The 72,089-nt window shown below is 38.8% G+C and overlaps 3 protein-coding genes across 3 annotated transcripts in view; all 3 read right to left on the reverse strand.

The window, feature by feature from the left end:
- Positions 1-2,535: 2,535 nt before the first annotated feature.
- uts2r4 (urotensin-2 receptor 4) lies at positions 2,536-3,609 on the reverse strand. The gene has a single exon (XM_074689365.1). The coding sequence runs from the start codon at positions 3,607-3,609 to the stop codon at positions 2,536-2,538; it is 1,074 nt and encodes a 357-aa protein (XP_074545466.1).
- Positions 3,610-5,800: 2,191 nt separating this feature from the next.
- On the reverse strand, positions 5,801-24,541 carry LOC141804759 (arf-GAP with dual PH domain-containing protein 1). The gene is made up of 11 exons (XM_074689376.1): positions 24,243-24,541; positions 21,487-21,617; positions 20,683-20,774; positions 16,733-16,815; positions 16,539-16,651; positions 14,989-15,135; positions 13,592-13,675; positions 13,395-13,457; positions 9,204-9,275; positions 7,286-7,517; positions 5,801-7,081 (listed from the first exon to the last, which is right to left on the reverse strand). The coding sequence occupies exons 1-11, from the start codon at positions 24,328-24,330 to the stop codon at positions 7,053-7,055; spliced, it is 1,134 nt and encodes a 377-aa protein (XP_074545477.1). The 5' UTR covers positions 24,331-24,541; the 3' UTR covers positions 5,801-7,052.
- Positions 24,542-64,127: 39,586 nt separating this feature from the next.
- The window catches only part of cacna1ib (calcium voltage-gated channel subunit alpha1 Ib), a 156,584-nt gene continuing 148,622 nt past the window's right edge, over positions 64,128-72,089 (reverse strand). Inside the window, exons 35-36 of the mRNA XM_074686023.1 lie at positions 71,955-72,089; positions 64,128-68,931 (exon numbers count right to left, since the gene is read on the reverse strand). The exon at positions 71,955-72,089 is cut by the window's right edge and continues 80 nt beyond it. Of these exons, the coding sequence (XP_074542124.1) occupies positions 68,269-68,931; positions 71,955-72,089 (798 nt within the window). The 3' untranslated portion in view covers positions 64,128-68,268. The remainder of the gene's footprint in view (positions 68,932-71,954) is intronic.

A 72,089-nucleotide genomic window follows, 5' to 3' on the forward strand; every position in this document is an offset into this window, starting at 1 on the left:
CTGACTGACCTTGACTTGACTTCAGCCAAGTTAAATCAAAATCAGTGATAGTGATTTTTCTAAAACATGTTGTGGTAATCATAAAACTTATAATAATGTAGATTCAACCCCTAAATTTTTACATTTTACTATGATAAACTTCAAATATGTAAGTCTCTTCCTACACCACTGGCTTTGCTTCAGGTTTCACTGACTCGTGCAATGCATCAGGGGGATTTTCCTCCATCCATTTGGAAAGTGCATTCAAAAATGCCTCAAAACAGGGTTAGTGGAAGGGCAGAGTTAGCAGTTTGATTTGCTTCAGCCCAAGTAAATCATAAAATGATAAATCCAGTGCATGTCTAGAAGGCTCACAGCAGCATTACAGCATACATCAAAGAGAATTGAAACAGAAAACTGTGGCTGCTTAACAAACACGGTAAATGACTTCATCATCTCAGAGTGTAACTAAATTTTGCGTTCTGTATAAATCTTGATTGTTAAAGCAGCCAATTAAACGCAGCCAGGCACAACACCAAGGAAGAGGTAAGAATATAAAGTATCATTGAGGTGTGTAGTGCCATATTATGCAATAATGTAACAAATGTTCAATTCATTATGTCTATTGTGTTATTATGTATGTATTATATTATGTTGCGTTTGTAATCTGCCACATATTGTGATAAAATTATTGAATGCAATATGTAATAAACTTAGCTGCATTATGTAAAATGCTCTGACATATTGCATCAGTCAGTACAAATGCAGGTCTTGCACAATTTTTTTTTTAAACCAGGAAAATGTAAGAATTTTGTGCATTATGTAACAAACCACAAAAAAAGGATGTCTTAATTAGAAAAAAACAAAATCACCATCAGAAAGATATTGACCTTAAGCAAACAGCATGAATGGTAAATATGAAATAATCAAAAAAAAATAAAATTATATATATATATATATATATATATATATATATATATATATATATATATATATATATATACATATATATATATATATTTACTCATGCAAACTGGTTTATGTTGTGCAAATATATGTGACAGAAAGCAGACAAAACTCAAAAACCAAAACGAAACAGGAAAAAAAACATTGTTCCATCTCCATTTCTTCAGTACAACTGTTTTCATTTTTTGTTGTTGTTGTTTTCATTCTTTTTTTTCTGGTATGGCTGCAACACCCTGCAGTACTGTCACTACATATGAAGGACAGAATTTGTTACATGTTCTGTTCTATATTTGTTTTCATGTTTTGTCTGCTCTCTGTCATGTATAATATTCACATAATATAATCCAGATTGCATGTGTGTATGTCTTCCAACATTTCAGTGCACCATTAATAATCGTGCCAATAACACTCATTTAGTGCAGTTTTTTGTCTCTATAAGCTGTCTAACACATTTTCTATAAATTCATTTATATTTGATTTAGAGTCAACCAATCAAACAGCCTTCTAGTTATAAAATCAATTTATATCTACCAAATGCCTAATGTTTTTTTTTTTTTTTTCTAATTACGACATCCATTTTGGTGATTCGTTACATAATGCACATAATTCTTACATTTTCTTGATTAAAAAAAGTTCAACACATGCCATGTGCAATGAATTATATTGCATTGTATATTATATTGACTTATACTGTTACCAAATGTGATGCTACAAGGTACCCTGTGTAAACGTGGTTAATTTATTGACTGAATGTTAGATAGAGCAGATAATATAACAAGATAATGTAAATGATGGACAACATGTAACAGAAGGGAGATGAAGCACACTCCACAGAGGCAATTTGCGGGAGGGCTCGAGGAATCAGTGGCCTGAGGGTGAGGAATGTGACAAGATGCAAACACATTCCCTGGAGGGGAACTTTTTGTGTGTTGACGGTGTATGGCAATGATAGTGTAAAGAAAGAAGTACACAAGTTCAATCTTTTTTCAACCACGATTTTTTTAACTAATACATTTTCAGAACTAGCAAACAGAAAAGAAAAAAGAAAATTTTGAGCCTTTATTTAAAAAAAAAAGAAAATAAAAGAAAACCGTTCATTTTCTGTGCAAAATAACACACTGAATCCAAAACTCGAGTAAATAAAACATCCAGTAAAATGAGAAATTTACAGAATAACCCATTATCACCTGCTGGACACTAGAATGGGAGGCTGTTATCTGGTCACATTATGTCCCTTTTAACAAAACAGGTGCATGCTCTAAAAAATAAAGGATACCCACTGCATCATTTTTGCTGTTTTCTAATGTGAAATATTGACTTCAAGTCTTGTGGTTTGAAGGCAAACATCCACCTGCTGTTCTCAGGTTTTCTGAATCTTTGAAGGACATGCCAACAGCACTGGAGATCTGTAGTGTCACATACGTGTGCAGAATTTAAAAAGTTTAGAGGAAGTGCTACACTAATTGACAACCGATATCCAGTCTGGTACAGAAGCATTCAGGCAAATACGTCCATGCTCAGGCTCCAACACATACTCCACCTTTACTCCACTTACTTGTTGGTCTGTTCTCATTAAACCTTCATTGTCCATTAAAGGTCGTGCAATGGTGTAGTCACAGCTGACCCAGGGTCAGCCCTGCTTGAACCCACAGACTGACCTTTCTGTGCCAAGTAATCTTTGTAGTTCCTAGTGAGTAGGGTGTATAGAAATGGATTGATACAGCTGTTCCCATAGGTCAGACACGTGACAAAGAAATTCACATAATTATGTGCAGCTTGAGACAGTGATCTGAGGGACTCTGGAGAGAACAGTTTGGCTAGCTGCCATCCCCAGAAAGGTAAGAAACAAGCCCAGTAAGCCACAATGATGCTAAAGATCATCGATACCACTCTTTGTTTGAGTCCTCTTCTTCTTGCAGAGCGACTGCTGCCTCCTAAGCTAGCTTGCGCTGCCCAGTAGCCTCTAGCTAACCCTATATACAGCCCAACAATTACCAATCCAGGAACTAAAACACTTGTCAGAAACAGAACGGTGATGTATGCCTTGAAGGGTTCAGGAGTCCAGGTAGGGAAGCAGATCCTCTTCACCAAACCAGAGGCAGATGGTTTGCCCTCCCTGAGACGTATCATGACCATCATGGGAAGCGTTAACACAAAAGCTAACCCCCAGATAACTCCTGCGGCTAGCTTCCGATTGTGAGACGAGGACCTGTGTGCACTGAAGGGCTTCGCAACGGCACGATAGCGTTCTAGGCTCATTGCGACCAGAATGAAGACACTGGCATGCATGGTGAGGAGGTCCAGACTCAGAAGGATGCGGCAGCCGGCCTCACCAAACAGCCAGTCATGGGCAAAGTAGGTGCAGACCACAAAGGGGATGGTGGAGAGGTAGAGCAGGTCAGCCAGGGCTAGATTGATGATGTAGACGTACATAGAACCAGTCCGACGTAAAGCAGCTGAACGAGTAATGATGAGAGTGTAAATGTTGCCTACCATACCCAAGGCGCACATGATCATGAGAGTGGCACCAAGCAGGGAGGTCACCCAAAGGCCCCCACTGCTTCCACTACCACCATCACTCTCCTGGTACCCGGCATCCTCTTCCGCTGGGTTTAAGACAAGTCCCAGTTTAGGATCAATGGTGGTATTGGTAGTGCAGTTCATTGCAAGTTCACAAAGGTCAGAGGTCAGAGGTCAGACTCTAATATTTAAGAGCCAGCTTTCACAGGTCCAAGAGACAGTTGGCTCTTCTTTTTGAAAGGTGCTGATTGATAGGCAAATGAGCAAGAAGGACAAAGATATCACTTTTAATCCATAGAAAAGATCTGAGCAGTACTCTGACATTGCTAAAACTTTAAAGACCTTCACGGCAGACCCGTGTTTGTGTCTTTTTCCCCAAAAGCACAGTCCTCCACACAGCTACAATCCAATATTTTCCCCAAATGGACTGTGAAAGCCTCAAGCAAAGATTTAAGCCACCCAGAGGTCCCAGACATGAGAGATACTCTCAGTTACAGAAAAGCAAGGATTTCTCTGTGAAGCTTCAAGGGTTGAAGTAGATCAGACAAGAGTCAGTGGAAGCAGCAGAGTGGCACAGTGAGTCAGGACACCTTTTTCAGCTTCAAAACCTGTGATAGTGGACTCCTGCTTTGTAGAGAGGGGCTTGAAAAGAGTTCAGTTATAGATATGCCTGAATCCCATTGTTTCAGAGTATGAAAGAGGTAATCCAGTTTTGTTTTCTTTCCTACATCCTCAGGGTTAAATTCAGTAGTGATGGTTGACTCCAGGGCTGTAAAAACATCCAGTCGAAGTCTTTCCTCTTGGTTTCTACCTGCATGGAAACAGCAGGCTGTATGGTATCCAGTTTGGTCTTCCTCTGTCTCCTCAGTTCCCTCCGTTAATGATTTGAGGCATCACAGTTTATCCTCAGATCTTCAGCCTTTGACTCCCCTGCTGCTAAGAAATAACTGATAGCACCATTCTCCTGGTCGCAGCTAACTCTCCACCTCTTCTCATCTGCCCTCTGTCTTCCCTCTTTCACACAAAGGTGAAAAACTAGCATGTGTATATACATTACAAGGGATTCCTGTAGGGCCTCAAACTGCTGTCTTGGAGCGAGTTTTAGAAACTCAGAAATCCTTGTCTGTGTCCAAAACCAGGCTGAAACATACATAATTAATGACTGACACATTTAAAATATGCAACATAGAAAAAGGTGTAAAATTATTCAGCTTATTTTACAAAAGATAAGCTAATTCTCTAATCTGCCAAATAAAGACTACACACCTTATTTCTGCTTACTTCTGTAAATCAAAGCTCAACACATTTTGATCCTTTTACACTTTTCTTATAACACATATTTTTCTCTACAGCACTGTCTTCAAAAAATTTCAGATGCCTGCAGCTTGTGCATAAATTTAAAGTTAAGGATATGATATTTGAATCAGTTGAATTTGATAGATGAATTAAATCACTATATTTTACAAAGTGAACTAATAAAAAATGCAATTAAAGATGCTATGAGCACAATGTGTTTTAGCTGGACTGCCTTGCCACCCGCTGGCCTGCAGTCTCATAATGCTATACAATGCTCTGAGATAAGGTATTTATCAGAACAGTTAAGTTGGAACCATAGTTTAGTAGTCGTCTATATTTAATGCTTCTGGCAGCCTAGTGCTCTAAGACATGTCAGTAATTTGTAACATTAGTAAATCCTGGTTAGCTATGTCCTGCCAGTCATCTACCAAGCAGAGCAAACATAACCTCACTCTTCATTTTATTGACTGACTCTCAAGTTTGAACAGACCACTGCAGAATAACTGCTGACAGTTAGGCTCCTGTTTCCACCATCACTACAAAATGAATCATAGAAATTGTTTTTAGCTGAGAAAAACACAGATGTTTCTACCTACTTACTTCTAACTTTGTCAGCTGGTGTGGTGTTGTCACAGAGACTTAGACCTGATGTAAATCAATCTGGTCCTGGACCCAACTGAGAAGCTAAGAAGTAGCATTTTGAAATAACCTTTATTGGCGTTGAAGATTTTGTTTTAAGTGTGGATTACGATCAGGCATATATCTAGAAGGGAGACTTTTGCAAGATCACTTATGAACTCCTCACAGCCCCTTTAAAATGTGCAAGACAGAAAATAAATAAATAAAATGTGTATGGGAAATGACTGACTTTTGAAATGATTTTATACAATTGGAATTAAAAACAATGCAAAATACCTTGAAGAGGCTTTTGTATTTAAAGCATGACCCTGAAACAAAATTTGTACTAAATACTGTCTATCTTGTTCCTGAATTAATAACATTGGTGCCATCAGCATTGTGTATTTCAATATATGACGGTCACATTGTTTTTTAAAATAGTGGTGTGAACAACAACTGACATCATACTTGGGCATGCAAAATTGTGCTCTGTCTTTGTCTTGTTACAAAGCACATCAATAGGTTTCCATATGTGAAAGAGAATTCTGTGAGAGTTGAATAAAGTTTCTTTGTATAAGTAAAGTTTTGACATAGTTTAACCATCTTTAAAAGCAGAGTGTAGTGGAAATGTTCTTTTTTTCTGGCTACCAAGAAAATCCATTTTGCAGCAGGCAACATTTTTTGTGGAAAGTAATATTTATAAACTGTAAATAAAAAATAGCTATGTAATTCATCACTGTGGTACTTATAAAACCTAGGTACGTGAGATAACTGAACATTTTAGATGTGAATTTCCCGGCAGAGACTTGTATGTGTAGTGTTTGCCACATGGAGGCACTGTTAGACTGTGATAAAGCCCCTCTGTGATTCCAGGTTTTCTACACCAGTCCATTTGTTAATCTGCTTTATTGGCTTTAACAGAAAAACTCATCTCTGTCAATATCTACTGATAAAAAAATGTCAATTTTAAAAGAAAATATAAAAATACAAAATTAATCTCATGATATAAACTGTACAAGTAGTGTGTCTTGGGATACTGATTTGCTTAGAATAAAATAAAACCACAAAATGGTAAGGAAGCATGAACCCAGCTGCTAATACTCCTGCTCACAACTAATTTTCAAAGTAATGAGAGTAGTTAAAAAGTTTATATCAGAGTAATCTGTAAATAAGATTTCGTTCTGTGTAAAAAGAAATGTTATGAAAAGGCAACTCAGCAATAAACCCAATATGATTAACATGGACAGAAAACATTACCGCAAAACTACAGGAAATATTGGTTACACTCTGAAATTCTGGTCTTATTATCTTACCATAAAGGTGAATTGTTTTAAATTTCTATAATAAGTTTGCTTTAATAAGAGAAACAATGTATGAATGGGGTAAGGTCCAGGAATACGTATCTGCTAATAAATCAGTGACCTTGCATGCCACAACAGAAAAAAAAAAAAACTCAATAAAAACACATTTATCCCTGTACACTAATGACACAAATTCACAAGTGAATGTAATCTGTTCCCCTTGTTAGCATTAGTAACCTCCAGGTCAAAGGGGACTGTAGAGATCTTGGGTATCAGTGAAGGGGTGTGTTGTGCTGTGAGCTGATGTGGGCCTTGTGTCAGATCAGTGGTTGGCTGAGGCAGAAGGAGATGGTTCCACTGGTCTCAAGTCCATCAATGCCTGTGCTTGAACAGGGCCTCCACTAGAAAACAAAGTCCAAAGTAAGTAAGTAAGAAGGCCCATTGTGTCTTCATAAAAAGTTGATATTTTTCTCTGTCGTTAAAGAAAAAAATGAGTTTGCACTGCCCTCTAACAAAATCCAAGAAACACATAAGAGATCACCATTAGTTTCAAAGGGTGAGTCGTCAAGTAATGGTAACTGACAGACAAAGTTCCTGGTTCTTACTTGTGAACTCCTGGGGAGACATCTGAGCACTTAAGACATCATCAAAGTGCTTCAGCCAGTCCTGCTGGTCGTTCTCCGTTTCACAAGTGAACAGGAAGCAGCGATCAGGTGTTTCTATGGTGATACCATACTGCCAAGCACCATTGCAGTAGGTTCCAGCAGGTAAGCCGGCGGAGACGCTGTAACCATGGTCCTTGTTTCCCAAAAACACCTCACCTTTGGCAAAGGCGTCCTTCAAAACAGTGAGAGTTGAAGACACTGAGGTCAAGGTAAGAGCATAAGGCCTCAAACATGTTTGTATCGGACAGGGAAAATGTTAAAAATGATCAACTTGGTGAAAAATATATATTAATCTTTCTACTTATGGGACCAAGACAGTGTAATAATATGTCTAGAAAGATTTATGAAAAATCTGGTAGCATGGTATTAATGAAAATGAAAATACAGCATCAAATGAGAAGTATGTATTTCTGAGAAATTTCAGCTTTGCTACTCTGATCTACCAAACAGCAGTTTCAAAGATGCAAATTGTGTTGGTCGGGAAAGATAAGAGTTGGTCTTTCCGCCAGGTAAAGGTTCATCACGATGGACAGATTTTTAATATCTGCACCATATTCACTCATTTGTTGTAAAATTAAGATGATTTTTGCTAACCCAAACTATCCAATGACTTTCACCCCAGCACACAGTTAGGACACCTTGGTTTTAGCTGAAATATCTTTTCTAATTGTTAGGTGGATAGATGTTCCAATAGTAAGAACAAACACATTTGTGCTTACAGCCTATCTAATTATTCACAACACTTAAATTGCAACTTATTTGTATGATATGCACAATTAATCAAGCTTTACTGACTCACTGATGACTGATTTACACAGCCTTTATCTAGTCGAAGGCTGTCAAATCGAAGAGGAGTTGGAACAAATAACAATGACCCCCGGTAACAGCATCCTCCAATGAAACACAAGAACTCACAATGGAGTTCTTTAGTTTTCTGTTGTAACAAGTGGTGTTTTTTTACTGTGAATATAAATCTTTCTCTGTTTCTGAGCAAAGTGGTATTCAACTGCACTTAAATTAATGGTGAGCTATTGTATTCACAACCTCTAACCTGCATCATTTTATAACTACTAGCGTGATAAAAAGTATATTTTCTTTGAGCTTCCACCACATATTCCCAGTCCACACCACTTCCCTAGACTTCCTGTTCCTTTTTATCAGTCTAAGGGGTAAAACGGACATCTTAGTCACTTAGCACTAATAATTATTGCACCTCTTCATTGAACTATTACATCAGCCTCAAAGATAAGCTCCACTGGCTCGGCTATCTGATGTGTCTTTAGCCAAGTCTTGGGAAATCAGGATCCCGTCCTCTCAAGGCAAGTCTCTGTGATAACAACTCCATAAAAATTCCACTCAAGCCATGCGCTGACTCAGAATCTAGCTTTCACAATTTCCCACTTGAAAAGCCCTGACATTGAGTCTGAATGGGGCATTAAATTTTGATGTGGTGCCTGATACAGCTTATAGGATAGAGCTACTTAGCAGGTTAGCATCCCACTGTCATTTTATTAGATAAATACATAAAGTAATGGAAACAAAAATAACAGATTAAAATAATGGTGTGAATAATAACAGGATATATCACCCTCTCCCCAATGAGTCATAGCTTCGTACTCTTACAACATCTACTTCCTCTTGTTTGCTTACTGGAAAAAACACTCCCTCAACTCCAACTCCCTGATGTGATCAATTAATTCTGCTCAAGCACAAAAATACCATCAAAGCATTTCTGTCAGCAGAATTTTATCAGAAATCTGAACCATGGTGGATCAGGTATCATCTAAATGCACTCCATAAACTGATGCCTACACCAAACGTTTGTGTAGTGTGTAGTGGGTGTGTAAAGACTACATACCAGTGGATCTTTGAAGTACATGAGCCGTCTGTGGTCCAGAGTGAACCAGCGTTTCTTAAAGCCTTCTGTTTGCTGCAGACAGACACATTGACAGAGACGGTTAGACAGGAGGTGAAGGAGACAGAGAGGGAAACAGACACAAAGCAGCATTGTGTTTATAACAAAGCTGCTGTTTTTCTGGTATCTAATTTAAAGATGATTCATGCTGCGCTCTTGAAGGACTCTTTCCTGTTCAGAATTTATACATTAGAGACTCTCATACATTTTATAAGACCATGAATCATTGAAGGACCTGAGGCTGTAGCTGATGATCATGAGTCTTAAAATGTATCCTTCAGTCTTTAAATACTCAGTAAAACATAAAATCTATAAGAACAAGGGGGCCACTTCAAGTTATCTGTTCTTTTAGATTAAAACTCCAAAAAGATATTCATTTAAAGGGGCATTGATCACACAAAAGCAGCAAACCTATGCATGTCAGAAGCTGAATTCAGCTACTACTTTGAAAGCAGCCTTGCTTTAAAAAAGGAATTCAAACAAACCATTGGTGCAAACATGGAGTGGACATGGTTGGAGTGTATTACTATTAAAAGGCTTTGAATTCTGTACATAATTTAAACATCTATTTATAGACCTTAAGTGGATATTTTTGGATCAAGAGGTAGAAGCTAGGGATGTTTCTTGGTGACTAATTTCATAGTGGTTTAAAGAGAAATTACATTCTGACTAAACGTATGCAGATTGAGTAACAAGTCCCTGCGGGTGAATTTAATACAGACTGATCCATAAATAAGTCTAATTGGGAGAAAACACTCAGGAAACAGGTGAAGTTTAGCACAATGTATTCAACATAGGCAAACACATGGTTACAGAGCCTGAGGGGCCTGTCAAATCAGTTTGCTGATAGTGGCTATAGGGCTACAAGATATTAAGTTTCAGCATCATCATTGGGGCGTGCACATGAACACCATTCACATCACATAACTCGTCATGAGAAGAAAAACAAAAACCTATAACCTAAACCATATGGACCCCAAAAATATATCTTTGAGCCTTTTCATTAAGTTTAGCACAATGTATTCAACACAGCCAAATACATGATTTGCTGATGGTGTTTGACATTAACTAACATAAACTACTGCCTTACAGATTTATGCCATCGTGCCTGTGCTGGTTACGCACTGCTCCATTCGAACAGTTGTGTTCTGGTTAAGGTACACACAGTCTACACACGAGTTCATCTCAATTCATAGGTCAAAATACCAATATTGTTGTTAGAGTATGACACATAACTGACATATTGGGCCCACAATAATAAAAGTATTGATAATTTGTTTAAATAACTAGCAATTCTGGTGATCACCAGACCAATGTTAATTCATTTACCCTTGTTTAATAAACTGTGCCCAGTTTTGACAGATTTTGAGTGTAATCTTACTTTCACATTAGTTAGCTGAGCAGACCTTAAGTTTCTGATTTAAATAGCTAACAACTAAATGTCCCTATAAAATAAACATAAAATTAGGGCTGAACAATTAATTGATTTTAAACCGACATCCCAATGTAATAGAATGCAATTTTCAAATTGCAAAGGCAGCAATTAGAAAAAAAAGTTTCATGTACACAGATCTGGAGGGAATGTAGTAACTTGTACTTGTTCTCCCTTAAAACCAGAAAAAGTCAAAATGCTGTTTTTTTCTGGCAAAAAAAACCAAAAACCTGTGGGCTACAAAGATCCATCCAGTAGATCGCAGAGCCATACCCCTTGGTCACTTTTTTTCTGTATGGTTTGTTACTCTTACTGACAACTGGAGGTCAGTAAAATTTCACAGTGTTCCTTTTTCTTTTTCAGTTAAGAAGTGCAAAAAAGATTTGTTTAAATGCCAACAGTATATTTTGTTGGTTAGTCATACTATAAAATGACTTAGAACTTGTGTTAAGGGAACAATGCAAGGGATTAACGTCCCCCCAAAAAAATCGTATGCTCACTTGCAATCGCAATGTTGGTCTAAAAAAATCTCATTTAAATTATTTTCCAAAATCGTTCAGCCCTATATAAATCATTTGAGAGTTTACTGAGAAGTACAGTCAGACCCTCTCTTTTTACTAGAAGCAGAAATTCAAACCTTGAGGCCCCTAACTGCGGCCAAATTGTCTTGATAAAAGTATTTGATGTTCTCATTGTGGCAGAGCCCTGAACATTTGGCTGCTACCCTTTGATTTTAACTGTGAATTCTTTGACAAACATGTCTCAAATGAGTGTTAGAGAAATTACATCTGAAGTCCATTTAGCAAATCAATCCAATGAACAAAGTTCTTGAGTCTTTTCATGCCTCAGCATGGCAGGCAGAGATAAAACTGAGAGTGTCTTTGTCTGAGTAATGAAGCAGTATTGTTGCAAAGTATCAGGTTGCTCTGTGCTGCTTTTGTAGGTGTTTTAGTCTGAATCCTAGGCGTATATGTACCTGTACATATGCTAATCCAAAGGTGCTGGTAGGAGATAGAAACAGAGACATGAGTGTCAGCTTAATCCCGACACATGTCTGGATTTCTGTTTATATTTTGAGGTTTTGACACCCAAGGATTATGAAGATCCTCAACATGAAGCCTTTTATTCCCTTGCAGACAGACTGACAGACATGTGAGCAGGCAGGTATGACCCCTCAGCTGTCAGTCAGCTGGAGAGCAGCCACACTGACAGCTTGGCGATTTAACGTCTCTGCCCGGATCCCATTCCATTAAGGAAGAGTGAAACTGAGCCAGGATTACAGGGGGATGAATTTAAGGATGGAGCTGTGCCAAACTAGGTAAAACTAATTTAAGTTTGTAAATTAATTCAGACTTACACCAAGATTTGATCCCTTTTGTTATAATTCATTTTAGTTTTCTGTAAACCACTTTGGAGAGTATAAAAGTTGCACTCCATTTTCTCTTTAATTTAAGGAAACCAAAAATCAAGAGTTTATGACTAATTAAAATATATTTTTCTTTGATAACCACTGAATAACAGAAGGATTACAACAGTTTATTTGCAACACCAAGATGAGGCTCATACTCGAACGTCAAGGACATGTTGAAGCACACGCTCACCCTGCAGTTTGCCTGAAAGACTAATTCACAGCACATTGTCCTCTGCTTTGAGTTAGGATGTCTCTCAAGCTGTCTTTTGGCTGTGAAAAAAAATCCTCACAGCCATTTCCAGAGATAAAGGCACCAGACAAGAGCAGGCGTTTTTATGATTTCAGGACATCAATGTAGCTGTTTCATCTCACCACTTCTTCGCTAACTTTGTGAACACAGGTCAGTAAGAGCTGGATTTGCATCTTGACTTTGCTGAAACCTGGAAATGTTTCATCTATATAGACTATCCATGAAAGCTCATAACCACAAGCAGTACGTAACGTTTAAACAGAAGGTAAATTTAAGAGCTTGGAACATATAATTGAGCACTACAATGGGCACAAATGGGCAGACTCAGAGTTTTTCAGGCGTCACTTTTGGGTCATTATATGACTACAAAGCAGTGTTAAAAAATAACACTGTAGGCTGGGTATAATTTTATATTACTGGAAACTACACAAAGCTTTTCCAGCAGAGACTGAAGAGTGTTAAAGTAAGGAGTGTTAAAAGTTTAAAATCACGCAAAGCTACTTTATAAGTGTCTCTGACTGACATAGTTAAAGGTAAAACAGATGATTGTGGCTCTTTCTAAAAAAAACTGTCACATTTTCAACTTGATTATCATTTTAATTTAGCACATAAAGCAAAATCCAGTTGGTTATATCATTTGGAATAAAAATGGCATTAAAAATTCGACACTGCCTGGATAATTACAGCTTATCTCTGTAACTACCACAAATGATAGAACAGCCTCAGGTATTTGCTTAATTGACACTATGAGGAAATAATTCAGACAATTTCAGGGGAAGACGTGCAAATTGTAATAAAAACCTCAGAACCCCAGGCAATCAATTCAGTTTTTAAATTCATACAACAATTATTAACGATGGCCACCTTTCTTTGTATTCAGATTTATGTAGATTGAGTAACACATTCCTGCAGATTATTTTATTACAGACTGATCCATATTTGCTGATCCGTGAAATTTCACTGGCAATGGGAAATGAAGAGAGGAGAAACACAGCATGTGTTGAATGTGTGTTTGTGTGTACGTGTGAGTGTGTTACTTGCCCTGGGTCCTGTCTTTTCCATGTATCCTTCTTTCAGAAAGTTCCGGGTGAGTTTGGGGATCAGCTAGAAAAAAAAGAAAAAAGTAATGAAAAATTAAACAAAAAAAACACTATGAGTAGAAAGAGAGTCCATTAAAAACAGATTTGCATATTCATTAATAAAAAATAAACTTCATGTGGATACAGTGTTTTACTCACCTCAGCATCTGTTGCCCCAGGAAAGGCCACCTTGAGATAGTGAAGCTGGACCGCACGAATTGAGTTAAACCAATCTACTATCTCCTAATGGACAGAAAGTGTTGGTAAGAGACAGAGGGAGAGAATTAGTTTTTACATTTGCTATTTATTGTTTCTTTTATTAACAAGAAAGGTAAAGCCTGTGGAGGTAATGATTTCCCAACAGCAAAAAATTAAAGGCTTCAACAAAGCTAGAAAGTAGCTTTGTACCTTGGAGAGTACAAAACAACTTAGTTACAGCATGAGTCATCATGATAATAAATCTTATTGACCTGTAATTATTAACATTATTCTACACTCGTAATCCTTGATCCCCAAAAATTCAAAAGCTAACAAAATGATGCATCATAGTTAAGCTGCTGCAGTTTCCCCCCTACTTCCTGTTGCAAGGTTGTTTAAAAATAATGAAACCTTGGCGGTGTGTTTTACTTTAAAAAACGCCATTGCTTCTTAGTTGGTACGATAAATGTGTTTTTACTTTGTGTCAAACCAAATTAAGTCATCACCAAGTGTGTGAGTACAGCTAACCAGGCTGATCTCAGTGATCAGCTGCACCATATACACTGACAGAGCACTATTTTGGAGTGTGCAAATTACCACAGATCTGAGGATAAAGCTAAACTGGAGAAGTTGGCTGCAGCACTTGCTAAATGGGTACCAACTGACGCAGACCAGTCAATATTGTGGAAGACTTTGGTCTAATTGACATCTTCACATTCTTTACTGTCCCTGGAAACATTAGGTTCACACATACAGAGCCTGTAATAAGCAATGAAAGCATCCAAAGTGGAACTCCTGAAAAGTGCAAATGCTGCTACATTATCCAGGGATCCCTAAACAGTGCCTGCTGCAGTAACAAGATATATTTTGTGTCTTATAAAGAAACACACTTTGGCATGTCTGCTGTTATAAAATGTATCCAAGACTGACATTAATGTGCAAGTGTCCTAATAAAAATCTCAAGAAAGTTAATGGTAATTTTATTTTGTTTTTTTGCAAACTCAAATATGTTTAATCATTGAATTTAAATGTGCATCTTTTTGTTTTGATGTGTATCCTTGTAACGCAAGGTTTTACTACTGATGTGGAGATTATTGTCATCACCTCCTTGACCAATGAGGAAAAAATGAAATGATGGTTTAAGAAAGCACAGTCACAACAAAGAGCCAGTCATTACAAGCTAACTTTTGCCGCAGTCTGACGTAGTAGACAAACGCTTTATGTAAAGATCATGGCGCTCACACAGACACACACACGCACATACGCACGCACGCACACACGCACGCACACACGCACGCACGCACGCACGCACGCACGCACGCACGCACGCACACACAAAGCAGTACAGGGATGCACACCTTGCCGTTGTCATGGTAGACAAAGATGTTACGTGTGCTGTAGTCTTTGAGGTAGGTGATCTGCATGCCGTTAGGGTTTCCGATCTTCTCTGGCTGGAGGGTCGCATTAATGGAGTCTACTTTGATGACAGCTTTGGGCTCCTTAGCCTGCAGGAGAAGGAGGAGGGCAGCTGGTAAATTAAATTATTTCCTGCAGCTCAGCACTCTTATTATTATAATGGTTCAGTACAATGCCCACATTATTTCTGTCTGGAACTTGAAAACATGGAATTACAAATTAAATGCACCAGAAGCAGTCCATCAACCTTTCATAGATTAATTTCTTTGACCATTCATTGGAAGAGTTTTTTTCCTGCCCCTGTTTAATAGAAAAAGAACATTCTGAGGATGGTTCATGGGTTGAGCTCTTTTTTGCCTTATAGCTCTGAGAACATTTCTTTGAACTTTTATATAAACATTAGTCCAGTATCACTGATAGCCATCATTAGGTAAGTCTGGAGCTAATCCCTGGAAACCCGTTTGTGAATCCATAGTTGGATCTTCTCTGACATGAACCCAAATAAGTACCTATAAAAAAACAGGATCTGTGTCACTATGTCTTCTCTACTCTTCTCTTTTCCGTGAAAATCCAATGCCTATTTTTCAAACACAACCCAGAATTTAAAAAACAACAACAGCTAAAGAAGAAGATCATTTTTTGCTTATAGCAGTAAGGGAGTCAGACTGTTATATTTTGCACATTTTAAGGTTCCTGTGAAAGCTATCCAGCTCACTGGCTTCACCTGAGCAACAACCAAAGTTTCACTTTTATCCCCACTGTGACTACAAGAGGATGTTTTTCTTTTACTGTTTTCTGCAGCAGACACCTGGAGAATTCATGTAGAATATTGCACAGTAAAAGGACTCCTGGAGGACAGAAAAAACTTCACAATATGAAATGACTTTTGCATACTGAGATGTGCCACAGCACAGCGGGAGTGCATACTGGAGACAAAAAAAAGAGCCAGAAACAGCATTTATTGGAGCCTTTTTTTCATATTTTATTCCCACCTTCCCTGAGCTGGTTTACTGTGACAAACAAAAGGCTCCCATTGCACCCAGCTCTAATTGGTTTGGGTGGTGTACAGCTTAGAGAATCAGCTACACTGACAGAGAGGACAGACTGCTGGCTAAGCCTGTCTGAGCACGCTCAAAGTCAGTGAACGAGAACAGTACACATACGTACGTACAGGAGATAACTGTATGTGTGTATGTGTATGTGTATGTGTGTGTGTGTGTGTGTGTGTGTGTGTGTGTGTGTGTGTGTGTGTGTGTGTGTGTGTGTGTGTGTGTGTATGTCTGAACACGGCAGAACATAAAGCAAAGGGGTTGTTCCCGGAATATTCTCTATGTTGAAAGTACCACCTAATTTGGTTGTGGTTGAATGTGTGTGAATGTTGCTCACATGCAAGAGAAAACTCTAACTTGAGTGTCATCTGCATGCAGAGTGTCAGTAAAAATGCTTTTAAGATGCTTGAGTGTACTACCAATGTCATTAAAGCTGCTCTTACGTCGTATTTTGTGAAGTACTTTAGAGTTCCCTCTCTCTCAGAGAGAACGAATCGTCTGCTGAGAAACTGCCCATTGTCCCGCCCTCTTTTCATCAACAAGCCATCCCTGATTCCTGCAGGAAACCATCAAAAAGCATCCATTAGCATCAGTACATTTTAGTGCATACATTTTGGGTGTGTGCGTTCACTCTCACCTTCTTCATACGTAAAGGTCTTCCCAGGCTCAGTGAACTCTTTCCTCTCATACTTGGCTCTGATCCACTGCTCCCTCAGCACCCTGAACACGCACAAACAGAAGAAAACTTTATGGGACTAGCTTGGAAAAAGTAAAAAGGTAAAAACACCCCAGCTTTGGGCTGTTCTGTGTTAAAAGAGTACCCAGGGTGAGAGAGCATCATCTTTTTTTTTCTATTTTGCTTCAGTTCACCCACTGAAAAACTAAGTGTATTTGCCAGGAGCACTATAAACCTTTAGTTCCTTTTATCAGTCTTTAAAATGAAAAATGTGTAACATAATACTTCAGACCAAGGTAATCAAACATCCATATATCAAGGGACTTAAATTTTTTGATACCATTATGCTTTTTTGTGTAATTATCAGTTAAGCTTTGAAATCTAGCACAAAGAACAGATGATGCAGCTTGGATTCTGTACAACTTCTCAACTTCTCTTTACCAAGTTTACCTGGATTATGAAAGCACACAATCCTCTAACAGCTACCATCTTTTCAAATGCACTAGCCAGCGATTCTTTAAAGATGTAAAGAGACGACATATTTGTATCTGATATAAATACTTGCAGTTCTGGCACAGTTAGCTGAAAGCAAACTATAAATCAGGATTGAACTGTAACCATGAAATTAGTGACTAACAACTATCAGTTTTTAAATATGTTGTTTTCTTGAGCTTGATAATGTCTTTAGAATCAAATAAAACAAGTATAGATACAATTAAGTTCATTTGCTCTTTTTGTGATTAACCATTTAACTTAGTCCAAGCAATGTTCCGATAATTTCTTTCTCCCTTAATTAGTAAGTTTGACTCCCATTTCACATGTACCAATGTTCCTCTTCACCAACCTTTAACCCTGATGATTTAACACACTACTGTATGTGAGTAGGAAATGTTTGAGCATAAATTAAAATTATGAATAATAATAATAATAATAATAATAATAATAATAATAATAATAATAATAATAATAATAATAATAATAATAAACTTTATTTATATAGCACCTTTTAAAAAATGTTTACAAAGTGCTTTGACACATAAAAACATGGCACAGAATAAGAGAAAAAAACAGCAGGCTGAGGGAGGTGAGATATTATACAGGCAACAAAATAAAAGAATACAGAGGGGGGAAAGGGGGAGGGGGGTGACGACATCACATCAGGAAGAAAGACGAAAAAGGATGATAGGTGCATGTGTGAGAAATACAAAAAAATGGAGCAGAGGTTTGAGCTGTCCTCAAGGGAATTTTTACAGATTCAGTGGTGTGCTTCCTCTCCTTCTTTTCAACACACACTCTTCAATTCTCACACGGGCGAAGACGCTATAAACCAGAGGCAACTGTGGCAGCTATCATTTCAAGCCACATGAGAAGTTTTGCATCTACATAAAACAGCCAGCCTCACATTCATACAATTCCAAACATTCCTGTCTGGGAGCTGCCTGGTGCAGGCGTGGTTATACACACTATAAGACACAAAACTGTGGAGTGTCAAACAGGTAAAATGACAAAAAGACAGAAATGCTGCAGACTAGTAAAAGACTCCCACAAGTAGACTCAACTCTTTGACTTGCTTTTGATCAAAGGAGGTATTTCTTTTTGAAGTTATTTTTTGGGGGGCTTTTCATACCTTTAATCAGACATGAGAAGACAATGGATGGATAGAGTAGGAAAAGGGGTGAGAGTGAGGTATGACATGAGGGAAACAGGCCACAGACTGGATTGAAACCAGGGCCACCGCCTCGAGGGCAAACCTCATGGGGCACAACCTAGACTTCTAGTCCATCTGCGCCCAGAAAGTTTTGTAAAATGCAGACGGCTCATTAGAGATATCCTGAGAGTTGATCTATGAAAGTTCTCAAAACTTTGGCAACAACCCAGTTTACCTCTGCTAGTCATTATCATAAGTGGCTAATCATGTTTAGTGAATTGTCTATTTGTATGTGGATTAACTGTAGGGTACTCTAATGGCAGCCATTAGTGATGATGCAAATAAAAAAAAATGCCCTTGCAAGTCGCATATGCTGACAATGATATAACTCATAAATTCAAAGCCAGAACACTGACACTGATGCTAAAGGCACTTAAAAATGGCATCATAATAAAGAAAAAAACTTGAAAAAAAATGGAAGCATGATATCTATGGAACCCCAAAAGATTCATAATTAAATAAATGAAAACAACATTTTGAAATAAATACCATTTTGATGAAATAACAGACAAGCATATAATATGGCAATTAAATTGTGAAATAAGGCAATGTCATTATGAAATATGTTTTATTATCCTTTCATATCGAATTATTATAATTAAATATTTCATAATGATCATTTAAACAATTTCGTACTTTTTTAGATAATTACTTTTTATTCATTTTCCAAGCTTTTATAAAATAATAATAATAATGAAAAAAATGTTTCTTTACAAGTCAATTTTATTTCAAAATGTTGTTTTTCACAACGGCCTTTTTATTTCATAATGTCATTTTTCAGCATAATATCTTGGTCTGTCAATCAAAGCTTAAAGGCGGAGCCAGTTCAGTAATTGGCTGATCCTATACATAGACATTGCAGCAGCACTTGCAACATCGATTCAAATGTGAAGACGCCAAATCTGGAAAAGCTTACAAACTAGGAGTGCATGCTACCCTTCAGAAAGAATGGCTGCAGAGCAGAAGACAGTTTCCGAGTTTCTCAGGGAAGTTGCAAATCGGTTGGACAGCAGCAGAAGACCTGAGCCTGAGAGAGGACTTCAGCAGCAGCAACGTGTTTTAACTGAGATGGTGTCTGGAAGTTCACAAAACAACAGCCCAGCAACGGCGCTACCAGCACAGGTCCCACCCTCTAGCTTTGATTGACAGACCAAGTCATTCTGATGAAAAAGGACATTATGAAATAAAAAAGGCCATTGTGGAAAAGGACATTATGAAATGAAAATGGACTTTGTTAAAAACGTTTTTTTATAAAAGCTTGGAAAATGAGTAAAAAGTAATTGTTTAAAAAAGTATGAAATTGTTAAAATAATCATTATGAAATATTTTATCATAATAATTCGATATTAAAGAATAATAAAACATATTTCATAATAGCATTGCCTTATTTCACAATTAAATGCCCATATTGTGTATTTGTCTGTTATTTCATCAAAATGGTATTTGTTTCAAAATGTTGTTTTTATTTATTTAATTATGAATCTTTTGGGGTTCCATAGATATCTACTCTTACTCCAAACAGGTCAGTACTTTCAATTGTGATAGTCCAAATCCATGTTAAAGAAATGAAAGAGGGCATAGAGTTCTTGTATTCAGGCGTCATACTTCCCTGTGGTGCCTCTCCAGTGTGTTGGTTAGGAGGTCACTATGGAAAGACCCCATTATTTTGTTTTAAGTCTTGTGATGATGACTTGCAACAACCTTACTACCACATCAATTCTATTATAAGCTTATCATTTGTCCTAAGACAAAATACTCTAAAAAACTTTTTTTTTTGTATTTTCCTTCCTTGCCAAACTCCATATTTGCATGGTCAAACTTTAACTGTTAAAGCCAGTAAAAGTCTGTGGCTCTGTTTGACAGTTTCTTGATAAGGAGCTGGCAGGTAGCAGGCGGCAGGTGGCAAACATAAATTACCTTTACAGGTTAACAATAAAACCATATAATCTCACAGTATGCACATGTGCACTAAACTGACATTGCATCCCTTCTTGAAATGAAGACTCCTGTAGAGTTCTTGTCAGAAAATGTACCATTCAGTTCTCTGATCCTTTCTTGTAAAAGCAGAACAGCTGCATTATTTTGGCATGCAAATTATCCCACACTGAAACACTTACATTTGTTCATGTAAAAACACAACAGGTCTCATAGAAAACACATACTTTGTTTAAATCTTCAAGTGTGAGTTTCCATTGTTACTTACTGGCAGTCTTTGTGTGTTGGTTTGTAGTAGTACACTGGGACAGCAGCCTCATATTTACTCTTCATCAGGTCATTACCGTTCTCAGCCATGAACTACAAACACACAGCACAAATATTAAAAACTCAATTTCTTTAGTCTAAATCTTTATTTATTCTTGAAAGGACAAGATTTGCTCAATTCATTTGACAGTTTTAACACTGTATTTTATTTTTTCAAGAGAATAACTTCACAGGAATGAAATCTTTGTAAGCTTTACAAAACACTTCAAAGTAACCTTAGGGGTGAGACATGTTTGTAGTTAGAGCTGTGCAAAGCACCAACATCATCCATCAAGTGGTTACTCCCCTGCACAGTTCAGAGTCTAAGAATGTGATTTCTAAACAGTTCAAATATTTAATCTGAACTTGATACAGTTTTCCATAAAAACTTAGTGACTGTTGACTTTTGTTTTCAACAGCTGTGTACTTATCTAATGCTGGCTGTAACAAGATGCCATAGATGCATTACTGTTACAGGAGTTATGGGAAAACTTGTGTAAAAGCTTGCAACAAAAAAAAACAGAATGTACAAAACAAAAATCAACATTCCCCTATGATTTTAGTCCTTCCTATATCCCTCTCGTCTGTCATGTTATACACTTAACTGTCAGTGTAGATGAAAACAGTGAAATGGGACTCATGTTTTCAAAGAGCTGAAGTTGGTCAGATGGCAGATTCTTTATCCCTCTGGATAGAGACATCTTAACATTATCAATTTTTTTTCATTGACACATAAAAAACCCACTGGGTCCTGCTCTGGTCTCACCTGAACCTCGTGGTCCTCCCAGTGAGACAGACTCAAAGACTTGACCTTGCTGACATCAGGGATGTTGCGGTGGATCCCGGAGCAGGCCAAACAGATGAACACTCCCAGGGAACAAGAGCCCCATGTAGGATCTGGGAAGATGAGGAAAAGAACAAACTGAGTATGTGAAGTGTTATCTGTGGCTCAGGTCTCTCGTACTTGGTCTCTGGTCTCCCTTACTCCTCTACCTGATGCTAGTACCACTAAAGGAGCTAGTGGAATGAGAACCTTTCTTTTTCTCACCAGAATCTTTTCCCAAAATGTTTTAGGTTACTGCAGTCTGTGGTTGTAGTTTCTTTCTGTATTTGGGCTGGAGAACATGGTGTATGTAGTTACCAGTCTATTTGATCCCTGAGTTATTGTTTTATGAGTTAAGGCTGTACTGAGAGCAATAGTGTTTGGCACAGCCTTTATCATCTTCTATCCCCTCCCCATGTATTGGGAATATCAGGAATGCAGTCTTTGCTGCTTTCGGAGGAATTCTGGGTTTTCTGTCCTTCTCAAACCTACAATATGTTATGAGAAGTTTTAAATTGGTTTTGAGAATGGTCTAGATTTAACACTGGCATGTTTAAATGGTGTACTAAAGCCTGAGTGAGAAGCTGCTTTTGCTAAACATAGCCATACTTGACAATTGTCTTCGGGTCAGATGCTCAGATAACAGACTAAACCATTTATGGCAAGGTCTCGGGAAGAGAACAGCTTCAGATTGTCTAGTTTAGATTCACAGTGATGAGAACACGGGCCAGATGAAAGAGAGCAGGAGTATTTTTTTTTTTTTTTTTTACAAATACAACAAAGACAAATACAGGGAGGGATAAACCAAAGGAAGAAAAGTTGAGGATTGTCTTCTGGCTGTTGTAAAAATCAACACTAATACTTTACGAAATAAAAAGGCACTATAAGATACCACTAGTGTTAATTAAAAAAACAAAAACAAAGGGTGTATAAACTTTTCTATAACCATGGCTAACACTGAACTCCTGCCGTCTTCTCCTAAACAAACTTTAATGCGCCACACAGGATCTCTGATTTGACCACAGCTGTCTTACCTCTCTGATTCACACTCTGCAATTGCCAGAACAAGAAAAACAAAACAAAACAAAAAATGTTTGTTTGTAAAGGACAGAGAAATTATCTTGTTCTTATTACTGCAGATCACATGATATAAACAAACATGTAAATGCAGATTCACAATCTCTTTCTTCTCTGGTCATGAGGAACATCAATGGGGCTTAATCTTTGACACTTGGCAGGGACAGCTGTCTTTCAGTGTGCCACTTACACCAGCAGCACCAGTCCAGTTTTATTATAAATTATGGGAACAGTACATCCAGTTGACCTCCCTTGGATGGATAAAAGATTTGAAGGAGGCATCGATAAGACCGAGCGGCGTACTTTTCTTTACTGTGCTGCTCAGCTACGAAACAAAACAAAACAAAACAAAACAAAAAAACAGTGCCTCAGGGGCTATATTAAAATATTTTCTAACTTTGATGAAAACAATTTGGTTGAACTGGGGATAAAACATGCTAAACTTGCTGTATGGGAACAGAGCTAAAATCAGATGAAACTATAGAAACTCTTACTTAAAAAACAAAAACAAAAAAACAAAACAAAACAAATCTAATAGCAATAATCTAAAACAATTAGGAACCCTGGACAAATATCTTGAAATAAAAGCATCAAAAATATCAGTCTAAAATAGCGCTAAACAGTATATGTTAACCTCAATTACAAAAAAAGACAGAGAAAAAGATGGGCACATTGAAATTACCAACTGATACTTACATAATGTAATATCCAAATTTGACTTAGTATCATCACCCTCTATCCGTCAATCTATATGTATTTTTTTTTTCCAGATCTATTATACTAAAAACCCATTTGCAAATGAATTGCAAATAACATGCATTAATCAGGAATCTAAAATCTGATTATTTGGCAGCCCTGCTGTTATGTAGAATCAATTCTTTTTTCTATTCTCTTCTAGATTCAATCCAGTTTTAGGCCTATGGGAGAAAATTACAATGAAGTGTTTACAAAATGTCAATATATTGGTGAAAGCTTGACAATACAACCTCTGCTTGAAGGTACAGTCTTTGATTCTTGCAGTCTCCATACACTGATGACATGAGGTTCGCAGGTCTGTATTGATTAAGATGATAAACTATAGGCCTACGGGCTATGGGCACCATGTCTGTATCCATATAAAAGGCAGCTGCCACTTGAAAAGGTTTCTATCATTTATGCGTAAGTGCAAGAAAAAAACCCCAGATGAAACAGCTCCAGATGGGTTTGAACTAGTACTGCGTTCAAGCCCTCCACTCAGCATGTCAAGACTTGTTGAACTCCCAAAGTATCACTCCTGCAGCTTCCAACTCTCCATACCAAAGTCTACCTGTGCTGCTGGAGAAACCAAGTGCTTTAGAAGAGCTCTACCTTCTTGGCCTTTACTAACTTTACCACGGCTGCGAACTAAAATGACAAAATGAAAACAACGTCTCAAGCATAATTATTCCTTTCTGTTAACTCTAACACCACAGAGCACTGGCTGCTCCAACTGACGTCTTGTTTTATTGATAGCCTGTAAAATGTCAGATCACCTGCACAATGTAGGTACAGGTCACTCAGAACTTCCTGTACCAACACAGACTCCGGGCATGCTGGTCAGTATTTCAAAAGTAAGGAAAGCATTAGTAGTTATCTTAACTCACCTGGAGCGCCACAGTCCGCACAAATGTCATTTCCAGGGTTTTGTAGGATATCCCTCAGAGCACGCGTGGCTCTCTCATTTGTCGACATTTCAGAGCTCAGGTCGTTTATTCCTCTACTTTCAGAGACACAGAGAGAGGGGGAGACAGACGCGAGAAAAGGGAGGGGTGGGGGTGCCGTAAAGCCACAGAAGGTAAGTGAGGTGTGTCTCGTCTTCCCCTCTGAAGTCCCACCTAACGTGCTGCAGGCAAGTCCGCACAGGTATCCGCCCTCAGCACAGGAGAGGTCCGCATCTGATTGGAGAAAAATCAAGAAGTCTACAAAAGTTTACACAAAAATACCCAGCATAGTGCAGCCCTGAAAACCTTAATCCCCCTTCAGATATGTGCAGTAACACCTGTGGAGATATGAAGTCAGGTCTCCCTCTCGGTCCCGGACCCGGCCTGTGTTTCGTGCGAGGGGCGGAGGGTAAGAGAAAGCATGCAACAGCACACAAGGAAGTGAAATGCTGAGGTTGTTCAAACTTGTTTTTCCGCATTATGCCGCTATTCGAGGCTGGGTTACTGCTGCACCAAAAGTTTTTTTTTTTTCACCGACCAGGAGAAGTTTAAAGAGTTCAATAATGAGGCAGGGCTGTCAGTGTATTGAACTGAACTTTGAAAAGATGGCAGACCAAAGCAGATTAACGATCACTTTAACCTCGTCTGGTTTATAATTGAATACAGAACGTTTGTTTTTTGACTCACTTATCGACCCATTAAAATCCAGACAAAGGAGCCTGAAGGAAAAGAAAATGATGCGATTATAACATTTCATTGTATCATATAAACTTAATATAAAGGTTAGACATAGGTTAGCAACTACAGTGATACAAGTGAAATGACAGAAGTGTTATTAAAATCAATTCAATAATAATAAAAAAGAACATGCACAAAAAAAAAAAAAAACGATGTTTACATTGTATCAGTACCCTCCTGATTAAAAAAAAAAGTTGACAACCTACCTTGGCTCTCTACTTTAGAGAGAAAAAAAACATAAAAATCTTTTGAAATAGGGCAATCTAAGACAACAGTTCTCTGCTAAAAGGCAAAGTGTAAAGGTTAAAAAAAAAAAAAAGTTTCCAAATACCTATTTATGCAGCAAAGAGCTAATTAAATTCATAACTCCATTAGTTTTTTTTTCTGAGTTTTTTTTCCATTTCTTTTTGTTTGTTTTGTTTTACCATCTTAGTGTTCTGTGCAAAAGTGCATACTTTTGTGAAAAGTTCAATGTATGGTGAAGCATGAAGTCGAAGACATAAATTCTCTGTTACAACGATGCACCCAAAATTGTGCTTTCAATAAACCTAGGTGAAGTGCTGTTTGCCACTGATTGAGATGAACAGTGTAAATGTTTGGAATAAACCATTAGCAATAATTAGTACAAGCTTTTGGTTTTAGTCTTCTATGCCTAACTGATTAAAATAGATCATAATGGCACTGCATTCCTTAGATCTTAGTTTTAACGAGGGCCCTGATAACTTGACCCCACATACTGCAGTAAAGATGAACCTAAATATTGTCTGAGCCAAAGCCTAAAAACTGTCACTGGTGATTATTTAGCTAAGCAGGAATGTTCCCTGCTCTAGCACACTGAAAATGGATCCAGGTTGACATATCAATGCAATATGGACACATCATCATTGATTAGCCAGTGGGTGTTGGGTAACCTGACACACTAGACAGACAGACAGTTTCATATATCTGCCATGGAAATATTTCAGAAACTGAATCAGGCAGGTCCGTCTGCTCTGCAAGGTGTTAGGTGTTTGGGTCTTAAATCATCACCCGCATCTGAGTGACCATGTCGCGCATGATCAGTTAAAAAAACTTGTGTCTAGGTGACTCCAAATGCCCCTCCTGATCTACAGTCACCAGGAGGTCTTCTCTGCCACCTCCAGAATGCATTCGGTACTACTTTGGCTCTTCAACCACAAATCCTACATTCTGCAAATACTTTGACCTTTGGTACACTCTAGCTTATTTGATTTCATCTTCCAGTGGACAGATAGTTCCAACAAAACCACTTGAATTGTTGAATTTGATGTTACCTAAGTGTCTGCTTGAAGCTGAGACTGAGCTGAGGTTCTTTGGGATGCTCTGGTTCCTACGCATTCCCAGTATTTATTTTTTTATGTGACATGCTTTAAGTGAATGTCCTTACACTTTTGTCCGTTTTATTTTTATATATAATTTAATCTGACAGTAAAACCAGTGTTCCACATTTTACTAAAGAATTAAAAGAGTCAACAATGCTCCCTGAATTTGATCTACGTAGAAATCAAGTAGAAATGTAGTGGCCTATGAGTTCCTGAGTCCTCTGTGTTTTGTAGTTCCATGTTGGGTCAGCAGGTGGCACCACTTTACCATATTTCCACCTACGCAACAGGCCTTCACTTTTATATGGAATTTAGATCTGTGATGTGCAGGTGTGGCTGCCACTTCTGTCTTTGTAGCTTGAATAAAGCTCCTCTTTAATCACGTCACTTTCAGTACCATGGACAGCAGCCTGAGCGCCTGATGGAATTCTGGTCATAATCAGCTGCTCAACAGTCTACCCATTACACAAAAAATGACACATTGAGGAAATTGATCAAAAATACTCCACGTTTAGAGGAAAATCCCTCAGGCATGAGGATTCACAGCCCCGATTTGGTCGCCTAAGTGAGACAGATAGCAGTTTGGGGCTGATTTGACAGTCAGTGAGCAACATTTTGTAGAGCTGGATTGGTGGTGATGGTGATCCCTGTGATGGGATACAGCAAAAGATGTGTGACTTATTTCGCTTTTTGATATTAAATAGCTTATCAAATTTAGCCTCTCAGGAAAATGAGCATATGAATCAGCATGGCTAAAACCTACTGCTATGACAGAAGTATGGTTAGAGAAATAAAGCATATTAAGCTCTGTTATGGTCTGTATCTGTTATGATGGAGGAAGCAGACGGTCACCAGGGGGAGCTCTAAAAATGATGGCTTCACTTAGAATAGCTGTTGTACTGTCCATTTTCCACACAGTGCCAAGCTGCCCATCAGGACTGATGTAATCCCATACACACATCAATTTATACACCTGTATCCACACCTTCAGAAGCAACCAGGGTTGAGGAACTTGTCCAAATATACTTTAACATGTGGAGTGCATAAGCCAGAGATCTAATCCCCAGTTTGCTGACTTATGATGATCAGCTTTACCGATGAGCATCCGCTGCCCAAAGGTAAAATTGAGTCTAAATGTTGAAGAAAGAAAGGATCCTCTCTGGATCACAGTTACATATTCATTTATTGATCCAGTGTCTTTGTGAAGGAAGGAGGTCAGGCTTGTTCTTAAGGAAACAAGCAAACCTATGCATTTTCAAGTACTCTGATTTGTATCTCCTTTATTTTGGATCTTCTTATTATCTCTTCAATTTGTCTTTGTCCATGTATTCTCTTACTGAGTCAGATGAATGCCATGAGGAGCTGCAGCTAATGCCTCAGGCCAAATGTGCAAAAATGGTGCTGTTTACAGCCCAATTAAAATCAAATTACACAAAAATAAGACTTCACTGAGTCATGTATAACAGCAATTTGTGACTAAAGATGCACACTGTATCTCTTCTCTACCTCTCTGTCTCTCTCTGTGTATGATGATTTATATGCACGCAGTTGGTGGCATTTTGAAGCTGGCTGGCTATGACAGAAACTAAATGGCAGCAAGTCCGGGTCATTAGTATGTGTCTTGCTGGGTGCTTCTGACATATCATGCCCTGTCTGCAGCCCTGCCTTTGAGTCTGGACTCTTAGTCTTTTCTGAGATATATAGCCATAAATGAGTCTACAGGACACGTTTGACAAAGTTTCAGTGAATCATCTGACATGAGGGATGGCTATATGCTTTTAATTTAAATGAATTCGTGAGATTCAAGATGAAGTCTAGAAAGACGAGTAAAACTTTACAGTAATCAGAAGGTACAAATGAGAAGACAGCAAAGTAGGACTAAAAGGGCAGAAACTGAATAAATAGACATCAAGAGCAGCGACAGAGGGACATCAAACAGGCTTTGAAAACCTGTGATTCCTCTGACCTGGCCTTCATTAAAACACAAGACATTTTTTCTACTGCCTACATGTGAAAGCAGAACACCTTATAATGGAGTGAAATTCACCATGACAGAAAATTAATTACAGTCTTTTTCTTTTAAAATCAAAATCCCAAAACTTAATTATCTTATCTTGCTATTATTTGGGCTAAAGTGCTCTGCTAAGAACAGGGACACAACAGAGACCTCACAATTGTTTTATTGTGACCTCTTTGACCAAACTCACCAAAATTCACTTGGGTATCAGGCTAGGAAAGAAAAAAATATAGTTATATAATATAGTTAGACTGATTCTCTTGGTCTTGAGAATAGCCTGGCAAAAATAGCTCCATCGTGCTCCCTACAAGTGTTCAGCCCTTAAACTGGGTTTTTCACTACTTATCCCACATGGTATATGTGTTTCACCAAGACTCACAAAAAGTCTCCTATGTGCATAAAAGTGAAAGTCATTATAGTGTACACTGTTTGCTTTTCTCTTAAATGTGCAGATATTGTAACAGTCTTTTTTTTCTGAACACATTCTGCATGCAAATATTTGCATGCAGATGCGTTCAGCATCAGTATTAGCTACATATTAACTTCATTTGTCAGCAATACCCTCACAACTTGATGGAGTACTTTTGTTCAGATTGAGTTTTCATTCAAAGGAGGACCATCAAATTTTGATATTTTAAAACAAGAAGTAATTGTCTTTTGCCACACAACCTTCATTCTACTCCAGATTTAGAAAATGTCTTTAAACCTCAACATTCAATGCATCTATATGCAGATTTGCCAACTATACTTACATTGACATTGTGATACATTCATTGTTATACCTTGAAAGCACTAGGATAGAAAAAAAAAAACAGGTTTCCCTAAAAAAGTTTATTAAAAAGGGCATCAGTTTACTGTGAACCAATTAAACATATTAACAGTTACCCTAGTATGATTATCTAATCATCAGATTTAGTGTGCATGAAATGAAAGTCTCAAGGGGAGGAATGAAAAGATGAAAAACATAGTTAAACAATACAGAAATACAGATATAGGGGAGCAACTTAGTGAATTTTAGGTGAAAGAAAGAAACACTGAGAAAGGAGAAAAAAGGGAGGAAGGAAGAGAACTGTTGAGGAGAGAAAGAAAGCGGAAGAGAGGGTATTACTGGTGGCAGACTCTGTCATGGAGTTAATGGGGTTTTGCCACTTCCTATCATCCCAGTGCCTTTTGAACCGTGGCCTTTGCATACAGAAAGATCATTAACTCTCAGCTCTGCCTCCTCCAGGGGCCTCGTCCTCCCTGCGTGTGCAGGACGACATGTCAGTACGAGGCTGCGGCTTGCCTTCCTGCTTCCATTTACATCTGAATTACTCATTTTGTGTAACAATATACTCACATTAGCTTCCCAAATCACAAATCAAGGCTGTTAGACGGAGTAGAGCACTGTTCTCTCATTTGAAGATGCACAAGTTTGCTTTCTTTTTTTTAAACTCAAATCAAATTTCTCTGTTAGATATTCATTACACACTGATTTGATATCTTTAGCTAAGAGATGAAATGTGAATTCAAAACTAGCATTTACATCCAATGAAACAGAATGAAAAGCAAATCTTTCCTTCACAGATTGCACATTCATTGCATTTTGACCTTATTTGACTTGATGTTTGACCCCACTTTTTAAGCACAAGTCCAATATTTACCTAATTACTGGCTTTATGCTCATCAGTGGACAGCATCTGGCAGCTGCATTGCTTTAAACATAGACTGCTTACTAATTAAGGATGCGCATTTGCCAGAGCAGTGTTACTAAGAGAGGAATATAAAGAGATGATGTAGCCAACATGTCCTTTGGATATTTCACTAACACACCACACAGATTACTTCATAACTTGGTGGTTTTGAGAGAATCTGGATGATCGCTGTTTTTCATTTATTGTTTTTTAATCCTTCTGTTGGATCTATGGCTTTGCTTGGTCCAGCAGTTTAGGAGATCGGTGAGAAAAAGCTACAAGGACTGATTCGCTGTCTGGTTTTCCTGCACAAACTGGATCCTTTTAGGTTTGGAGGATTTCGTTCAGATTACTTGCAGGTCTGCAGGTGCAGATAGCAGCTTATGGAGCCAGCTATTTATCCCTAGAGGAGATAGAGACAAGAGCAAAGCCAAAAGAAGAACATTGGTCTTAAATTTATCAGGTGGAGACAAAATGAGAATCCAAATCAATTTAGTTGTCCCTACTATGCTGCTTGATGTGTAGATAGCAAACTGAACAATTTCACAGAATGACCATAAAGTGACACAATGTGAATGTTGTGTGTACAGCACTAGTTTTTCCATAGTGTGTAAACATTATGCATTTTCAGAAGTAACTCACAAGCATCATTTCATTGATGTTTGCCTTAGAACTGCTTATACATTTGTGTTTAAGACTCTACCATATGTTTTATAGTCCTTTTTATCTGACTGAAGATTGTAAGGCAGGTTTCGTTAGGTCGCCCTGCAAACATATGAGTGGATGTTGGTTGTTGGTATAAAATGTTAAACTAATAAAAATGTTTTATTATCTAATTAAAACAGCTTTTCTGGTATGTAGCTTTGAAGAAAAGTAGCACTTTAAGTCTTACATGTCATTCTATGCACTTTGACAGAAGTGTTGTTCAGTGTTAGGGTTAAGTAGTTCATATATATATATATATTTAATATATATATATATATATATATACACACACACAATTTTTTGCAGATAGTACCATATAATGTACACTAGAAGTTATTTACAAGCAGTATACAATAAAGCTGATGCTAAAAGTTTCTGTATAAAATGGTTCTCTAATATGTTTTCTTCTTCTTTCTTCGCATGACTTCTTACGTTAAAGTCTAAAGACATTCGACAAACTGTTATGCAAAGAAACAATAGAGGGACTTGTGCTTTTATTACAGGCGGCACAGTGGTGAAGTGGTTCAGGTTCTTTCTCTCACAGCTGGTTCAGATCTTGGCTGGGGACTTTCTTTGTGAAGCATGCTGTCCCCATGCACATGTGGGCTCTCTCTGTAAGCTGTGGGTCACAGACTGAAACCTCAAGCTGTTCCTGTTTAGTGAAACAGGGTGAAGATGGGTGGGATACCTACCTGGGTAATCAGGTGGATAAATCCTCCTCAGTCAGACTGTGGAGCGATAAATGAGGTGGAAAAGGAGGACCAGAGCCCAAGTGAGGTCATCGTCACACGTCCTGTCCTTTCACTTCACCCCTGCAGGTCCGCTTTATCCTGCAGACCACTGAGCTTGAAAAATTCACAAAGTTCTGCAGAAATGCAATTGCCGTGTGGCAATTTGTACATGATGTAAGACCTGATACTTCAAAGTTTGAGCGGAGATAAGAAATGAAATAACTTCTTCTGACTTCTTATCATTGCTTAAGATGGATCCAAATGGAATTTTCATGCCTGCACATTTAAACACCTCGCCTGAAGTCAGACAGGAGGATAATTCGGCACAATAAACAAGCAAGACAAGAAGTTGTGTTGGTGCTGCCTCTGTTTTTATTCACCTGCTTTTTGGAGAAACTTTAAAAATTTTCTCAACTGACTTTTACTTTCTGTGATGTGCAACCTTTTTTGAGATAAAACTGGATTTCTTTGTAGGCATCACAAGGAAAAAAAAGTGAGTCCTTTAAGAGCTGCTCTAATAAGCTCCTTTTCATGGATCTTATTGCTGAGAATGTGGACAGTTAAGTCAGTGAAGAAACAGCTAAAAAATATCAGATTCTGGAAAAAAATAAAATTATTAAGAGCTGTTTAGAAGTCTAACATTTAAGTGTTTCCTCTCAACAAACTCATGATAACCTTTTCGCTTCTCCTCAGTTCCTGCTATGTTGAGTCCTATGTTAATTCTTCCATCCTTTGTTGCTCACTGATTGGTTTGTTTTGTTATCTTGAACCTCACTCATTAATTAGAATTGTGATGTTTTTTGTTGATTATTTTTCCATGGAATGCGTAGTGCTTGTACAAAAAGTGCTTTTTCAGAAAATTCTGAAAAACTGCCTGACTTTCTAACTTTGGTCATATCTACAGACACACATCACATTAAATAGTCCTTGGGCCGAAAATGAACTTCAGTATTTCATTTATCAGCAGAGCCTCCTATGCGTTGATCTATGTTAGAAAAAAGAATCCTGATATAAAACCAGAGATTGTTTTCAGTTTTGTTTTTGTCTCTTTTTTAATCTTAAAACTAGGGTGACCATATTCTGAAAACCAAAAAGGAGACACCTTACCCAGCCTCTTGTAGATGCTGCAAAAACAACTATAGATGCCCAAAAAATGACTAGGAAGCTCTATAAACCATACATTTATTTTGAATCATTTTCTGTTAGAAAAGAACATTTACTGTAACATAAACATAAACCAGCCTCAAAACAGGCTCGAATAAAAAGAAAAAGAAAGGCAGCCTACTGCTGAAAATATACTTCTCTTGTGGAAAACTAAAAATAATGCCTCAAAATCTTAGTGAAACAAAAGGAAAAAGAAAAACAGAAGCATTTTTGTCATGTTGTAACAAAAGAACAAGAAAGGTCACACACTCTTGTTTTGTGTTGGTCAAAGTAAAAATATGAATAATGAATCAAAATCACAGAAATAAACACTTGAGATGCAGCGTCTTGTTTTCTAGGAGGTAGCTTAATTTTTTTTGTTCATCCTCTTTGTCTTCCTTTTCTTCCTTTCCTGTCTTTGTCTGCCTTTTTTGTCTTTTGTGTCGTGATGCATGTGATGTGTTTGCTCAACATCTTGACAGGAAGGCACATCAGATTAATGCCAATGGCCCAGCACAGCCCTTTATTGAAAATATTAATGGTCTGTAGAAAAAGGTGCGCAAAAGCCAAACATTTTGGAGAATTTCATGAAATTTCACGGACATAATTTTACAACCAAGAAGGAGGACATGTCCGGGCAAAAGAGGACCTATGGTTACCCTTCTTAAAACCATCCTTCTGACCTCTTACACCAGACCCTCTCACCTCTTTATACATGTATTCCCTCATTCTGTTTACCCGCCTACCCCCTCACAGCAGCGTCTTCTATTTATCATCTTAAGTTGATGGAGTGCGTGCAGGAGAGCCTGACACTGGGATTACATGTCGAAGCCATGTTTCTGGTTGCTATAATGAATGGTATATTTATGTCATGCCTCTACTTGTGGGGGCGTTGGTAAACATGCTTGTGGTTGTGTACCTTCATGATGATGATGATGGTGTTGAAGATAGATCACAGGGGACTATTTTCCAGGCCTGCTTGTATGAAGCCACACAAGCTTCTGAGGGATATCTTGACTGTGTTAGTATGTAGGAAAGATTAATGAGCAAATAAATGACAAATCTATGATTCCTGCTGCATGCTACAAGCACCTGCAGTGCATGTGAAAGTCAAGGTCAGGCTGCTGAGAGGCGGTTAGATTTAGTTCGATTAGCAAAGCGCTGATGTCTGATCCACCTGCAGCAGAGACGGTGGAGGTATCTTCTTCACAGGATGCCATATGTCAGTGTCAGCACCATGCAGGGTGAGGGCTCTGCTCTGTGTCAGCACTTGGGTTACCAGACGTGTCAGAGACAGTCATGAGGTTACAAGCTGTGAAATTATATCACGGAGTTCACAAATCTGCTCTGGCAGATGAGGACGGTTAGTAACATGAGGAAATTGGAGTGATTTTTTTTAAGGCTCATTATTCATCAAACAAATTGACTCACATACAGGCCTAACATGAATGAAGTGTTCCTTATAAGCTCCAATTGGGCACTTGTGGTTAATATGAAATTTCTTTAAACTTGAGATTGTTGCCATTTACAATAACACAGGGTAAAACTGAACACTGCAAGTCTAATTTAACAACAAAATTCCAAGAAACCTGTCCATCAAATGGAAACCCTGTTGTCTGCTGAAATGTAATTTGTATGTTAAGAGCTGTTAACTTCACCAAGGAGCTCTTGGAGTGATTTGCCATGTCAATTCTTCATTGCACTGAAAAGTAGGCCAAGGGACCCTGGTTTTGCCTAATGGTGTGTGCCCCATGTACAGAGGCAATAGTCTTTAAAAACAGAAGGGCTGGATTCTTTACTGTACTGCAGCCCTTTACTGCATGTTACTCTCACCCAGTAACATGGTCCGTTGTCAATTCCTTTCAACAAATAATGAAACACTCAGAGTGCAGACCTCCACCAAGCATATTGTAAATGTCACGCAACACTTTTGTTCAACTTAAATGTTATACTCTTTTCAGCAGACTGTCTGCTACAATTTGGTGTTAGTTGCAGGTTTGTACAACAATTTGTTACCTGTTAAAAATGATGATTACCTAGTACATTTTTCATATTCCAGATCTTAGCATCTATAATATTGCAGAAATTACTGTGACCTTGTCTTGTATTGTTTTGCAAAGCAATCTGACCATTTATTGTCGAGTTTTATGCAGATATGGTGAAAACATACCTATCTAACAATGATAAAGAATCCTTTAAAAACAACCTGGATCCAGATGGTGATCCAGATCACTTTCAAAATTTAATCGCTTCTTCCTTATCCCATTTTGAACATTTCCTGAAAATTTCATGAAGATCGGTGCGTTACTTTTTTAATTATGTTGTTCACAGACAAACAAACAAACAAAGAGAGAAACTCTCCCAAAAACATAACCTACTTGGTGGAGGTGATAAAGGCTTGAAATAGCAACAAGTATACAAACTTAACATGGGTCTTTGTTTCAGTACCTCTTACCAAAAATTGGAACTGATCCATGGACTCAGAAAGTAAAATATGACTATTTATTTATTTATTGATCTATTGGAGGCAAAAAGCCTCCAATAATTGAGTGACGCTAAAAGGTGTAATTAATTTCCATTGGTTAAAAAAAAGAGCAGTAGTGCTGTAAACGTGCAGGCATAGTTTCCTGATTTATTTGTAAAGGAAGTCTGAATCCTGCCCTGCAGAGGCAGAATCATATGCCATTTAAAAAAAATGAAATGGTTCTGTCTGATGGCCTTAAGGTTGTCACGAGATATACTGTGAAATAGGAAGTAAATGTAAAAGTAGTTTACTACACACTTTTCTATGACAGCTTCAATCAAAGTGCATGGTGCTATAGGGAGACTCCAGGAAGCAACCACAGCAATGGCTTACCTCCAGTAATTTGTCAGATTCATGTATATGAAAGCATTTATCTGGTACAAATACAAACTTTTTTTGGAAAAACAGGAACTCCAAATGGTTCAGAAAACAGGTTTAAGCTTCTGACCATTTTGTCTTTAAGTGAAAATAATGTATTTAAGCGTCCGGGGCTTTTTCACTGCTTTTGATGAGATATCAAAACGAAGCAGAGTTAAAATGACTAATAACTTAAGACAGAAATGTTTGACACGCAGTGTTGCACAGTATTTAATGACTTTTTTTAAACTTTGTCACCACACTTCACTTTAGTAAAACACTTCAGTAAGAAATATAAACTGAGAAGAAGCAATTATTTAATGAGCTGTGCTCACTCTTCAGTGTGCTTTTCAGGCTATTACATGTGTAGTCACTTGTTTTACCAGGCAGCCACAGGTCACAGGGTCAGCAGAGAAGCCTGAGTGTGAGGGTGATTTAGCACACTTTCTAACTAAACATCAGTTAATTGGAGATTGCTTGTCCAACAGGGGGCAAAAGCTGTGTCCCCAAATGGTTAAAAGCTGACTTTGGGTCAGTGGTTTTAGGTAGCTAAGTCTTCAGGGAATGAGTGTGCTTCTAGTGCATGTCCTCAAAAGTGACTAAAGTTTACATCAGTTTACTGGAGAGAAAAAAAATGTCCTTAAGAAAAGTGCCATGCATAGCTTGATATCTGTTCATTATCTATGAGACAGATGTTCACGTCAGTTTTATCTGATGTCTGCTTTACAGCATCCCAACATCAGTGATACAAACAAATCCACTTTCTACTTTTCATGATTAGCACGTCTCTGGCTTAGTGTCAACATATTTCTTGAGAATTTCAACACTGATTTTATCCCGTTCCTTCTGCAACTCAAGACAAAGGCTTTCCTTTGAATGTAGATATGTAAATAGATCTGTCTACTTTATTTCTTCCAAACTCTGATCTGTCTGATGGGGTTGAAGTCCAGAATTGAGGGGGCCAGTCTCTCATTTTTAATGTGGCTACTCGTCAGGAAAATGACCTTAATCCCCTTATGAAGCCTCTGTTCTATGGTATATAGAGCATAACCGCATAATGATGACTTTGTAGGTATTCAATACCTTTTATGCGTATTTTGATTTCAACAAAACAACTGCAACCTGTTAAGTATGCCAAATGTTATATGTATTTGTATATGAAATTACACTGGGTTTACCACTTTCCAGCACTGTAACTTACTAACCTAATACACTTGGTTGTTTCAAGTCATTCTGTGCCCTCCTGGGACTTAAAGGTCAAACATTTGAATGGATAAAGATAAAGATAAAGATAAAATATACTTTATTCATCCCCGAAGGGAAATTCATGTTGTTTGGCTCATCTTCCGATTCAAGAATTATACACTCTGATGGCTGCAGGGAGGAACGATCTTCGGTATCTCTCAGTCCTGCAGCGCACAGAGGTAAGTCGTCCCCTGCTGCTTTTTCTCTGGACAATAATGGTGTGAAGTGGGTGATCAGTGTGACGAATGATGGCCTCCACTTTCTTCTGTGTATACCTTTCCACCACAGCCTCCAGTGAGTCCAAACTGGATCCAACCACAGAGCTAGCTCTCTTCACCAGTTTTTCCAGTCGCCTCTTGTCCTTCTGCTTTAAACTATTTCCCCAGCAGACTGCACCATAAAACAAAGCACTGGCTACCACAGACTGATAAAACATCTGCAGCAGCTTTCCACAGATGTCACTTGATCTGAGCTTCCTTAAGAAATAGAGACGGCTCTGCCCCTTCTTAAAGAGTGCATCTGTATTTAGGGACCAGTCCAACTTGTTGTCCAGATGTACACCAAGATATTTGTCGGTTGACACCACCTCCATGTCCACCCCATGGATGTTAACTGGCTGATGGCAGAGCCCAGACTTTCGGAAATCCACAATCATTTCCTTTGTTTTTGAGGTGTTCAGTAGGAGACAATTTCTATGACTCCAGTCACAGAAAGCCTTTATCAGATCCCTGTATTCAGATTCCTGTCCATTTTGGATACACGCCACAATAGCAGTGTCATCTGAGTATTTTTGGATGTGACAGGACTCAGATTTGTATATGAAGCCTGCAGTATAAAGTGTGAATAAGAATGGAGCCAGAACAGTTCCTTGCGGAGCCCCAGTGCTGCTCATGACCGTTCCAGAGACGCAGTTTCCCAACCTGACAAACTGTGGCCTCTCTGTGAGATAGTCTGTGATTCAGGAGACAAAGGATGGGTTCACTCCTATGTCTTTGAGCTTATCTCTCAGTATCATGGGCTGGATGGTGTTAAATGCACTTGAAAAATCAAATAACATAATTCTTACATAGGTGCCAGGTTCTTCGAAATAGCACAGGGCATGGTGGAGCATGTATATAACTGCATCATCCACTCCAATATGATTTCTATATGCAAACTGCAGAGGTTCTAGTGTGTCTTTGACCTCAAGTCTTAACAGACGTAAAAGCAGCCTCTCAAAGGTTTTCACAACATGTGAGGTGAGGGCAACTAGTCTGTAGTCGTTAAGTTCTGCTGGACATTTGAGTTTTGGTACCAGTACAATACAAGATGTTTTCCACAGAGCCGGGACCTGACCTAACTGTAGACTCAGGTTGAAGATCCTCTGAAGGGGTTCACACAAATTTATCAGTTTTTATCTAAAACCTACCTTTACCTGCTTTTATCTTCAGTAGACTTGATTACTGTAACAGCGTCTTTACAGGTCTCCTTAAAAAATCAGCCAGACAGCTGCAGCTGGTTCAGAACGCTGCTGCTCGAGTCCTCACTAAGACCAAGAAAGTGGATCACATCAGTCCATTTCTGAGGTCTTTACACAGGCTTCCTGTTTGGAAGAGGATAGAGTTTAAAACACTCCTGTTGGTTTACAAAGCTCCGAATGGACTAGGGCCAAAATACATCAATGATCTTTTGATGCCATATGAACCATCAAGACTGCTAAGGTCATCTGGATCGGGTCTGCTTTTAGTCCCCACATGGAGAGGCAGAATTCAGCTTATATGCTCTAAATATCTGGAAAAAGCTGCCAGAAAATATCAGGTCTGCTGAAACTGTGAGCTCATTCAAATCCAGAATAAAGACCCACCTTTTTACAGCTGTCTTTTATTAGAGCATTTTAACAATTAATTTTAATATCTTCTCTTTAACTCAGCACTGCCACTCTTAAAATCTGTTTTAAAATCTATTTCAACTTTTTTTTTTTTAAATCTTATCATTTTACCGTATCTTGCTAATCTTAGTCTGCTTTTAATTGAATTTTAATTGTTTTCTTTTAATTTGTTCTGTCAGTAAAGCACTTTGAGCTGCCATGCTGAAATGTGCTATATAAAACAAAAATAAACTTGCCCTTCCTTTACACCTCTGTATTCATGTTATGTTTCCTAGACAGGATAGAGGATGTGGTTAAAGAGAACTACAATCAGTGTCTCCCAAAGAATCTTCAAGTGAACTGACATGTTTCCTTGCAGATTATGGTATCAGTAAAGCTTGGATAATATCTCAAATTTAGAAACATAAAAAAAAAAATTCTCAAGTTTTGCTGAGACAATCCAATGATTTAATTAATAAGTAGGGTGGAAAAACCTCACCTGGTTTTCTCTCAGCCAATCAAGACACACAAATTGCAACATGTTTGTAGCATCGACATCAGGCATGCTTCTTGGCAAACAGGAATAATCAATATTGAAGAAGTCTAACGCTTCAGACTTCTCCACCAGCCTTAGTTATCACTCTGTAAGGCTTTGGTGCACTTCACTTGTTGTTCTGAAGGTGTTTAATTGGGTAAACACAAGATTGTCAGTAATCAGTCTGAACACGAGTGTGGCACCCTAATACTCTCTCCTTTTTTGTCATTGTACATTGTTATTCAGTTAAGATTCAAATGACAGTAGAAGTTCCCTCAAACATTACTTTACACCACTAGATAATGACTTCACCCTGCCATTTTTCCAATCCTGGAGACCCCACCTCCACCCAGTGACAGTCAGGGCTTTTATGGTGGTAACAATGGCTTTCACCATTGAAAGCTAGGGTTCAATACAACAGCAGGCACATTCATCAAGCTCCAGTCTATTTTTACTGAAGCAGGCATATGTGAGTGACAGAGGGAGAAGCACACAGCATATGTCACAATGCCTCTTTTTAGAGAGCTGAATTGATTAGGCTCTTTACCATTGACAAAAGTGTGTGTGTGTGTGTGTGTGTGTGTGTGTGTGTGTGTGTGTGTGTGTGTGTGTGTGTGTGTGTGTGTGTGTGTGTGTGTTTACATGTCATAATGTGAGGAGAAGAGAAGCTCCGACTACAAAAATAAACATAATTATTAACACTCTCTGCTGACTGAGCCTGTGTTCACTTTGGAATAAGAGAAACAAAAACAAACAAACCTTGGCATCTGGCTTCCAGTTGAGGTCAAAATTCTATTATATTTTGATTTATTTTGATTTATTTTCAAAAATGTCCTACACGCTGTTGAACGGATCAAATAATTCTTAACACAGCATTCCCAAACATCCTAGTTGTATTTCGGATGCTCACATTATATCACTGCACAAAAAGAAAATTATTTCACAAAAATTACCAGTCATCAGTAATGTAAAACCTGAGGGATGTCCTATACTTTAAACACAGTATAAAAGCCTCATTAAGGGTTTGAGCTGTCACTTGACTGACAAGAGTCGAGAAGTGGAGTGAGGACTATCATCATGAAATTCAAACAGAGCCGCACAGTACAGAACAAGTCAAGCAGACGCAGGAAGTCAAAGACTTCCAAGACTCTGGAAAGAAAACTAGTAATAAGAAGTGTGTCTAAAGAATTGTTTTTTTTTTCTTAATGTCAAACTACCTGGTGCAAGCAGCACTTTCTTGGCTTCACTGCTTTGGAGACAGCATTTTTGGATAGTGCGGAAAAACGATGGGTAAATCTTTCTGGCCCACCCTGTCGACATGGTGGTGGGAGTGTCACACTGTAGGGATGCTTCAGTGGAACTGAGAATCTCATCAAGGTTGGGGGAAACATGAAGAAAGAAGAATACTGAAGATTTTGAAAGAAAATCTCAAGCAGTCAGCAGCCAAACCAGGGTCTGGGTTGTTGCTTTGTCTTCCAACGCGCAAACAACCCAAAATATGCGCCTCTATTGACGGTGGACTCCCTCAAGAAAACCAAAGTGAACGTTATTAACTTGCCTGCAACAAAGCCCTGACTTGAATCCTGCTGAAAATCTGTGGGGAAGACCATCAGATCTAGAAGAGCTTGAAAGATTTGCCAAAGAAGAATGGTAGGGGTTCCTCAGGAGATGTGTCAGAGACTTGTTACAAGCTTCAGCTTTCTACTGAATGCTGTTATATAGCAAAAAAAAAAGAGAAACAATGGACTGTTAGCACCAGAAAGGCTAATAATTTTGGCCTTGGCGGTTTTAGTGATTTTTTTTTTTTTTTCTGTGTGAGAAGTAGAATAATGTATGCTGTTTGGAAAATCTGTATTAAGAATTCATTGATCCATTCAACAGCACTTAGGCAATTACAGAAAAAATAAATTAATTAGGAGCCTAATAGTTCTGGCCTCAACTGTGTGCCCTATCATACTTTGTTTTCTTTTTTTTTCTGATTTTGACTTCTGAACACAGACAGGAAAGGCAACAAAGCAGTCCTCTATGTCTACCTGCTGGTTACATTGGAAGCCCCTAAAGATTGAGTGTCACAGCTTGGTTCAGAGGTCCATTTAAAATTCTGACCACCACCCCTAAATACACTCAATACCACATCAAAATAATCAGCCACCGCACAGTGCCAGACACAAAGGCGTACTTAAAGCATCATATCTTGAAGCCTTGGGCCATCTAAAAGCTTCTTTATTCAAAGACCTGGGAGTGAAAACTGGCTGACACAGCTCTTTGGATGCAAAGTAGGGCTGCAGTTGTTACATGCAAGTGTTGGGTTCCCCTCTATATATTTCTGCATTACTGCTTTAATGTGATTTTAATGCCATGAGGAAAATGTCATCAAATCTGTGGAATGAAGAGAGCAATAAGGCATAAAACAATTAACTGAAAGCTGAGATTGTGTTTGGAGTGTATTATGTATGAGGGGAAGAAAAGGAAATAGGAGATCATGCGAAGGTGTCCCCTTTCTGGGTGTATTAATTTAAATAGTAATTCAACAAAGCCTTATTTTCTTATTGTCTACATGAAGTGTCACCAACACATGTAAAAAAACTCTCAACTCCTGAGAAGTTAGTTACCATGACAAGAACCGCTGAATTTGTTTCATATGTGAAAGCAAAGAGCAGACAGATGATTTGCTCAAACACAGCACTCTAAGACACTCTGGATAAAAGTCTCAACTGTACCATTGGAAAAATGATAAAACGTTAACTGTTATTGAAAAATTTAAACTAGCTAAGGCCTGCTGCTGAGGGATCCACAAGGATTAGTAATTTTCACACTGAGAGGCATAACATTTTTAAGAGGTTTATTTGAGTTATGTAATGTGGAGGGAAAATTATTGCCCATCATCGTGACAGCAGGAGATAGTAAGAGCCTCTGTGTGTATTTGCTCTCAGGGGCTTTAGTCTGAGGATATCTATGAGTTCGAAATGAAGAGCAGTCCAGAATGTTAAGTGTGGGCTAAGGCTTAAACTCTGCATATGTTGCAAATTGCATATGGCAAAAAGGGAGGAAGAGGATTTGTGTTTGAGGGTGATGTGCTATAGGTGTGTATGTGTGCTACACTTTATGTGTGGGTGTGCTCCGACGACTTCCATCTCACTATTTACGAGGGGATGTTTTATTGGATGGATGCAAGGAGGAAGCAAATCCTATGGACAGAGGACAGTCTGCCATCTTCATATCTGGGGGCTTGAGTGGATATAAAGTCCGCTGTGGTGACCCCTCAGCTGATCATTTAATATGAGCAGGTTTATCGCTTGTTAATTATATTTTTTAATGTTAATAATAATAATAATAATAAAAAATTTCAGGGTTCTTACAACAACAACAACAACAAAAAGAATGACACATTATGTAGAAGACAAAGAGATTTTCAAATGCAAAGATGTCAAATAAAGCCAACTTTCATGTCGTAAAGGTGAAGTCATCGGTCTGGGTGAAAACGAGTGGAGACGTTGTCGATAAACAAATTAACACCCGCCTCTCCTGTCATACCCCACCCCTGGCTCCATGCCAGAAAGATGGTGGATGTGCATCATCATGGAAACGACCGTAGAAACTGCCTAGCTTACCAACATGGCAAAGGCTGGATCAGAGAACGCTCAAGGGTCATTTGGCTGTAATACGTGAAGCCGTATTTATTGCTTCGAAAGTAGAAGTAGTATGACGAGTTCTAGTAGAATTGTAGCAAAAGATATTGTAACATTTAGATATATAAATATTTTCCGATCAAAGAAGTGCGATGCTCCACAATAGCAAGGCCCAGGTTGTTGAGCTTGCCTTCGTAAGAGACTTGACCCACAGATGCACGACGTAGTGGGAGGACGCTGTCCTCAGGAGATTTAGCTGCAACATTCACACGGTATTTCTATCTTTAGCTCGCTATTGTTTGGGTTTCGTGGTTCTTTGATTGTTGAATGGTGTTTGATGTTCAGGCGCATGGTTGTGTGCGCATCGGAGGGAGAGAAAAGAGAGGGAGGGACGTGGCTTTTGTTGTGGTACAGTGCCTTGTATATGTAAATTAGAACTTAACACAATGGTTATGAATCCAGTAATGAACAAGAATGTGTGCCCCCCTGCACCTGTCATAATGTCCCCTGTTTAATTTTGTCTGATGCCAACTCTGGGTTAACACACTGCTAAGCTGCAAATTTAAGGTAGCCCTGACTCGTCAGACAACAGTAGCCACAACTTGACTGCCATAATTGATAACATCACAACAACAGTATATTTTGGCAGATGAAACAATAAGATGAAAGCCCAACGACTGTTACTGTTATGTAAAGCACCGCAAAGCTAATCTTGCTTACCTGTCCAGCAGAAAGATCAGCTCTGTTAAATTGCGGAGTTCCCTCCACCGTCAGAAAGCCACACCAATCTTGACTCGGGTCTTCCCTCTATAGTCATACACCTTCTTTTTCATTTTATTCTCTTCTGTCCTTTTTCTTTTGGGCTGCTTTTCGGCCATTGCTACTGTTGGTATCGCACTGCTTTCTTACACTGACTGCGCACGCTATGCAACATACTACTCCCCCTCCCCCCTCTGTCTGATCTGCGCATGAGCATGATCCACCCCCTGGGTGTGTTGGGGTGTACCCTGTTTTGGTGGCTCGGACCGAGCCACAGTATTTACCTGCTGAAATTCAGAGCCAAGGCTGTGTATTGAAACCTGACTTTTTTTTAACATACTGTCAGTGATGATAACTTGTGGATGGAGAGGAGGAATTTGTCGATTTTGACAAATGGTGCAGATTAGATGATCGGTGACTACACTTTTAAGGCACTAATTTATCTAAAACCTCAGAAACCCATGATGCTGACTGTAAATAAAATACCCTTACTGTGAACTGAAAACTTAAACACTGAAGGCTCTAATTTCGTGGCGCAGCGGAGGGGGGGCAAGCCTGGCACACCCTGCGCAGTGTTAATTTTGTGAGGCGCAACGCCGTGCGCTGCCAATTTGATAATTTGGTAGACCGTCTGCCAAGAGATGGGTGTGATGGGGGGAGTTGACGGCTCACCAGGGGGAGGTGCTGGCATATTCATGTTGGCGCAGTGACAATTTCATGCCAAAAACAGTGCAGAAAGTGCACTGAAAGCTCACCAGCTCCAACCTGGTCTATTCTTGGCGCAAAGCAGAGCGCACCCTCCACAGCTGTAATTTGGTGACAGGCACACATGTGCGCTCACGTCAACAAAGCCTCAGAGGCAGGTTTCCAGAGTGTTAGCCACATTTTAATGCAATAAACAATCACAGCAATCACTATTTGATGTAACTGTCTGAACCAGCATATACATTTGAATCTATATAAACTGTCCCGTCACATCTGATGTCAGATTAAAGCCGTTTGTCAAAATGGAAAGTTAACCTGACAGCAGCTGGAAGTTTGATGCACATCTTACAATTAAACAATAAACAGCCTTAACATTGGATACTGAGTATATATCTGGCTTCTCTCATTTCATTTAATTCAAAGAAAAGAGGGAGAGAAAATACAAAGAAAAAAGAGACAAAATAAATGTATGTCACTCAGGATTTACCCGTGATTTCCCATATTTCTCTGTTTTAGTCTTTATTTTTAACGTGATCTGAAAAGATGGAGTACATTATTGTAAGGAGGATGAGGCGTAGACACTGGGGGAGTATACGGTATATCACCAAAGGCTCTGCTTGGCGATGACAAACCAGGAGTGCAGGTGGATCAAAAGTATTCTGAATGGATAAGCCAGCTGTGTAACTGTCTCTTAATTTTGTACTCCTATTAATAACAAAGGAACAGATTAAATCTGTCCCGGGAGCTGGCCCACACGGTGACGTGCTTGGTGTCCTCCGATGCACCCCGCTGTCCATTCTCCCACTGCAGGGACAGTGGCTCTGACCGTCTGCGCTACCGGGTCTTTCCAGCACACTGTTTCCGTGAGGATCACTCAGACCAATCAGACGCTGCGCCTCGGCCATAGGGCATTTAAAGGTGAGGAGAGGCGCTTATTTGATAGGTGAAAACAGTGCTCGGCTGTGTCAAACCCACTCACGGCTTTTCTCCTCCCTCTCTGCCATTTGCGCAGAGGGAGGCGTGGGAGCGCTCCACTGCGCCTCTCTGCGCCTATAGTGCTCTTCTCTTGGCACTGCAGGAAACTTGCAAAGTGCGGCGGTCACGCCCTGTCCTTGCGGCAAAGGCCGGCGCAGGGCAGGTGCGCCTGCGTTTGCGCCTGGTCTACGAAATTAGAGCCCTTAGTAACAGAAAGTCATGGGTTGACATGTTTGGTTTACAAACTTAGAACATTGTAATGTGATATGTATAGTTTTTCCAATGTTCTGTTAAGAGGTGTCAACTAGATTTTAGGTGTCACATACAAAATAAGATGAAAAGTTGTACCATATTGGATGGAATTTTCCAGTCTAGTCTGCCATTTGTCATATGCCCTCTAATTTTCCTCTGTGAGTTTATCCTCCAAGAGACCATCTGGTCCAATCACCTGCTCACCCAGCTGTATCTCATCTGCAATCAGCCACCGCATACAACCCTGTACTATATGCAGTGACCAGTGGAGCTGCTTACAGACATATTGCCAGAGTCGCTTAGTGTCTGTAGGATGCAACCACTTCTGTGATCTGTCTGATCAGATGATAAATGCATTTAGCTTTTTGAAAAAAAAAAAAAAGAATCATTTGGATGCAATATACTGGTAATACTTCATTTCTGGAGTTCTAAAATACAATAAGGCATTTTGACTGCATCTCTGTTTGATACTAAAGCTTGAGATCAGTCATTGTATCACAAGACTAGATCAATTTGTTGTTTCTGTTTCTTTTTTCTTTTCATTTCTTTTTATTTTCCTTTCTTCTTTTAACACTTATGGCAGAGGACAATACCTGTCATTTAAAGGATAAGTTCAGTTTATACAGCTTTTACATTGTTTATAGAATGAAGTAGAAAGAAATGCTCACCCAGAAGGCTTTCCTGATCCAAGCAGTGCTTCGAGAGATATTTAGATCCAAAATTGTGCAGTGGACGTCCGTATAATGGGATCCATCGGGGCATAGACAGCGCCGCTCCTAAAACTGCATTAATCGTCCAAAAACTCATGTTTTTCACCAATATTCCATCATGGTCCGCTCCGGGTTAGTCCTCTGCTGCAGTCTGTGTCACTCCAGACAGCGCTGTGTGCCTATACTGACCTCTGAACTGACAAAGACTTTGTTTACGTTTGTGCCTCAAAGAGAGGAGTCAGCTCTCCAGAGAGTACTGCGCATGCGGAGTGGACCATGATGGAATATTGGTGAAAAACACAAGTTTTTGGACGATTAATGGAGTTTTAGGAGCGCGCTGTCTACGCCCCGATGGATCCCATTATACGAACGTCTGCTGCATGATTTTGGATCTAAATATCTCCCGAAGCACTGCTTGGATCAGGAAAGCCTTCTGGGTGAGTATTTTGTTCTACTTCATTCTATAAACAATGTAAAAGCTGTATAAACCGAACTTATCCTATAAGTATTTACCAGCTCACAACCATTTCCTTTCCCTACTATTTTTCCACAATCAAACCGCAATAAGACAGAGCAAACCAGGTAAGCAAGAAAGTAGTCAAAAAGGTTAAAAGAACATGTAACTACACTGGAATTTAAAACCCTGTTCTTAGTGACATGGTGCATAACTAAATAAATGAATAATTAAATAAATTGCAAACTACGATCAGCTCATGAGAAAATGGCCAAGGGATGCAGAATAAGTGACAATGTTTTCCAAGTTGCATCTTTTTGCATTGATGATGTCCTGCAAAGATTTGTCAGATGCATGACCTGACAAAGATTGCCACTGTAGGCTTATTTCTTGGTAACAAATTGCAAGCAGACAGGACTGCAGCTCACCAATTTCAAGAGAGACAGATTTAACAGACTGGCATGAAAAACAAACAACATAAATATGCTTCCCATGCTTATCTTGTTACCCCAAATGTCAATCAGATCAACATATATATATATATATATATATATATATATATATATATATATATATATATGTGTGTGTGTGTGTATGTATATATATATATATATATATATATATATATATATATATATATATATATATATATATATATATATATATATATATATATACAATGGCTTGCTTATTTTAGCTCATGCTTAACCAGCGATGACCAGTATTGGACTTCAGCTGACAGTATGCAGACACAAGTTAAACCCATACCTCTGATCGAATAATGTAGGGCATGTGATGTGCTGGTTTGGTGCCTGGCGGCTGAGATTATCCTTTACTTTGATTTCCCACTTACATCACCCTCATGTGTGAAATCAAAGTTGATGTATGCTGTGAATTACTGTATACAGTATATGGTGGCATGCTTTCATCTCTCCCTTTAGATTTCAAACTGCGTGGTTGAGCCACTGGCAGCTTGGTGGCGTTTGACTGTTTCGGTTTTCTGACCAACGATATGTCATGGAAAAAATATTGTGTCTCCTCATATGTTAATGTAGCTTATTTTTCTATCTCTGGGTTAAAATGGTGAATTAGGATTTTGTGAAATGCCTTTCACAAATTATTGATAAATATATGATTGCATGTTTCATCAATTAATGTAAAAATGTGAACAAAATAATGCTTAAATTTTATATAACACCATCCAAACAGAAAGTGTTTGATCTGTTCGCCACATTCCACAAGACACCCGAGGTAACTTATCCAGGATAAAAACAGTATGAGCAACTGCAAATTCATTCAGAAATATAGCACTTTGTACACACAATAATCCTATTTTCTTCAGATTGTCTAATGACTGATCATATTGGTTTGACCAATCAATTTATTCTAATGGCAAGGGGTCACTGTGAGTAATAATTTGGGACTTGAAGGCTGAAAGTCTGGGGACCCCTAACTGTGATTTTGTACCAACTCTTGCAGGTAGAACACTCTGTCTTTCTTTCGAAGCAGAAATTATTGGTATGTCTCAAGGAAAACTTACCACTCTTAGTGCTGTTGGATTACTTTCCACAGAGATACAGCGTACCGTTTAGTTGTGTGCACGGATAAGACAAAAAATGGTTAAATGATATCTAACTGAAGACTTCCTGCATGAAACATATATTGCAACCCTGTTGGTCATAAGTTTAGGACATAATAAGTGCTCAGATGCTGTCAAAAGGGAGCTGAAGAGCTCTGAACTGCTGCAATGTACCTATTTCATCCATCCTTGTTTGTCAAGCAGCGTGATAAAAATATGAGTTTCAGGAAAAAAGTAAACTGACAAAATCTGACAGCTGGAAGGAACAAGTTGATATGCTGACAAACTTCAATTCCTAGTCTGATTATCATATAGAAATACAGTGTTGGAGACCTGAGCACCAGAATCTGAAAACTGAAAAAATGTAAAAGAAAGAAAGACGAAAGAAAGGAAAACTTAAAAAAATAAAAGTAAAAATAAGAGGATATCTCCAAACATGCAAATGTAACCTTGGGGGGATAAAGGAACTGAGGTGACCTGTAATCCTAGTGTCAATGAGCAGATAAAAAAGTACAGGATGTGCAGGGGGTAGTGGAGTCATGGTTCACTGATCTGATTGGTGCAGAGGTGGAGGCTGTCCAGTCCCATTCAACAAAACCACTCTCATTGATCTGAGCATGGATTACAGCTGATTGAGCTTGAATCTCTTCCCCTTCCTTTCCCCCTTTTCCTCATGCTTTTTTTTCAAGCTATCACATCCTTTAGTACAGGGTCTTTGAAAGTCTGTACATCCTCACCCAGGCTTTGTCTAATATTGGTTTTATCATTTTGATTCTGAAGTTGTGAAAGATAAAGAAAAAAATACAAATAGATAAAGATTCATATCGATTCGTGTGGGAGGGACATGTCTGTTTTTGTTTTTTGTTTTATAAAATAAATCAGCACAACCTATGAAAACTTCTTGAAAAACTTAACGCTGCAAGAAGTTTTATACCTCTGTGATACATGATTTGGCAACACTGAAGCAAAATGTCCCCCATCAATACCTCAAGATCATATATATATATATATATATATATATATATATATATATATATATATATATATATATATATATATATATATATATATATATATATATATATATATTTATACAGGCGAGTGTCTCCAGAAACACTGGTGTGTTAACCTCAGCAGTGCACTGCAAGATGATCACACACAGTATTGAAATCAAACAGTTTATGTAATGGATAGAATAATGTATGCCTTTCTACAGGCAAATTTTCAGTGTAATCCTACATGCCTGTTTATCAGATTGATTCTCATCCCAGGTGGTCCCAGACTGCACTATGTCTGGCTTGCACAAAGACACACAGAAAACTTTTAGGGACCTTTTTTCAGGAACCACATAGAATGGGCTCTTGTTTTAGTTTGGGGCAATTGATCTTTCTCTTAAAAGCCCTAGTACCTTCAAGAGTCCAAAAACTTTTGGGGAAGAGCCTGCAACATTTCTGATTATTAGAGCACTCACAGTGTTTTTAGTTCACCTGTCACCAAAACAACATCACACAAAGCTGTGATTTCACAGTGTAAAAGCTCAAAAACAATTATATTCTTTAAGCTTGATAACAGGATGTCAGCCTGTCTGCCATTTTCTATGCTGTCATCTTGGCTGAATGGCATTTGTTGCCATCTGGTTTGATGGTATATTACAGTTACTTTTGTTTTTTTCTTCTTCTTACCTTACAGGCCTGATTTGCATAATCCCTACAGGACATTGAGCCTTTGTGGGGTGCAGCCAACAATACCCCCAGAATTCTGTAGTTTCTCAAAGAGTCGTTCTAAGAACTAAAGGGTCCAAGAACTGTCCTCTTGGAAAAAGTGGGTCCTCAGGACCACTGAGTTTGAACAGAAATGACAGTGTGATACTGTTTGTCTGGTACAAACCAGTTGAAAGAAGCACACGACAACACGACTTTAATCACTTGACTTTTGTGGCGACACATTAACACACTTGAGCAACACTAAATACATACACTTTTACAACCAGTTTGGCTAAAATTTCTGGTCATTATATCCTTAAAAAGCAATCATTAAAAACATATTATTTAGATTGAGATTTATTCAATATTGTTCCTAAAACACATATTTGAGGCTTTAATAACACTGTATAAAATAGTTGTTTTGTTCCTCAAGTAGAAAATAAAAAAGTTCTTATTATCTACAGTCTTTCCTCTCATTAGTGTTGGGATTCTGCCGTTTTCATAGCAGGACTCAGTAGATCCATATGTCCATAGGTGGTTCAGCTCTCTGGGTTAATTCCCTCACTCTGAGTCTCTTTCCTCTGCAGATTCACACTCTTCACTTCCCTCCACCACAGCCAGCAGATGTTTGCTGTTAATTAACAGGCTGATGTGGCAGATGTAGAGGTCGAGAGCATGATGCCATACTCCTTTGCCACCTCACTGGGCAGCAAGAGAAAAAGTGAAGTTAGAGGGCCTGAGGGGTTAGTACCACAGGCAGGGCATCTGTGGGTCTGCTGTCAGTACTGAAGGGGTCAGGGCAAAGAACTGCACCCAATTAATGGCTCAATGAGAGATAAATCTATTTGCTGGCCATTTTGAATTCTATCTGTAGTGTGTCACTCAGGCTAGTCAAGAGCAAGTAAAGAATGGGGAATGAGTATTCACGGCCAACAGGTGCTGAGGAACAAGAGTCGAGAGCAGTACATGAAAAGAATTCATGCTCTGAAAATCCTATTTGTCTACCTGCTAGACTGATGGTCCAACGTAGTCAGAGCGAGACACCAACCAAGACTGTCAAAACTAGGGATGAACTGAAGCAATGAAGCAATGAAGTAATTAATTACTTCATCAGTTGGACAAAGACACAGTGCTACACCAACCCACAAATTAGAAAGCACTCAGAAACAGTCAAAATTTAACACAGTTTATTCGATGCTACCATACTCAAGTCTGTGAGTGAACAATGTGACTTTAGCTTAACCTTCTCTTATTTATCAACTTAATCTCCATTTTCTAGATCAACAAACCTCTAAGCTGGGCTGAACATAAGAAGGGATTTAGGGCCTCAAAATTACAATTGTTTTAGCAGAGGTAAAGACTTAACTTTTCTTTTCTTTTTCTTTTTCTTTTCTTTTCTTTTTCTTTTGGTCAGCGAAAGACACATATCCTCAACCAAAATTGCAGATAAATAATATCTTAGGCTCTACACATGCACACATGCTGCTTCTCCATAGAGCAAAAAGTGGCATGCACGGCAATATATTAGCATGTAAATCTATGACAGTGACTGTTGTAAATATGAGGAAAGACCAAACAAAAGATTAACCTTAGGACCTTTTTTCTCATTAGTAAACCCCCTGAGTTTTTCTGCTTTCTCATGTCTTCCCCTAGTGCAACAAGGATGTTGTGGCACTGACCAACCAGCGCTGTCCTCCTTTTCCCATGTTGGGCTGTTTATTCTGGGTATTCTTGTTTAGCTGATACACACACACACACACACACACACACACACACACACACACACACACACACACACACACACAGTAAGTTAACTTGATTATGCAAGCACCTATAACCTTTCATATACGGTCTCACTCTTGTCACATAGATGTAATCAGTATTAAAAATATACATTCTTTTACAATAATTCCACACAGTGCAACAAAAATAAAACTAGGGAGCTAGGGAACAATGTTAACGTGTAATTACTTTTAATTGAGGAAGATTGCAATCAACCATTACATTCTTTGTTTTATTTTTTCATGTTTTCCCTCGCTATCTGTTTTGTCCAAGATAAGTTCTGGCTGTATCAATTATCAATTAGATCATTTTTGAGAGAACATGAAACCCCGCCTCTTTTTAAAAATAACTAAGGTATGAACCTTTAAATTTATACACAAGAGCAGGTTCCACATAGAACAAGTTCTTGTGTCACCATGTTTCTACAAGATAAAGGGACAAACTAGTAACATACAGTCAGACTTAACAAGAACAAGACCTGGATGGAAGATTCATAGGCGAGGATAAGAGTTCAAAGTCTGCATCATAGAATTTTGTGCAAGGGTCACTGATCAGAGGTCCTCATGCCAAAAGAAAGAATCATAGGCCAGAAAACAAACACTGGACAAACAAAAGGGAATACTTCATACTACGTGTGAATGTAGTATGTAGTATGTAGTAGGCACTGCATGCAACCTACTGCTTTTGCATGTAGTATGTAGTATGACTCTTCTGTTGGGTCTGTTTTGTTGCTACTCTGGTTTTAAGTTTTGAAAGGCGTAGCTACAGCTGATGATTTTCTTTTTACCATTATTGAAAATGTACAATACAAACTATGGTTAGATTGTGACATTTAAGTTGTTTTGTTAATAATACCACAGCAGAAACATCATGTTTGATTTTTAATCTAACACAAAAAGTTTTATTGTTCAATTAAAGAAATTCTGGAAGGGATTGAATTTTTATTTTTACATCTTATGGAAAAAACACTTCCATACGATCCACATATGGTTAAAAAATGTAATTATTGGTTTATATGGACTTTAATGAATCCATAGAACTAAACAACTATTTTACAACTAGAAGTGACAAGATTTACCAGTGTTTCTTTCTCATCACTTTACTTCTATCTCACGGACTGTCTAACGTTTATATTGTTGTGTTGTCGAAATATATTGCTGCCTCTTTCCAGTAGATGGCGTTGATTCACCAAAACCTGCCACCTGCATTGACAAACAGCATCAGCGTCGTGCATTGTGGGAAACAGTATGCCAGGTAGACTGGTCCGTTGCATACTTAGAGAAATTTTCCTTGATCAGTAGGACATCCAAGGATTTTTGGCATACTGCAGACTTTGCAAGTTTTTGCACAACTACTACATAATGGATTTAGGCCAAAATAGTAGGTGCTACAAGTGGAGTAGGCGGTTTGGAAAACAGACGAGGTAAAGTAACAAAATAAAACAGGAAACACGAGACATGAAATGAGAGAAGTAATTAAATGTAGCTTATCACAGAGGAAATGTGACACTACAGTTGTGTGTATTTATTAAGAGGAGGCATGAAACATGCTGGTTCGATGAAGTAGATGGTGGCTGCTCTGTGCACGTTTGTTTTTATTGATACTGTCATTAAAAAAACCCTGACAAATGGAGTATCGGTGTCAAAAGAAGAAGGGAGGCAAACAGGGTATCCTGTTCTGCAGTAAATCTTTTGGGTGTTTGATGTATTGTGTTTTGTTCTGTTTTTCTGTTTTTAAGCCTTATCTTGGTTTTTTTCTTATCCAATTTTCTTACCTTGGAATTTCTCAAAATGTCTGTTTGTCGTTGAGGTCAAGCTGAATACAAACTGGTTTGTTTTATTTTGAATGTCATTGGGTGTTTTTAGGTAGGTTCTGGCCACAAATTCCTGTCTTGCTGGGAGGGGTCTAGCTGCAGAGCTGCACTCTCAGCTGCTTTGTGGTTCCACCAATGTCCAGGAATAAAGTTAACCAAGGTAATCAGAGTGTGAAGTGTCTACCCAGTACAATTTTGAAGGTACATTTTATTTTAAAATGTTTCACTATCATGACGTATCATGACGTATCATGACAGGTGAGATGTGATGTCACTTCTGACAGTGGTGGAGCGGAGAGTTGGCTCAGAGTGCAGGTGTGCAGCTGGACTTTCTTGGAGTTTTCCCTTTGCTGAATTTATGCATCACAGCTCTGTGTCCAGCAAAAATAAGGTAGCTGCGTATTTCCTGCCATCTGACAGCCTAGGAACAGCCTTGCTGCTGGACCGCAACGGAACAGGTCCAGTGTAAGTGGAAAGATAGCCTTAAATGTAAACCTATCTGATCCAGTGCCGCGATGAAGTAGAGATGGACTGGAGACGCATCTGGTGTATTTCAGTCGTAAGGCTATAAGCGACACAGTGTCTAGCAGTTCACAGGCTTCCCTGCTATGGTTTCAGGGCTTTCCTGTAACTGGTACCTTATACTGTAAGATGCAAAGCAGAATGCATCTGCCCACGTACTGCTGGCGTATGTGATGACAAGCTGAGAAACAGATGGTAAAGCTGTAAATAATAGATACGCTCTTTTGTATCCTTTCATTTAGTTCTTGGTTAACTTGCACAAGTACTGACCCCGAACATAACTTCAGACGAATAAACTCTGCAGGAATAAAAAGAACTCTGCTGGTTTGTGCCATAGTCTCTATATATGCCTGCATGATTGACTGCGCACATACCATATGTGCATGAGTCAGTTCATCTGTCTCTGCCAGCTCTGCAGCAGACCATCACTCTTCCATTGTCCCTCAGTCTGCTTTGGCTGTAGGAAAAAGGGTGCTGCTTCGCCAGACCCTGCACATGCCTGGCACCTTCACACAGCTCATTTTTAAACACCTTCTTCCATTGTCTCCCTCTGAATGCGGCATCAGTGTTGAGCTTTACGTTAAGCCCAAGCCCAAGATAGAAGAATCGGGGGTGGTGATTGTCTGTCGTGATGCGTGGCTTCCTCTTTTTTTTCTGCCCTTGATAACCTCTTATTGTGCAGCACAGAATGGAAACACACGTGTACCCTCTCTGTTGATTAATTGTCTATCTACAGCCATGCAGTTCACTCTCACTGGCCTAATTATGTTCTTTAATGGGAATCAGAATTAAATTGAGAGAGCTCTTATCTTGTTATTGCAGTGTAAATTCTATGAAGTGGTCACACATGGTTTCTCAAGTGTGGGTGTCTGTGTGTGTTCGGTTTAATTCCACCGTTAATAAACGCTTTTTAGCACTTCTCCAAAGAAATCAGAGCAGCATTTTCCATCATTGACCCTTTCCCCCTTTTTTAACTGCTTCTTTGAAATATTGAGGAGGAAACCTGACAAACCATTAGATATCTGATTATTTTGCTATTGCTGTATTACATACAAGATCAGCACATTTATATTTCCAATTTGGCTAAATTTCTGGTTTTCACTTTACGTTCTAATCCCCTGCTGGAGCAACAAAGTCACAGATGGTTGCACTGGAGTTGCTTCGGAGGAGGGTTGGATGCTGTATTTATACTTATTCTTAAGAGGAAAATAATTTGACTCATCCATGGAAATTAATTCTCTGCATGAAGCACAAGTAGTTTAACAACACAGCTGAATGTTCAAGTGACCAGCATGACTCCAGTAAATTAGGCAGGGGGACTCAGTGAAGAGTGACATTCATGTTCCTGTCTGATCACTGTCTGGCATTTACATTTAATGCTGTCAAGAGCTGATTGAGTATTTTCTTGCCACTTTCTCACCAAAGAGGCATCAAAGTTGTCAGTGGGTGGGCTCTCATTAAGTGGCAGGTATTCAGGCTTGACGTTGCTGACACACAGACCCATATGCTACAGAGAGGGGCAGATTTAGAGAAACAATTACAAGATAAATCAGTAGAGCAGGAATGGCCAAACTTTTTCCAAAAGGGCCACGTTTGACACTGTGACACTTCCTGAGAGCCAGAAGCCCTCTCTGACATGCAAGTTACACATTACATATCCTGCATACATTAGCAAACTCTTTTTTTCTTCTCAAAAAAAACCAAACCAAAACAAAACAAAAAAACCGTATCCCTTTAGGGGCTTACAATATGGCCAAGATGTTGTCTCTGGATTTTATCAAGTTCTCTTCTATGCCTTTTTGAGACTACTTGGATCAGCAAGTAACATTTATAGCACAAGTATTTAATTTCCAGCCCTCTGAACAATTTCTATGCACTGACTTTTGCCTTTTCTGCACCATTTCATATATTTATACTGGTCCTGTGTACTGATTTGTGCCTTTAGAGCATTGGGTGTTCATCAACCACATTCTTACACCATAAAACATTTTGTTAAAAAAAAAAAAAAACATTTTGACTTTGAGATTTCTCATGTTCCTACCAATGCCTTTTCACGTGACTCATTTTAACAGCAGGTATATTGCTAGGTGAGTCCACCTGTGCCTGGATGGTCAGTGTGTGGCTCCTAAACAGTTTGTTGATTTTTCCCCCTTAAAGCAAATCCTTAAGGTGAACTTTGACTCTACTTTGTATAGATTATTAGTGTGGGTATTTTTTTGATTCCCCGCTTAGAAATGTTAATGGCTTTGTGTCTGTTCGAGTGGGATTTGTTTCTTTTTGAATTCCCTGTCACCAAATGGTATTTTCCAGCTGAGGTCACTTTCTCAGCTTTGTATCTTTTGAATCTACAGTTAAGTTGATTTAGGTTGATTTCAGGTGTAACACGTTTTAATTGATTAAAAAATAAATAAATAAATAAATAACTCACTTGGAACTGACTGACATCTGAATTTATTTATTTATTTATTTAATTATTTATTTGATAATTTCATTATTTATTCATTTATTTATCCCCAATGTTTTAGCTCTATTAAGTGCATTTCTAGAATGGGAAAAAAAAATCCCCTTCAGAATTTACCCCTTTATCATGACACTTCTGGCAATCTGTTTGATTTGTTTTCTTCTTGATTAATAAAACATGATAATAGGTTCCTTTTCAGGCTTTATATTTATGATGTTGTTTTACATGAGTTACAGCTCAACACTTTACTGGCCGGAGGTTCGCACCTTTGCAAACCCTCATTAACAGGTCTGATTGAGAAACTTCATTTTGGCAACTGTCTCTCCAGAAGCTTCCTCCACTGCTGCCATGTTATGGTTTTCTTTCATGAGTAATGCATTTTGTTTAATTTAAAATTGCAAGTAATGAAACACAAAAGCTTCCCAAAATCAGTGTCATGATTTGAGTGAATCTCATGTTCCTCTGTGTAACTCTCATGTGACTTTAAACAAACCCTTCAGAGCAACCTACAATCGATCACTCCAACACATATAACCTGAACCTCGCCCATACTGATATTGACATACAACATTATAACTTAATATCTGTGTGTTAGATGTGAAAAAAGCAAAGCAAAATATCTTAAAATTTAATAAATTCTCATTGACAAATTGCGTTTGGAAATCAATGTGTCCCCTGTAGAAGTCACAGGCCAGTAAGTTTATTTTTCTATAAAATGAACACTGTGTCTGGCTTTGATCAGTGATTATGTTTACATGCACACCATATTCCTGGATTGGGTAAAAGTCGTGTAAATACCTTATTCCAATTGTCATAACCACATTAATCTCATTTCTTGTGTATTAAAACCCCAACAAGATCCCTAAGACATGCCTGTGTCAACCCAAATATTGGGTCATGAGAATAGGTTAGACAGATTAAGCTCCTGAGTAAGCTACGTGAGGTATTTTTTATTTATTTATTTATTACTTTTTTATTTACTAATTTATTTCAACTTCTGTGCATTTTCGACAGGGCAATAAAGCAAAAGACCTTAAACTTTTTTGGGCAGAGACAAACCCATTCAAAATAATGAAAGAGCTGGATATCATGGATTACATGGATGGACAAAAGCACGCAACAGTGATATTTTTAAGAGTGTGCAACAAGCTGTAGTTGAGGTGAATGAGAATAAAAGAGTTCCAGTCACATTTTGATACAAGAAAGGATACAAATATTACACAGTCTAGTGCAAAAGCAAGCATCTTGGACTTTTTGGTGGAAATGTCAATGCAATCTGTGCAGAGGAACACATCTAGATGACGTCTTGTTTTGACGCATACCACCGCTACTGCTATGGTTTATTCAGAATATTCAGATTAACACATGAACGGGAATACTCCGGTAGCTTAGCACTCTGCACACCTTTATTTTGGAATACTGCTTTAACCAGACTATGGACCTCAACAGGAATATGGTGTGCATGTAGACTTGGCCTTATTTCTTCACATTCCTCTCTGTCATATGTCTGATGACTCTGCCGGCAGGTTTCCCGCAGATTCCTTGTCACTTTTAATGGATCAGGTTGTCATCAGTCAGCTAAAGGAGTGTGGACACTCTGATCTGAAGCTCTGCTGTTTATTTACATGCTGTCTTTGATTGGAGTGTAGACATATTGGGGTGTGCCAAGGTAAGAAAGTGCTCTGAGTCTCAGGTGTGACGGTAGTTTTATGCTAATGCAGAGCTGAACTCATTCTGAGCAGTAAGATGACTTGGCATGGACTCCTGCAATTTTCTCGAGTGTGTGTGCATGTGTGTGTGTGTGTGGAGGTGCTTGCTTCTCATACATAACAGGATTAGCTTTGCAAGCCATATTTCTTAAGTGACCTCGCTTATCCTGAGCTTTCATGTCCAACCACCAGAGAAATGTTCAGACCTTTTGCTTGTGCAAATGGTGTTTACTCAGAAGCAGGACAAGTCAATCAACTCCAAACACCACCACTTAGAAACCTACACTGCACTAGAAAGGACAAAACCCTTGGTTCAAAATGATTAGCTGAGAAGCCTTAACAGACATGAATGGATAGGAATGTCTGAAAAAATCCAATTCAACTGATAAAACCTTAACTGTGCAATTATTGGCATGAGAATTATAAGGCATAAACCAAAACTTCTCAGAGAAAAATCCAGTTAAAATTCTTCTACAGTTCATAGTTTTTGGAAGTTTTCACTTTGATTGGCAGTTTCAATATTTGTTGCCACTTGAAGCCATATCTGACATGTCAAACCAGGGTCATCACAAAAGATAGTCTCAGAAATAATGGATTGAATGGTTTTGCCGAAGTTTTCATGTCAGTAGTGCTTTCGAATCCTAAATCACGACTGTTTCTTTTTTTAACAGCAGACTAAAACTACTTGACCACATTCATGAAAAGGTCATGGCTTAAACTACAATATTACACAAAACTTGGCTTTTTGACAGCTATTCCTTGTTAGAAGAGCTGTGAAGCAGAGGTCCTGAAGGTTGCCAGAAAGTAAACTCATACCACTTCCAACTGTTGTCAGGTATTTCCCAAAAAGCTCTCACTTTGCAGTCTAAAAAAGAAAAATTCTTTGATTGAAGCACATCACAAAATGCACCATTCCTGCTAACTGCCTTGTTGAAGATAAAATTGTGTTCATGTAACATGGTGCCTGGAGTTTGTGAAGTTTTACCAGCTAAAGAGCAGAGTTTCAGCTCTTTAAGCCACCAAAAGTTACAGTGATTGATTAGATTTGATCTAAACAGCCCAAACAATCCCCTTAATTACCCACACTGCTCTAAGGTCACAAAATAACAGAGGAGTGAGTGATTACACCCATTAAAGGGACAATCTGCTTCACCTCTAGATCAGATTTGCCCCCTCACAACTAGTTTTTTTTTTTTTTTTTTTTTTTTTTTGCTTTCTTTTGAAGGTCTTTGGGCGACTAATGTGAGTCTAAAATTAATTTAAACAAGATTCAAGTTCTACCCAGCTTTTCTCTAAAGTTTATACACTGGGCCAGAATTTTCACCAAGTGCTGGTTTGGGCCAAGTGCATCTGCTTTTCAAGAAGTTACAGTTTGCTCTGAAAACTAATCAAGCAGCCTTTACAGACCTTTCATTGAGCTCTTGAAAAAAATATAGAGCACATTCACAATACACAGAGGGAGGGGGAACCATAGCTTATTTTTACCACATGGCCTCCAACTGTTTCAATCCATCTGAGCTTACAAATGCAAATGTGTTCTCATTCAAAGACAGACACTGTACATGTGCCTCATTTACTGTTCTGATGAAGTTTCAGAATCATCTCCATACATGTGCTGTGTTGGTGACACATGTCTGCCGGAGGATTTATGAGAAAAGTTCCACTGCTTTGTTATCCAGCGGAAAATGAGCAGAAAATGGAGTTATGATTAATTTCTATGGGATTTATGTGATAGTAAAGCTGTGTCAAATATATTTCACTAATGACGTTTCTCTCTGAGCTGGCAGCTTCTCACTGTAATGGCCCAAGCCTGGGTGAGATCAGAGAGGGAAATAAGAGATGAAAGGGAGTGAGTGGCATCAGAAGGAAAGGGAGGTGCTTCTTGTGGATTGGGGTGTAACTCAGGGTGGAAGGAAGGGAGAAAGGGAGGAAGGAAGGGCAGGTGGATCAGAGAGGGAAAAGGAGGACAGTAAAAAGCCCCGTTCACTTCAGGGGTTTAGTTCATACCAGTACTGCACTTATTTTGTGTCGTCCCCTTTGACTAAAACCAAAACAGGTCCCCAGATTACCAACATGTACCGTCCCATTTTTGTACCTTCTGTTGGGGTGCGTGACATACTGATCTGACCTCAGAAGGTGGAGTTAGAAACACTGTAGTCCGTTGATTGGACAAAGAATTGTCACTTTTTTTGCAATAGTGGTAATAAAGAACAGCACATACCCCTGCCATGTTTTAATCTCCAGTCGACTTTGTGGGGATAACTTTTGAAGATAACCCTTCATAACAAAGAGCCACATGCTAATCACAATAAGACAAATTGCTGGATGTCTTCAGTCGTTCTTGGTTGGATTTATTAGTGGGGTACACTGTGTCGTACTGCTATGGTGCCATGCTACTACAAAGCTGACGCAGCTATCGGCATCCAGCTTACACGCTGTCTGTCAAGAAGGGCACAGTTGACCGTGGAAATGCAAATCAGGCTTGACCAGTCCAACCCGTACTGAACTGTACTGATCCACTGCTTAGTGGAAACAGGGCTTTGGAAGCTCTAAAGTGGTTAATTCAAAGAAACTCCCTCTTTTTTGATTTACCCCACTGCTTGGTAGTAACGGGGCTAAAGCGCTCATTGAAGTAACTGATGTATGCCAACTCATTTTTAGCTCTTAGACATATCTAGTATTACTTTACAGGTTTCATTTATTTAATTTAAGGCAGTCATAGTAGAGCTAAATAAAAGTAGTGCTAACATATGCTAGTAGTGGCAAAAGATAGCTTGACAAATTTGTCAATTTAGCAGGTCAACAACAATGCTAGTAGCTCTGAGGATGCATTATGGCCAGAGACTTAAAAAAATGGGCAAGGTCTTAGTTTCATCAGCTGTTTGTTTCTGATTAAGACTTTTGTAATTGGTGGAGGAGGTTATATTGACAACCACAACTCAACTTGGCTTAGTTTGAGTTAAGTTTAAGTAAAAAAAAGGCAAGGCTTTTTACCTCTTAGCTGACAGCTACAGGGTGCTCACCTGCCAGTCAAGTCAGTCATGATTTTCAAGGATAAAACCAGAGACTGTAAAAAAAATGGAGGTCTACACAAAAACTGCTCCCCCTGGTGATTGGTTGCAGTATAGGTTTAAAAATACAGCTTCCCAGCCACTCCAGATGGGCTGTGGTCAAACTTTGAAAAATTATTACACCTCATAGAAATGTTTCTCACATCCGGTTGTTGTGGTGATTTGAATATATTATTTGGCTGTCTTGTATCCAAGTCCTCTTTTTTTCTGAAAAGTTTCACTTTCATTAGTTATACGATGTTAAAAACGAGGTTATATGTAACGTGTAATGATGATTGACAGCTGCCGTTCTGGTGTATTTATTTCGGGGATTGTAAAACATGTTGGGAGGTAGAGTCAGGAATTGATTAGATTCTCGAAAGAAAAAAGAAAATATTATTTTTGTCACCCAGCTCCACTCAGCTTCTCCCAGAATCCCTCATCATCTCTACTGCGCAGACTCTGGCTCCAAACTGCTACAATGGTGGCGCCTGAGACGGCAGTATTTTGGCTTCAAAACCGATAAACCGATAAATGGCGGAGCCACACTGTCCACTCTATACAGTCTATGGATAAAACTAGTACCTTTTGAAATTTAGAAAATGACAAGATGTTAAAAACCCACCCTGTACAGCGTGGGCTTTTTATAATAGAAACAAAAGTTGAATTGAGTTTGAATTCATGTATAATAACCTAAGAGGTGATAAAGGACTATCTTAAGCCCCTAACTATTCTAAGCTTACAGGCGGGTATTGGAAGGAGGCTGCAGCTGACAGTTTTTTTAGTAATGAACTGTGCTTGTGCAGAGCAGAGGGAGAGTCCGGAAGTCTTTTAGCTCCAACAGATAACCAAATTTGAATAGTTTGTCATGTGATTATGAGAGTGACTCATCTGAACTGGCTCGCAGGTGTTGCCCCACTTTTGAATGTCAGCATGCTAAAGTTTTCTGATTACTTGCTCATTAACTCCAAAGAGCAGCTGAGGCTGATTAAGATGCCAGTCTTCAGTACCAAGTCAGAGACATGGAGGAAGAGTGCATTGATCACTTTATCGTTACCAAACAATGTAGCTAAAATTATTTGAATTAAAGGCAGCACCTGTAATATTTTGTGATTTTGGAGGGAAAGCAGGGGTTTAACAGAGATCAGTGGGGCTCAGCCTATGGGTACCATGAAGAAGTGTGCTGAAATTTATGCAACTACTAAAGTGAATTAGTAAGGGAATAGGTGACTGCTTATCTTAGCCATTTTACCATACTTCAGAGCTTCTTTTGTTTGCTGCAACCATGTTCTTATGGCTTTAAAGACGTAACAGAGTGTAAAAATTCTGTTAAAATGAGTGCTTAACTGCTTCCTCAACAGACTGTATTGTTATTTAATCTGCCTGAGTTGGAGCTTCTCTGTCTGAACAGAGATGAATTCTAACATTTGTCAAAATAGTCTTCTTTCTTTAATCTTACAGCGCCAGCAACCTAAACAAGCTGCAGGGTTTCTAAAAATCTGTCTCAACCAGAGCTTTCAGGAAGGGTGTGGGGGTGGGTATGGATCAAATAACGCAGTAATAGAACAGCCCAAATGTATTGTTCACAATGTTCAAATATTTCTCAGAGAATTTATTTCCCAGAATCCCCTCAGAGAATGAGAGAAAAAGAATCTATTTGCTACACCGAATAACGCTGGAGGTAGAACAGGCGTATGTATTCAGAGTGAAATGTCATCTCACACACTCAAAGCGTGTTTATCTCAGAATGTAGCTGCACTACATCCACAGCAACCTCAAAACAGGAACACAAAATTTGCATGTAAACAAGACTGCAATTTCTCTTTTGATTCAACACAGAAATTTAACAGGCAAACATAAGTAGTCAAGAGCTGAGAAGGCAACACGCAGGAAACCAGAAAAACAGTCACTGCATTTCTGTAAAACACAGAAGAGGGGAAAGATGCCAAACAGCTGGTGACTCTGGCTGCAATATGTCCGTGAACGAAAGAGAATGCAGGGCACAGAGAGGGTTTTTAAAACTTCACAACAGCTAAAAAACATTGTGTTGATTTCCCCACAGAGCTCTGTCTCCGTCATTAAATCAAGCCTGAAAGTATAAATTATGTTCTTAAGTCTACAGTCTTGTTTTGTAAAGTTACATAATCTTCATCTTCTGCCACTTATCGTGTTCAGGGTGGCCAGTGGCTGGAGCTGCACTGTCTTTGCATCTCCAGCATTGCTGGTACAATACTGGCTATTGCCGGTATTTTGTCTCCAGTCAATAACAGGACAAACACAGAAACAGGCAACCTTTCACATGCACACTCACACCTACAGGCAATTTAGAATCACCAATTTACCTGATAAACATGTTTTTGAACTGCTTGAAAAAGCCATATTACCTGGAGACAACCCACACATGCATGGGATGAACATGCAAACTCAACACAGAAAAGCCCTCTTTTTCCTGAACCAAGATTCAAAATGGTGACCTTCTTGCTGTGGGCAGCAGCCCTAACCGCTGTGCAACCATGCTGCCCTGTTGAATTAAAAATCAATCAATCAGAAGCAAGTAATCAACAAATCCAGATGATTAGCAAGAAAGTGTTCAGAAATTTTAGAAAGTAGCTCCATGGTGGACAAGAATGCTCAAGTTGTGATTTTTAGCTCTTTTAAATCCACTTGTCCTTCTACAGCTGCTTCCATGCTGTTGAATAAGAATTAACACCTACCTGATTTTTTTTTTTTTTTTTTTTTTTTTTTACGCAAGCATGTTGCTACCCAGTATAAAACATATTTTGCACCAAGGTATGCTTGCATAAATCTTGAGTTCATTGAATGAAGAAAACTTGAACATTAGTTCAGCCTGAAAGGAGGAAAACAAAGGTGATATTACCTTGCATAGAAAAACAACAGGAGTCAGTGGTTGAAAAGCTATCTCACTTTTATATGACACTAGAATGACATTTAAGAAAACAAGGGGAAAAAAATAACCACATGCATTTTTTGGAGAACTGAAAGGGTGTTGGGAAAATGGAGAAAAACACACTCTCCAACACTCTGGAATACATGAATACATCATCATCCTTTTAGTGACCTTTGAATCTCTGTGACATTTCATTCTAATACATGGATTCATAAATATAATCTTCTCTTACCATATAGTCTATCTATACGAGTCTCATACATCTAACTGTACATCTACTGTAGCATATTGCATATCTCAAATAGAAGGGGGGTCGTCAATAGTCATTATGTGCTCCAGCTTCCCTTTGGAAGGGAGATAATATAAGTGAATGAGAATAAGGAAGAAATGAAGATGAATCAGAGGAAAAGATGAAGGCTGAGGTTTCTTTTGTCTCATCTCAAACAGCTACAGATACATCCCGCAGGGTTGAGACGGTGACATCTTTATATGAGTGTGACTGTATCTTTAATGCACTGGATATTTGTGCGCTAGTATGTTGTATAAGTGTGTGTGTTCATAGAGGTCCACCTGAGGTCTACCTGCACTAGATGTCAAATATTATGACACAAGTATATAATGCAATGGGTCATGACAATATGTCAGAATGTCTAACAAGTGCTCAAAGTTACAAGTTACAGTTGGACCACATTGCTTTCCATACTATAGGGGCATCTCCAGAATCTTGCTACACTTAAGCAGACCTGAGTCAAAGAATCATTTGGGTTTAATGCAGAAAACGCAAACAGTGAATCCCACGCTCTCCATCATTACATCCAACCTTTATACTGTGTTTCACACCAAGTAACCAGAAGCGTACGGTCAGCCACTGAAATGCACTCTGGGACATTTTATGGGAGTTTAAGGTCACGCAGTTACCCCTGGATCTCCAGACTCATTCTACAGAGCAACACAGGTATAATGAGCGGACCAAATCACAAATATTGAAACTTCATTCCAGCTACCCTTGACAGCCATCTTTTGGTTTACCCTTATTGATGTTGCCATATTTTGATTCGCCAAGATAACCTAGATAATCATGGCAACAAGGTTGGAGATGAGAACAAGACAGAGCCCACAGGCAAGCCAGCTCTATGAGGCTTTGTTTGTACATGAAACATGCATCTCTACATGCTCATGTCAGAAACATCAGTCATAAAACTCATAACCCTCTTATTTTTATTTTGGGTGAAGGTGTCTCCTTGTTACTTAATGCCACCTAGGTTGCTCTGCATTACCTGATCTGGGTGAAAAACATAGACAAGCAGGTAGTTTTATGCCCACTGATTATGCCATTGGTGAACATGAACATCAGTGAGCAACATTCAGTTCACTATTTTTACTATTTGAACTGGAGTCCTGTTATTGATAAGCTTCTTAACAAGTAAATGGATGAATGTGTCACTTGTTAAGTAAGTATAAAGGTGTGAATGGGTTCTTAATTATTGCAGTGTACCCTAATACATAAACATATCCTGCTGGCTTGCAGAATATTATCTTACCTTAGTGCAAATGTTGCTACAACCAATGCTCTCCTCAATTTGTTGAAAACCCTTAGGGGGTCAGCAGCATCACAGAAAATTAGAACAATGACACTTTTTAAACTTATTTTTGGTTAATACTTCTAGAACTGTGCATATACTGTGGTAATCTCAAACAATTCATTCAGTCTTTTATTTTGGTAGGTATTATCAGCCCAAAATAATTGTTTCATTGATTTTACAATATTTAACAATGATGCTGGATGATTAGTTTGATGGGTCACAATTAATTCTGCATTTTCAAATGTGGGGACCATGGATAACTATTTTGTTGATACATGGCTCCATGATAATATAGGGGTTTATTAAGTAAAAGGAGTTCATCATATGGATGCCATGAATGTCTGTACAAAGCCACCAAATTCCTCTAAAGGTTAATATGTCAACAGCCATGCTGCTCACAAGTTGCTATTATGACATGGCTGGTAAGTAAGTAGACAATTGTAGCATGCTAAAATATCTAACAAAATCTTTGTGTTTGCATTGCCGTACCAACCACAGACTGTAAAAAAAATGGATGTCTGCTTGCTAGCATGCTAGAAGTGAGGTCTCCACAAGACCTGCTCCCCCTGGTGGCTGGCTGCAGTATAGGTTAAAAAATCCAGCTTTCCAGCCATTCCAGATGGGCTGTGGTCAAACTTTCAAAAATTAATACTCCTCGTAGAAATGTTTCTCAAGTCACTGTTGTGGCGATTTGAACATATCATTTGGCTGTCTTGTATTCAAGTCATTTTTTTTCCAAAAAGTCTTGTTTTCATAAGTTATACAAGGTTAAAAACGAGGATTTACGCAACGTTTAACAATGATTGACAGCTACCATTCTCGTGTATTTTTTTCAGGGATCGTAAAATATGTCGGGAGGTGGAGTCAAGAAGTGATTGGACTCTCGAAAGAAAAAAAAAAAGTATTATTTTTGTCACCCAGCTTCACTCGCATTCTCCCTGGGTCTCTACTGGGTAGACTCTGGCTGCACAACAGCTGCAATGGCTGTGCTTGTGATGGAGGTATTTGGCTTCAAAACCATACAATGATAAATGGCAGAGCCATGCTGTTCACTCTATATACAGTCTATGGTACCCATAGGCCGGACTGCTAATAGCAAGAGTTCAGATTTTGTTTCAACACATGTTTGAATATACTGACAAGACAACGCGCTTAATTACCTTGACACTGATGGCTGACATGTTTCACAGAGCAGAGTCTGGAGAACTCAGGGAAAACTGGATGACTTAAACCTTCCTGTCCATTTTAAAGCCCCTTATATACATTTTCATTTGGACTTTTTATTTTCATTTCTATTTTTTCAAACAAAACCATGGAGTTAATTGTAGATCGTTAGCGGCAACTACTATTCCTGTGAAACCTGAGCAAGGGCACTATTACTCAGAGGGGCATAATCTCCTAACTGGAAACTGTGTTATTCTTATGAAATGAGGTTTTTGTTTTGGGGAAAGTTGGTATAATTTCATTAACACATCTCTTACACATTATTAGATCAAGGGAATTAATTAAAGGTATTCAATGTTCTTGAAGATATTTTAAACATTATTTTTGGAAGCAAAAGAGCTATTTGCTTATCATGTCGGCCCAGGTCTGCACTCAATACATTTTAGCCCTTTCATGGGTAAGTAAAAGCACACAGGGTCCTCTTTAAAACTCCCCAATGCTTCCTCTAACAACCAACATGTGTCCTCAGCAGTCCTAACATAAGCATTCCTCTATTTCAAAAGTCTCTGTCATTTCTCAGACTTTTCAGGCTCCTTCACTGTCATGGTCTACATCTTTCTCACAAACAAAGACAGACGTGTCTACATTCACACAACTCCAATACACTGAAGTTGAAAAGAACACAGGACATGTACATCCTTTCAATTTTTTGTTCTCCACCGTATCGTATGCTAAACAGGCAAGGAGGTTGGAAATGCTACTGATAGCGACGGTCATTACAAAATTCTGTACAAAGTTCAGCTCTTCTTTTAAAGAAGTGTCAGAGGTGATCACCTGTCCAGTTTAGATGACACTGTTTTTTATAGCACAAAGGTTGAGGGCACGTTGGGTCGAGCAAACTCTGGAATTGATTTTTATCCCTATTTCAATATCATTCCCTGAATAATGTTCATCAACGCTTGTAATGTCCTGATCGGTCTGTCTGATGGCTTTCCAAGTATTCTTTTATTTCAGGACGGCTCAAAGCCCAGCACTGTCACATCTGTCAGAGCTGAATCCTGGTCAGGCTAAAAGGCTAAGCCCCATGTTATTATCCTTCAGTCCCTTCAAAAAGCAGCCACATATCCTGTGAAGAAAAACAGGATGTCAGGACTCAGACGCAGCTGTAATCTTTTGAGAAGTGACTGATCCCAAGCAGCCAGATCCAAGTAGAAGCTGAAGAGAAAGATGACTCATAGATAAAAGATTTTCAGAATCAGGTTCACTGGACATGTAGGGTATTAGAATTTTCCCTGTACTGTTCAAGGTCCATACATGAAAACTTGCAAAGATTGATAACACAGAGGCAACAAGTGTTTCATCTATTCTTCCTGGAGCTTGTGTCTGTTGGCTGGCTGCTGCTCTTTATTCTAAATGCTGTTAGATCACTGTCCTCTGTGTCCCCCCTCGCCCCTCCTTCTGTCCATGGGTTGGACAAGTAACCATGGGAATCTATGCCGTAAAAGTTGCGACCATCTTTACTGCGTGTCGACAGATTTGTTGTGTCCAGTGAGCCTGTGCTGTTACATTTCTTCACCAGTGGGGGAGCAAGAGAGCCTGGGGTGAGCAGCGATGTCAGCGAGAGGCTGTTCAGAGTTTCTGACAAGTGTTCACTGTTCTGGCGAAACCCCTCCCCACTCGTCCCTGTGCCTACATCCTCATCTGAAGGGTCCATGGAGTCCTGTCGGGGGCAGCCAGGACTGGTGCTGCCCCCTCCGCAGCTGCTCTGGCTCCTCTGATGCCCTCTGGTGGCCTGGAGGGTAACAGTAGTGCTGCGCCTCTTAAGTAAGTGGTGGCCTTGAGCTCCTGTGGCTTTTCCCTGGGAGGAGGAGGAGTGGCTTGGGAGAGGGCAGTGGAGAGGCACAGAGAGATCATGATCTCTAGGTGGAGAGACGCTGAAGCTGAGCCCTTCCTCTAGAGTTGTCTGCAGGCTGCCCTCTGAACTGCCTGTAGCCAGGGAGGAGTCACTGTGGGACGGGTGCTGCACGTAGAGGAAAGGAGTGGTGTGAGAATATGACAGAGAGCAGTTAGAGGAAAAATAATATCTATAAACTGCACCAGTGGATGGTTCTAATTGAAGTCATATTCTCACTGGGGGAATAATTTGAGAAAAATTTGGCAAATTTTTGTTTTTAATCTTGTGTGAATCGACCATAGCCCTATTCACGCAGGACTAGTATCAGCCTGGCACCTCTGATTATTTTTAGTCATTATGCAGGATGTCAGCTTGAATCTCATGTGAATCAACCATGTTTATCCTCTGATCATATTAATCCATTCTGCATTAACTATGCTGTAATTTTTGGTGGTAATATTGCTCTGAAAGGTCTCTGCAGGTTTTTCTAGACCTTTGCTGGTCAAAGATAACTGAAACACAAATGGAAATTTTAGATTTTTTAATAGAACTATATATATATATATATATATATATATAATTTTACAACACAGGAAGGAGACCCTTTATGTACCTTTATGCCACCAGTAAATATAAATAATTAAAGGATGTTAAAACAAAAAACGATATTTTTAAACATATGCACGATAACAAGAATTACACATACCATGATGTTTTTAGATGGCTCCATAACCCTGAATGTCTGAAACACAAGGAGACTAAAATATGACAGCCTTTTTAACGAGGAGCTCTCTCCTTCTGCTTCATAATAATGCAATTCTTTACTGAAGCACCTATGTTTTATATGTTAGATTACAGCATTGGTTTCTTGGTGGTTTTTTTTGCTCCAAAATGTGGGGTATTCAGTGAATGGCAATTCAAAGCTTATGTTTGATAGTTGATCTGTATGGCTGAAATTCTGGAGTATTACCCGCCAATTCCACCTTCAGAAAATAAAAAAAAGTATTATGACTGTGACACATGTTCACACAGGTAGTCAACAAAAAGCAGTTGAAATTGAGCTGAAAAGCTGTGAGTTCGACCCAACATATACTGCTTAAACTGTATGTTCTTGAGTTTTCAACACTTTTGTTGAAGTCTGTTGAATGTGGATGCCTTTCTGACAGGCCGTGGGCTCAAAGGTATAATGCTACACCTGGAGACTTTTGTTGATACCGAGCAGCACCTCATTGTTTTCCATCAGAACTGTCCATTTACACAATTTACAGATTTGTCTTACCCACTTCGAATGTGTCACACCAAACCATGAAGTTAGGAGGTAATTCCCACAAGTTACCTTAATGATGTCATGAGGTAATAGTAATCATCTGGGTTATTTTGTTTTGCCTACTTTGAAATGACAAAAGCAGCTTTAAAGGTAGTCCCCTTTATGTTGCATGACTCAAATCCAGTGGCGGACCGGGATGGAAAAATAGCCCTGGACTCCAACTTGGCCCAGCCAACAACAACAGGACATGTCCCCTTTGGCAGCGCCGGCCGGCCGGGTGGCTACACCAGGCTGTTCTGGTATTCTCCAGAATGTCCAGATGACCAGTCTGCCCCTGCTCAAATCTAACCCTGGGTTTTAGCATTCAGGTAACTAACTGTTTGAAAACTGAGGTTCTGCTCAGAGAGAGGACAGTTTGCAGCTATGCAACAAACTGTAATGACTAAAACATGATCTTTGGGGAGATATTGATAAAAATGTGGTGGCTGTAAATATTTGCTTTTGCAAATGACAAGAAAGGTTTGTTAATGCGACATCGCATTGCAAAATGATCCCCACAGAGACAAGACTTTTTTTTTTTTTTTTTTTTTTTTTTTGCCAAATATGGATATTATATTTCTCTTTAAAAACCACAACAGTAAACAATAATTTCATCCCACAAAATTTTAGAAACATGGAGAAAATGTATGTTTGTTTAAAATGAGAGATTTAAATCTGTGAAATATGTAAACCTCTTTGGTCTTAATCTAATCCTGATTGGTAAACCATCTGATGGATCTATTGGACCTGTTTTTGTTTGTTTTGCATTATTACACCTATGATATAACCACACAAGATCTCTAGGGACAATCAGACATTTTGACAAAGGGGAAATAAAGACTCACAGAAAAGAAACCTGAAGTAAATAGATTAAAGCAAGAAGCACAGGAAGAAAACACCAGAGAAAGACACGCAGAGATGAGGGAAGCACAAATAAAAGTGACAAGAGGGACTCAAAAGGCAAGAGCCAAGAAAAACAGAGTTCACAGAGTCTGTATCAGACTCGGGAGCTGGCCAGGCTAATTAGCTGAGTGCCGCAGAGCATTACTGTAGCAGCTGAGGATCACATAGGCTCTCAGGCACGAGCTTTACAAACCAAGCAGGTAGAAAAGGGAGAAAGGAATATCCATCACCATGGTTACATGGGAGCGAGAACTAAAATGGGAACTTTTTTTATTTGTGCATGTTTCATGCGGCAGCCTGGAGGCAGGGGGTGTTAGACTGAGTACAGAGGAAAGGTAGGATTAAACGATAACTAAATCTCTTCTCATGAGTTTTACACAACATCAAGTGAGTGAAATAAACATGTGTTTATAGTTTAGTAACCATCTCTGCCAACTCAGTTCTGCAAGTCTTCCAAGGCCATTATCAAGTCCTACATACGTTTCTGGTGCCTATAGCATGCAAATCAACATCGAGGAATATCACTTTGATGCTGCATCTTTAATTCAAGTCAAAATATCAACCCAGCAGGAGAATTGGGCATATTAAATACTAAATATTTGGCAAACAGTAAGTATCTTTATACTACATGTGGCCTAAACTCAGAAAATATAGTTGTGTTGTTGTCCAGATCATCATATTCAGGCACACAGCTTATCTTTATACTTCATTAGGTAATCCTATCTGACTGCCTGAAGTGTTTTTGATGCATCGCAACTTTGGTTCACTGAACAGTCTCATAGGAACTACCCGTTCACACTGTTCCATCAAGTCTCTGATGTGTTGCACAGAGATACAGATACAGATGTCAGGTCCTTATTTGTCAACCTGAGCACTCATCCAGCTATCCATCCATCCATCTATCAAGACACATAGGAATCCATTCAGCTGTTTATAATACCTGAGAGCTCAGGGGTCTGTTGTTGGCTCCAGGTGAACGGAGAGAGGCCCACGAGGCTAAGGAGGCCAACCTGGACGGTCCTCTGTGTCCCGGGCTGACTCCGTTCTCAGGACTGTTTGGATGAGCTGCTGCAGC

Source organism: Halichoeres trimaculatus, unplaced genomic scaffold (genome assembly GCF_033239565.1).
Source record: "Halichoeres trimaculatus isolate MK-OKI-2021-1 unplaced genomic scaffold, fHalTri1.1 fHalTri1_scaffold_2, whole genome shotgun sequence".
NCBI lineage: Eukaryota > Metazoa > Chordata > Actinopteri > Labriformes > Labridae > Halichoeres > Halichoeres trimaculatus.

Coding starts and splice junctions, on each gene's coding strand:
- uts2r4 (XM_074689365.1), bottom strand. CDS start 3,609: ATGAACTGCACTACCAATACCACCATTGATCCTAAACTGGGACTTGTC.
- LOC141804759 (XM_074689376.1), bottom strand. CDS start 24,330: ATGTCGACAAATGAGAGAGCCACGCGTGCTCTGAGGGATATCCTACAA. Junction 16,652..16,732: donor GACCTTTACGTATGAAGAAG/GTGAGAGTGAAC, acceptor GGTTTCCTGCAG/GAATCAGGGATGGCTTGTTG. Junction 13,676..14,988: donor TCTACCATGACAACGGCAAG/GTGTGCATCCCT, acceptor TCTGTCCATTAG/GAGATAGTAGATTGGTTTAA.